Genomic DNA, 61702 nt, shown 5'->3' on the forward strand with positions numbered 1-61702 from the left:
GATGCACAGATGCCAACATGAGACTGAATAATTGCAGTCTTAAATAACAATGTGAAGATACAAGTAAAACATCACCAAGTGGATTTAAGCTTCACTCCAATGCACAAGCAGGTGGCTATCCGGACTCAGTTGCTAAGTGGATAACGTGTTGGCGTTTGAAGCGAATGGTACTGGGTTCAAGTCCCGGAGTGAACATTGACTCTCGGGTGCAGGTACATCCAGCTGTGGACTCCCAAACAGAACGAAACGCGAGTTCTCGCTTCCACTACCAGCCACCACCCATCTTTGATAAGTAATCTTATTTGGAGAAAATTTTCATTATTTATACATTTATGTTAATAACTTAACCACAGTTTATTTATCATGATAAAATACTAATTTCTACAGATTAGAAAGTACAGTTCAATGATATTAAAAACTCAGATAGTTAGTAGTCATTCAAGTTAATTTCTCAATTGATATCGTATGACACATGTCAAATCTGATGTCTATGTTATGTCTTCTTTTTTTTCATTATCCAATACTGTTATTTTTTAATAACCATCTTTAGAAAGTACATTTTAATTATTTATGACAACTTAAGTCAGACACCATACACATGACTGTGATAAAATTATTTTTAAACTACACATCGTTATCAATTATATATTCACCAATCTACGATAATGTGTAACCGTCCACCATTGTCTTCTATGAGCAACTGACTCACAACAGACAGGGTTTGACTCTACTGGTCACTGCTACTCACTAGAACTCCAGTAAACACATCTTGAAACCAGTCGTTGGTGAACCCACATGAGGGATCCTGGAAGCACACTGCTGAGGAGTTTCATACTAGGACGAAACATCCATCCAGTACTTCCAAGTTTTCCAGGGTGGTCTAGCGTAAATCGACACATAAAGTTAACATACATCAATTAAAAAAGAAATATTTCAATCTATGAATAACTGGTAAACTTTCGACTAATTTAATAACATTGGCATCATATTATTACTAGATTTATCATTTTAAGTATTTTCATTATAATAAATATGTCTGAAAATGTATTAACAAATTATTATATGTTTTTATAATCACAACTAATCATAAAAATGACTATAACGTTATTAAATAAACAGTTTTGCTTTCCATTAATATATATGTATATCGTCAATTTCACACTGTTAATATATATGAATAAATGGAATATCACACATAGATTTGTTTATATAAACAAATCATAATCCATTTAGGTGAACAGTTCATTGTTTTTTTAAAGATAAACTTTATTATTAACTGACGACGTTTGAATCATTGAAAATCAAAGATTGTTGAATAGTTCATTCACTCTAGTATTCAAACTTTTTACCCATGAAAATTTATTTAATTGGACAGAAATGAAGTAAGAAGATGATAAACATAATAATTCTAATGAGTTACTAATCAAATATACATTGAATGATTTTTTTTTATAAAAAAATTCATCTATTTAATTGGAGAAAACGTTTTAATCACTTCACATGATGGAAATTATGATAATTACTTAACATTATTGTAAAAATTGATAAGATTTCATCATATCATAATAAAGCGATTATTGCTTGTGCAATAGGGGGAAGTTTAAATTCATTTTGTATTGTTTGTTTATATCTACCCATTAATGTTTAGGACTGCAGAAGTTAGTGGCTATCAGGACTCAGTAGCTAAGTGGATAATATGACGATGTTCAAAGTGAATGGTACTGTGTTCGACTCCCGGAGTGAACATCAACTCTCGGGTGCAAGTACATCCAGCTGTAGAGTTCAAAATAGGACGAAACGCGCGTCCTTGACTCCACTGCTAGCCACCATCCATCCTTACTTATAATGCTTGTGGCTTAAAGCAATATCGGGGCAATGCTCATAGGATGTACATATGCCAATAAGAGACGGATCAATTGCAGTCCTAAATGTCAATAGGATGGTTCAAACAAACAATACAAAATGAATTTAATTATGTTGATTTATTCGGTTCCAAACTAATCACGTAATATTTGTTGTAACCGCGATTACTACTATACACTATAGACAGAATAACTATTGCAATTTCGAATTAATAATTACTGCGTACAGGAAATCATCGTCATCTATGCTGAAAAAACAATAGAACAAAAACTGACTCCAAAATTTACTTTGGATGACATAACTTCAAAACTATATCTAAAATACACTAATTTTTATAATTATTTACTTTGATGAATAGTCGATTTGATGTAAATCCAATTGAGTATTACTAACATTATTTAGTCAATAGTTTACTGTATTAACCTAAATTTATGTTATCATAATATTAAATATATATAATTAATAAAGATGACTTAAATGAATATTCCTTCTTTGACTGTGATTTCGTAGGCCATTGACACTCAAGTCAATTGAATATCTTCTTGCCATACCAATAATTCAGAATGTAAAAGACCAACCGTAAGAGTAAATCAGTAGCATGTCTATTATTTTTATTTTACAATGACGAAACATGTATATATCTTAGCCATAATTATGAAATCGATAGCAAACCTAAAACAATATAAACATCAAATATCTTTGAATAAATTAATATTATATAATATGTAATTCAAAATGTAGAACATTTTTTTCAAAATTAGAAAATTTAAAATTACAACACTAAAGAATCATAACAATACATTTAGTGATCATTGCCTAGGGAAATCATAACTGTTTAAACGGACATAATTTTAATTCCTCTTGTTATAACTTATCAATTGAATACCACCTGTTATATCTGGTCGTCGCTGATTGTTGTGTCAGAAACGCTTATTACTTATACTTGAAACGAAGGACCTCGGCAGTTCCCACCATGCGAAAGTAAGAACACAAAGACTGGTATAAGTGAAGATTTATTAACCTCTAAAACACGACAACGTCTACGACTCTAGTCAAAAGTACACTCATTTATATATTGATTATACACCCATTTCGATTAATAATTAGGATGAAATCACATATGTGGAAAATACTTAGAGTTATAACAAATCACAGACTGATTATAGTTCATGTCAATGGAATACAAGAATATCGTATATTATACAGAAATAAAATATCATACGACAAAAGAAAACAATTACTACACTAAATGATCATCACATTGAATTAGAAGGGAAGTAATGTTGAACAAAACTCATAATGAGTAAATCAATCGAAAATTGACTTTTCTTCTCGTCATATCATCTCTATTATCTATAAAATTTTTATGATTCAATACTTTCGATAATTATAACTTTTGTTAAATTTTGTATTCTGTTGAGAATCATAATATTCTCGAACAATTAATATAATTTTGTTGGATCAATTGAATAATTTTATTGTTTTTCTCTAAAGTCTTCATTAATAACTTAAACAAGAGGTAATATAATATTTCTTGACAAAATTTGGTATTTTTATGAACTAATGACATTTTTTTTCACTTGATGTCGGCTTGATTTTGAACTCTAAATAAAGTACGTTCGTTTGTGCTGATCTAGTTCTGTTTGGTTTAAATTACGTCATTTAGGGGATTCCTAGTTCGTATAATAATTCAAGTACTTCTAATTATCACACAAAAACAAATAACAAGAGATAATTTAATTAACATCGGATTCTTAGAAATACAAACCAGCTTATTTGACATTACATAATAGTTGTTTTTAAAAAACCCGTTTAAAAGCATATGTTTGCAATAATTTAGTGCTATTTGAACTTAATTTATAATAAGGCTCTACTTTAAATTATACGTATCTCTCCATAGAATATAAAAATAGATAATCTTATCCTAGATAACAGTTTGCTTCAAGATTCATTGTTCAAAGTACTAAGAAAGAACTGAAACAGTGACTTACCATCGACATAGAATTAAAATTATATACGTCACGTATTGATTGAAATCAAGACATATGTACCAATAAATTCCAACTTAGTAATGTGAAGTGATATTATATTTGCAATAAAATCTTTATATCCTTAGCTCGATTATGTATGAATTTGTATGGTGAATATTTAAATCTTGATAAGTGAACTGACCAGTGTTCATTACATTTTCAATACTTGTCCAGTTCATATTAACTTGTGATGAAAGAATTTACGAACTATACCTTTATGTTATTTGAAAAGATAAAATTGTAAAAAACAAAAAGAACAAAAAGAACAAATAAAAAGATTTATGTGATTTGAAATTCTATTCCTAAATCAATCAACCATGATTTACATACATTTCTAAACTTGACTTCTTATTGAAATTTTAGTTACTACTCAATTCATTCATGCAAATACAATTTTTAAAGATTTTTTATAGAAACTTCATTGTATAGTATTATTGTTTATCATTAGAATAGTTAAAAACAAAATCTACGCTTATATTCACTGTTACTGGCGCAGTCGGAATATCCATATATATATCAGTTTTCCTATATACATATACTTTAAACCAATTTTTTTACAGCTTATATGATTATTTAGTTATTTTATTCTTGACTAAAATTACTAGAAAATGAGATGCCTGTTTTATTTGTTTGTTTTTGTTAACGAATTGCTTTAAGTCATTGAAAACTAATTAAAGGGTGGATAGAAACTTTTTTTGAATTTATGAGAAACTTTGTTATCCTAGTGACAAAATATGGTTGTTTTTTTGTAAAAAAAAGCATAATGTAAAATGTCATTATATGTGAAAATTACATCTGAAATAATCTCAGCGATTGAAATTTAAATAATTTTAGACTTTCGTCCACTTAACTTGTCTGGACTTCTTCAGAACCTCATCTTTATTCAACCTGTTTATTTCACATGCATCGTTATTTTTGACTGATTTCAATGAGTTTTTTAGCCATACAATTTAGGTATTTGTTTGACAAGTACATCGATGATTCATTAACAATTTTCACATATAATGACTTCTCTTTACTTGGCACCCAATTTCTGTCAAACTATTCGTTCTAATCTTGACGAATATTCGTATAATGTAAAATGTTTATTTATGTATAGATTATAGAACAACGATGTTGATTATTTTCTCTGTATGTTGAAAAAAATGAAAACAAAACATTAAAGTTAGTGTAAATTTTTTTCATCACAATTACTTATATGAAGTAATGCTTCGTTAACTGATGAAAATCTTAATAGCCATGAAGAAATAAATCAGAGAGATCTGCAGTCTAAACATTAAAATAACTGTAGAAGACTTACAAGAGATGAACAATACAAAAGACTCTTATACGATGCTCTATAAATAGAAAATTGGAACTGATGATTTTATTCTTGTGGCTTGAAAATATGTTATTACATTCATTTATTACTGAAACAGACATTTATTTAGTGTGACTAGTGAAATTCTGTATTTGTTGAGTGTGGTATAATTAACTGTAGCATGTAAAAAGTGGTGGTCGCCCAGCATCTTGCATCGATTGATTAACATTATGGGACGCCGCTCTGATGGTCTAGAGGTTAAACGTTTCACGCAAGACTAAAGGTTTTGGGTAGGATTGCCAGATCAAAGGTAATACGTGACAACTATCCACGTTGTCAAACGCCTTCTCATTTTCAAGGAAGTTAATTTGAAGTGCCGAGTTGCATTCAATTGACTCGTAGTGTCGCGATTTTCGGTCTGTGCACAGCCGATCATTACGGAGTCTAACCAGTTGATCTCGAAGCTGGACGTCTACTGAATCTTTAACCCGGTTCAGCAACACTCTGTTGAAAACGTTTCCTGGTAGTGACAATGGTATAATGCCTCTATAGTTCTCAAATTTGCTCAAATCTCCTTTCTTTGTTATCTTGATGAGGCATCCTTTTTTCCAGTCTCCCAGTGGCAATTGTTCTTCCTCGAAAATATTCCCGAATAGTATATAGATTATCTTTGCAGTTATTTCTATATCTAAATTCAATGCTTCGGCTCGTATATTGTCAAATGCTGCTGTTTTCTCATTCTTGGTTTTTCTGATGACCATCCTGATTTCTTCGATCGTTGGTGGAGTGACGTCTATAGAATGTTGTCTGTGTGTGCTGCTTTGATATCCGTTGGATTCGAAGGAGCTGACATATTCAAAAGTTCCTCGAAGTGTTTCACCTATCTGTTCCTCTGTCCTTGAATTTCAGTGATTGTCTTGTCTTCTTCGTCCTTCACCGGTCTCTCTGACTTATTATATTTCTACTCTTGCTTCTTCGTTATATTATATAGGTTTTTGATAGATCCTTCTGTTGCAGCTTTTTCCGCTGTCGTTGCTAGATATTCAGTGTACTTTACATGTTGGCTCTAATTCTTGTTTGCGTCTGTGTATTCAACTTATGCCCTGAATCTCTCTGTTCTTGTTCGGCTGTTGTTAATTTCTCTCTTCTTGTTCTTCCTTTCTTGAATCTTCTCCAGGGTTTCAACAGAGATCCATTACTTATGATTATGCTTTTTTGTCCAGAACTTCATGACACGTTGAGGTTAGCTCTTCTTTGGTCCCTTTCCAGTTGTTCTTCATGCTGGTTTTCTCTTGTTTCACTAGATATTAGGCTTGGAACCTATTATTGGGAGCAATCTCGAATCGTTGAGTTTGTCAGTATCTAGAAGGAATGTTGTATTGAACCTTTGTGTTGCTGTTTCCGTTGTTGTACAATGCTTCGAGTCGGTTCAAGTTGTCATACTTACGATGCTCCTTTGGCTTTAGCTTCATCTTGGCAATCCCCAGGTAGTGATGATCTAAAGCCATGTCAGCTCCTCTCTTAATTCGCATGTCACCCGTTTATCTTGTGAATTATTTGATGCTACGAATATGATCGATCTGGTTATCTGTAGTGTGATCCAGTGAGACCTATGAAGCTTTGTTAATGCGTTTATGGGGTAATATTTTGCTGTCTATAATCATTTTATCGAATGCTCATAGATTTGCAAATCTCTTCCCATTTTCGTTTCTCGCTCCCAGTACATGTCATCCCATGATATCTTCATATCCGCTGTGTCCATTCCGACTTCGGCGTTTATATCTCTCATTAGGATGGTCGGGTCGTTTCTTAAGCACTTCGATATGATCGATTGCAACCTATCATACAACTGATCTTTATTGTCGTCATTGCCATCATTGGTGTGTGCACAATATTCATTATGATTTCCTCTTTCTTTGTTTTGAATGATGCTTTGATGATCCTGGATCCATGAGATTCCCATCTTATAAGTGCTTTACGTGCGTCTTTAAACAGCGTCAGAGCAACTCCCTGAGTGTGTGGAGAATTTTGTTCTACATGACCAGAGTACAGCAGCACCTATCCCGAATTTGATCTTTTCTGTTCAGCTTGGGTCCAATGGATTTCACTCATTCTGAGTACTGCCAAATTGTATCTTCTCATTTCTGCAGCAATCTAACAGGTCCTCCCGATCCCCCACATTTTCAGAACATTACATGCACCTATATTATTTGTTGTTCTGGTTGTTAGAAGTAGCATTGATCTAGTGACTTCCGAAGAATCTCGGCTTTCACCATGGGGCGTCATAATTCATCTGAATACAAATCCTTCAACTCCTGGAACAGAGTTTGAATGGTTTAATTTGTTTATTCTGGTTCGCAGTTTTTTAGCAAAGTTGCTTGCTACGGGATGAGGTTACTGACCCCATGTTCAACCCTTCTCCTGTACCCGGACTTGGGACCAGCAGTAAGCCTAGAAGAGCTTCAGGTGGAGTCAATAGATATATTACGCAACAGTAATTTAAACGATTATTGGAGAGTATTAAAATACTCTTAATAGTTAGATGAACGTTCATAAATATGAAGGCAAAACAGTCCATCCATTTAAGTATCATTCCATGGTTTAAATTGTTCAGATATCAAAGCTAATAAATGCTGTTGTAGTTGGTTTCTTGGTAATTGCCACCGAAGGCTTCAAAAGTATGAAACAAATATGTACGTAAAACATACGAAAAGATTAATAATATGCGATAGGTAACTCAAAATCTAACACTTAGATAACCTTAATGTTCCATATCTATGAAATGAGCAAGCCAATTATTCGTAATCATCATACCTATTTTTCCTAAATCATATAAAATTATTCTTAGAAGATCAACAGTATGTCCACTTGTATGATGAAAACGACTGGATCCATATAACTAGATGAAGTCCTGAATACATAATGAAAAGACAAATTTAAATAAACGATTATTTTTCCAACAGTTGATATAGAATTATTATAAGCTACTTAACACTGTTTTATTGTTTATGAACTGATTCAAACTAATGTCGGATAGCAAAACCATGTCTATTCATTGACTTATATTCTAGAATGAAATATACTTAACATTAAAAATGTATAACATTACTGAAGTGTTTAATTAATTTTAAACGAAATAGGATCGTTTAAATTTATCCACTTATCAATATTGAGAAGGAGTATATACATTTTCAATCATTTGGTTTACACTATCGTATGTTTATTCAGAAAAAGATGAAATTGATGTTTCACTCACATGATTGATAGTTGACATGTATATTATTATTATTATTATTATTATTTTGAAATTTAATGTACTTCGTGAATTCATCTTATACAGTGTAAATCACTTTATCACTAAGAAATCTCTACATCATATTGAAGACAGATGAAGGCGGTCTACATAAAAGTGACCTATATGTATATATATGTATAAGCTTATTTCTCTTCATCTTTATATATAATTTGACACAATTTTTATATCTGTCAAGGAAAACATGAATTGGCGTCATGATAAATCATTTTAATTAATAAAATAAGATAATTTATTAGTGAATCATTGATAGATTTTGAAAGGTTATTTGTATTCTATCTGTCATAAATGAATGCAAACTAATAAATGATTTATTTCATGGTTGATTAAATAGACTATCATTATTTGTTTTAGTTTATTAAACAGTGAAGTTATTTAGTTAGACTAATGGTTCAGTAATGTTGTAAAGAGGAACTATAGTTTTAACGTTTATAATAATTTAGGCTTTAATATTTGCTTGAAAAACTTTTAGCTAAGGTTAAAATTCTACTATAGTTTCAGATAAATTCCAATTGAGTACTACAAGGATTTAAAATGAAATAATCTTGGGTTTTACATTTAATTTTTAAAAATCAATGCTTGAATACATTTAAATTGAATACATGTAAATATTTGAATCAGAGATCTAATACGTAACAGTCTCGTACCTGGTGATATATAATAGATGTTACTAAGATCAGTAATCCATTTTAGTTAAATAACCATTTATAAAATGGAAACAATAAACAGTTGTTCAATCTTAGTATGGAACTCCCCAACAATGCACATACATAGTACCGCTAAGGTGTTAAACCTACGCAGTTTTAAGACATGAAAAACTTTATTACCGAGAGATTACACAGGTAATTTAAGATAAAATGTTTAAACTCCGACTTCTGATCACAACTATTCGTGAAATAACGATATCTTACTTAGTTACATCTTTAATTACACTGTTTTCATACTTACTATAGAAATATACATGTGTAGTGTCCTATAGTATGATACTCTCAGTGAAATAAAATTCTTTCAAACATAAGTTGATATATCTCAGCAATAAATGCACACAAAAAGTAACCATATATTAATCTAATAGTAATCTGTAGGAGCAAAGTGTTACCGACCATGTATTTTTTATATTCATCAAAGTATTAATACAAGAAGTGTACTATGAAATCTTATTCTAGATTGAAATAAATGAAAACATTTAACAATAAGTTAGAGTACAAATATCTAATAATTTTCAAGTTTTAAGAATAAGATCAAACATTTTTTGAGATGTAACTAAATGAAGTAAATAAATTAAGGTAAATTGATAAGGTTAGAATGTTATTGAGATTACAAACCAACCTTGTTTGGACAACGATTTAAAATCTGAAAAAGCTAGACAGTTGTTGGGTCCAATAATGTGACTCTTCGACAGTGCGCATCTATGACTCTGACGCTAATAATCTGACTCAAGTGAATCTGTCTCGCTCACAGACGTTCAACCTCTAGATCACTGAGCCAAGGTCTGAAGGTCTTGAGTTAGATCCTCAATGGAAGGATAACGGATGTACATTACTGAGGACTTCTAAACCAGGGCGAAGCAGTTATCAAGTGTTTCCAGGTTTTAAATATTTCTTTGACAACGTTGTCAACTTATTGACTTAGAATACGCAGATGGCATAGTCCTGTTTGGTGAAGACGCTGATAAGATACAGTCTTTTGGTAACACTCAGCGACAATGCCATAATGTTTGGGATGCGTTTCTCCCCCTTTAAATGCAAGTTGTTGCTCCAGAACTAGCCTGCGTCAACACTTAAACTAAAGATAGGGAGTGAAGAAGTTGAACGCGTTGACAACTTCACTTATCTTGGGCGTCTGATCAGCCCTAATGGGTTGGTGTCTGACGAAATCTCAGCACGGATTCGAAAGGCTCGTTTGGCTTTTGCCAACTTACATCACCTATGGCGAAGGCGAGATATCCGTCTATCAATAAAAGGACGAGTATACTGCGTAGCAGTTCGTTCTGTTCCACTTAACGGCTGCGAAACTTGGTCAGTAAGAGTAGAAGATACTCGTTAACTACTAGTATTTGGTCACAAATGCCTTAGAAATATTGCTCGCATCTGCTGAGATCAGTGGGTAAGTAATAGTGAGGTTAGACGGCAGGGTATTAGGGAATGATGGTAAATCAGTTGATGAGGTTGTGAGTCTTCATTGACTGAGAGGGATGGGCCACGTGTTACGTATGCTTGAACACTGATTACCACGACGTGCAATGCTAACCGGTGTTGGAGATGGTTGGAAGAAAGTTAGAGGCGGCCAAACCAAAACGTGGCATCAGTGCTTGAAGTCACTAACTTCTAGTCTGAGCCATGTTGGTAGATGCAGACTACTTGGTTGGGGTCCGCGTGACTATCGTAACCAATGGTTGGAGACTCTTGGTGACATGACTCAGAATCGATCACAATGGCGTAGGTGTATACACTCTGTCTTCCTTTAAACCGTGAGATTAAAATTGCTTTATACTTTTATTTCTACAAATCAATTCTTTCTTCATGTATTATATTCTTATACACAATCTTTCTTCTATATATTACTACAATTGAAGTAATTACTTCCATGAATTTGGTATTCATTTTGTTGTGCTAATAGGATACGGCAACTTGGACCGATGCATATATATGCTTGATCTTATGTTGTAGCTGACTGATTAACTTACTTCTGGTTAGCTGTATACTATATATTGATATTCAATGACAATACTTTTTTCTGAAGAATATTATACATAAAAACTCAATTGCTTTTCATGAAGGATATATCTTTAATGAAAATGATTTCTTTGTTGGAAGAACGAAAAGGGGAAAGAAAGAAAGAGAAGAGAACAACAACACAACAAAACAAAGATAAATTACTTGTAATGTTTAAAAAACATTTTCATATTATATAATTTTGTATTTGGCATTTAAAGATGAAATAGTTTAGAATTAGAAAATTTGTATGCTAAATTAGTAGTATTGTTATTTTCTTCGTTGTTTTTTTAATCAATTACCGATTTGGTATTTATTCAGAAGAAACTATTACACACACACACACACAAAAGAAAGAAAACGAAAATTAATCGAACGATTTGATAAATGATAGAAGATTATAAGTTACAAGAGTGAAACAAGGAATAATTTTCTTAAATAAATAAGAATATTGATGAATCTTAGTTAGTGTTCAGATTGAATAGGGAAAGTATTACTTAACTAGTGTTTACAAACAGGTGTAGAAGAGAAAAATATTCATACAGTTTCTTAATGAATTATGTAATATTTAAATAAAAAAATTAGACTTCTTCAAACAAATGTTTTTGTGGATAAGATTTTATTTATTTAGACATATATACATTGGTATAAGGAGGCATCAAATAGATATGCGCCATATAAATCATTCGATCACTGTGAGAGCTGGGATACTTCCCGGATGCCCAAACCAAAACATGTGGTTTTCTTAGGGGGCCACACGCGAGCATTTGACCTGAAGTTCTAATCCACAAAGCAGTGGAGCAACGTCAGGAGATGCCGGTAACCAACGATTGGTTCATACGCCATTTGTTCCTTCAGGATCCTGGAGCCCTTGTGCACCAGTGGTTTGGAATCAGGGTTTTCCAACTCCCCTAAGTGGACTCTCCGTTTCCAACAATCCAGTTAAAGCTCTGGATATTCGGTCTTCATCCTCTCAATTTCGTAAAAAAACAAATGCACCGCCAGAAGACAGTGAGTAGGACTTCCCTGGCAGTAGTGGTATGCACGTGGCCATGTGAAAACATTTCGAGAGGGAGATCTGACTGTCCCCACTCTCGGCTGTACCAGGGAATTTGGAGGCTTGTGGATAAGAATTATTCTGTAGTTAAAGTATTGGGTAGTTAAACCTATCTCGATTGTAATTATAGACTGTTTTGATTAGCTTTATTGAAATGGACTCTCTAAACAGTTATTTATTCCGATGTTACTATTAAAAACTAGCAATTAATAATAATAATGTCTACTTTTGTTATTATAAGATGTGATTGCAGTAAAAATAAGTTCAACAAAAGCATACAATATTTAAATGAATTTTAGTACAATGTCCATTTAATGTGTTGGCATTCAAAATATAGATGGAAGAATGTTTTATTGAGTGATTAACTGTTTACTTCATTTTCAAAAGTTTCCTCACCAAATTTACTTCTACGGTCATTTATGTTTATAACATACATTATACATAAACTGCAGAGATGCGTCTAGATATAGCACATCCCAAGACTCTACCATCAATAGTAAGAAAATAATATATTTCTATTTGAAAACGTTGAACGCCTTGAGTGAAGATGTGAAAATTTTTGGGATACGCACCTTCCCAGTGTGTTGATAACTTGATTTGTAATTCTCATCAATCCAGGTGTGTTGGTGAGATCTCGGTTATTAAATTCCTCTTTGTTATGCATTACTTCACAACATTGAAAGATCTTATAGAAGTATGAAACGTATGTTGATCGTTAGCATTCGACCATTATAAAACTTTACTCGTGAACCACTGAGTAGCAACAAAGTTAGGCCCACAGTACTAGTTGAAAATAAAAGACTGGAGTGTATACACCTTCAACGACCAGGGTTGTGAAGATATGTGCTACAAATATTAGGCCACACTTTGATTCAAGATACTATGCTAGAAAGCCATAAGTGATGAAATCAATACATGAATCACTTTATGAACGTTGTTTTATAAGGTGCCTTTTCAACAAGCTTGATCGTATTTGTAAAAATGACGCCATTGATGATGATGTTAAGTTGCTTAATAAAACATTAATAGAAAATGGCTATCCTCTGAAATTCATAAATAGATGGGAAGTCCGTGGTACAATGAGACCTACTGTAGCCTTGGTGGAAAAAAGACCCTGTCTACATCACCTTACCATTCAGAGGTGATCCAAGTAGACTTTTATTGAAACAAATAGTTGAATCAGTCATCAATAAAACGTATTGCGCAGCGAAGGTCATTATCAAAGAAAGAACAAGGTGCATGCTTCATCCAAAACCTATAAGACATGAAAACGGTTGTGTCACATCCCACTGTGTTTACCAATTTAAATGTATGTATGCTCACACATACATGGGGAGGAGCAATCGTGATCTCAATATTAGGGTGTGTGGACATGTACCAAAATGGCTGCAGAAACAAATACAACCAAGTGACCTAATAAGAGCAGAGGATAAACATCCATCATCCTCTATTGCTAAACATATAATTGAAACAGGCCATAAGATTAATCTAAACTCGGCTTTTTGGTGTTGTATAAAAGTGTAAAAGGGCGTATACTAAGTTCACTTGGTATTGTTTTGCTTGTATCTTCTCATTGAGGTTTAAGACTGCAATTGATCAGTCTGTTATTGACATATGTGCATACTGTGTGTATGTCTCGATATTACCTTAATTCACAAGCTTTTATAAGCAAAGATGGATAGTAGCTAGCACCGAAATCCAGGACACGCGTTTCGTCCTATTTGGGACTCGGGTTCGAGTCTCAGAGTGAACATCAACTCTGAGATGCAGGTACATCCAGCTGCCGAGTCCCAAATAGGACGAAACGCGCGTCCTGAATTCCACTGCTAGCCACTATCCATCTTAGCTTATAAAGGCGTATACTAAGGTTTATTGAAGCCTTAGCCATACGAAAATTCAAACCCCGTCTGCGTGTTCAAAAACAGTTCTTTCTTACCTTAAACCTACCCTGGTAACATTGACTTATTATCCAGAGTGATTAGGTTTCGAATTGTGTTCACATGATTATTACTCTTTTTATTAGCCTTATCTCCTCTTACCCCATTTCCAGTCTAGTTGACCTTTTATTTTTATATATAAATGCTCTTAAGAAGTATGTGTGATCAGATTGTTCGAAATGTATTGCGCTAATATATCACATAATTCTGAAAATCTTCGTCTTCTTATTACATTATGGAAATTTATCGAAGGGACTAATTGCTTTAGACTTTATGAATTAATAAACTGCTGCTTCGAGCAATATAGAGTGTACGATTCCTAACGAAGATGAGAGCAGTAAAGAATTTCATAAATATAGATCCAAGGTGACACGGTTCAATATAGATTGAAAAGAAGCGATTGCACTTTTTCGTAAACCTTTTCTAGTGTTGAGATTACTGTCATCCAAAAATATTTCATCCATTCTATTTAAGTCATACTTGTGATATTTAAATCTCGAAAACATTGAATGTTATTACTGCATCATTTTATGCTTATTTAATTCTAAATTTTTGTGCCTTGTATTGTTGTGAAATGTTACGATTCGGATAGATACTTATTCCAGGATCTACATTGACTATAACTGACTTCTCTTGACACTTAACAGCTTACGTCACATAATGTGCTCTTACCTTTATTGGTCACCTGTTCAGGTTTAATTATTAAGACTTGTAAGGTGAAACTCAAAGTCAAAGGCTATGTAATAATTCACTCCCTCGATTTCAGATCGCATTTACAAAATAGCCGATACATTCGCAGTCAAGAATGTAACTGCATCAGTGGCAATATGAAAAGATAAGGGATTGAAGATATGGCCCGAAAAGAAAATATAAATTAGTGTAATAGGAACAAAAAGTTATGAGGAATTAAGAATTTCAAAATTTGTGAAGAGACAAAGAATGAATGCACCAGCGCCATTGCAAACGATTTTGAGCCATATCATTCAAAGATTCTAATCATTGGTTACGATAATCACGCAGATCCCAAACAGAAAATCTATAACTATTAACATAGCTAAGTCTACTTGTCAGTGACTTCTTGGATTAATGTCATGTTTTGGTTTACTCGCCCTTACGTTTCTTTCAGATTACACTTGGACCAGAAAATATCACCCGTTTAATTAATAAATTATATATTAATCATAACATTCCAATAATCCCTTTAATTCATATGTAATTTTTTTAAAAGAAATAATCCTAGAATATTTCAATATTGAACAAAAGAACTACAACGATTTAATGTCAGATAACCAATTTTACGCAATACTTTCTTACTATTGACTAGAATACTAAAATAAGTAATCATATTATATCTCTGTGTCGATTGTAACAGATGGAGATCAAATGTTTTCCCTTTTTCTATATATAGAAGTGTATATCTGAATTTTTTTTCTGTTAGTTAATCAACATGGTATCATCAATAATGTAGGTTTAGTTTACAAACCAATACAATCGAAGAATTCGTTGTTATTCTCTCTATAATATACAAGTTGAACTACTCTATAAACAATAAATATACCAATTTATTATTTAACTATTCGGCTAAAATTAAACCTGAAAAATAATTTTAAAAAAAGAAAAGAATAAAAGGCAAGAAAATAAATTACTTCAGCAAAAATAACACAATTGAATATTTATTTATGCGTATATTTGTTTAAATTATGAGAGAGAGAGAGAGAAAAAAAACAAGAAAGAATAAGAAAACAGGATAATAAAACAATAAAATAAAATGCCTAGTTAAACGAAAATATAAACACTAGTTACTTATGTATACGTGAGTATGTACACAGAAAAATACATTTAACTGTTTACAGGGAATAAGATTTTTTTTAAAAATAAATAAATAAGATACAAAGGAACACATGAATAAGATACAACAATAGTATGTTATAGATATATAAATGTTGAATAGAAGGAAATCTAGAAGAAATGCAACAATAATTAGTCAACATTATGAAATCAACACAGAGAAGAAGAGATAAAAGGAAAATGATAAAGTTGAAAAACAGAAAAAAAACACGAAAAGAATAAAGAGAATATGACTATAAATAATTGGCTAAGGAAAAGAGACAAGAAAAAAAACGCTATTCCTTAATAACAGTATAACATAGGCTACTGAGACGGCAAAAAGGATTTTTGATCACTTCACGAGTAACCAGTTTTTTTTAAGGAAAACCAAATTGAATGAAATAACCAAAATTACATGGATAAAACGTATAAAAAATTGACTTTATACATGGCCTCGGTATATATATATATATATATATATATATATATATATTGTGGATTCAATAATTCAAAAGCAGACTGTGTTGAATACCAACAATTACAGTGAAATCAAGTATATACCTATATCACTCAAAAATAAACTTATAAATACACTAATTTCATTTAGAAGATAATTCAACTGAATAATCCCGAGAAAATAAAACGACCAATTCAATAAAGAAAAAAAACTTAAGACATACAACGGAAAACTGATAAAAGATTAGCGAGAAAAGACTTTGGATAAACGATAATTGTGCTTAACCAAAAGTACTGTCACTTATGTACACTGAATAAGTTAGTTCCTAAATAAATTGTAAGAGATAGAAGAGAAGCATACAAGTTGGAGTAAGCAAATTTAACTGTACATTTTAGGCAACATAAACGTGTAGGTGGGGGGAGCAGCTAGAAACAATGTTAATCGAAATAAACATTCTACGTGAAAATAAAGACCAGTGATAAACTATTACAAAGAAAAAGGTAAACATAACTATTAGGATTTTTAAACAATTTTTATGAAACATACAAATCTGTACAAAATGCATATAGAACTTAAAGAAATACATCATAAGTATAGAATTTTAAAAGACAAATAAATTGTAGAAAAACAGTGTTTTAGAGTTAGGAATACAGATATGTTGAAAGCGTACATATAACTATACAATTGGATATAACTTGCATATAATTATGTTAAGTATTGTGAGATTTTTTAATTTGACTATCTGAATTAGAATCCGATAAAACAATGTGACTAGTACCTTGATGATGAATATTGGCATTAGCATTGTGGTTGCTGCCACTATTGTAATCATCATTCATTGACCTTGAATTACAATGAGTAATTAAACAATTGGAAGAACAGTGTTTATGATTATGACATGAATGTGAAATATTTACATTCAAATGTGTAGTTGAAGAATTTGGACCGGTATTAGGTAATTGTGAGATTTTACAGTTTGAGCTTGTATTTACTGGTGTAGTTTGATGTAAATGAGTAGGAGATGAAAATACTAATGATACATTTTTCTTTCTTAAATGGTGATAATTAGTCTTAAAAGTTTTTGATGAGGATGATGATGAGGTAGTGTGAGAATTAGGCTGAAAAATATTATTGGCAGCCAATTGTGTAGTAGGATCAGAGATCTCATAATTATCTGCAAATGACTTAACAGATATCTCGTTATCTGATACACGGGTAGAAATATCATGACCTCTATAAGCTTTTTGTTGATGAGACGAAACTGATATGCGTTGAGAGGATCTATCACGCCCGATGGAGTGAGATTGGTTAACTACACTTGAATATGAAGGTGGTGGGATATTTTCATTTTGTCCAACAGGTGTTACCTCTAAGACTGGTTTGTTTGCAGTTTGATAACTAGTCGCTGTTACAGCTGCCAATAATGTACATGCTACATTTGGATCTAAGACCAATTCTCTGTTCTTACTAGTTCGATGACTTTTAACAGACGTATGAATATTTGAAGAAGCAGGAGATGTAATTGAGCTACATAAACTTTCGCATATCTCATTAGCAGAAATATTTGGATTTAAAAGTCTGCTCATCCTGATAAGATCAACTGAGGTGACAAGACTGAGTGGCAGATTTTGTGATGTAAAGTAGTTTTTTATCGAACCAACAGAATTAAAAGATGCAGTAGAATTCAATGAAATATCTTCATTTTCAAAATTTGGCAAATAACTACTATTATTATTATTACTACTACTACCAGTACTACTACATCCAGAACCATTTCCACTATTTGGTGGGGTAGTATGATTTAAACTTACAGTTGAGCTGGAATGAGAAGGTTCTTCTGAAATAGTACTTAGACTAGGTGGTCGAGATCGAACAGACGCGGCGGCTGCTGCGGCAACAACAACAGCGGCCGCTGCTGCCGTAGCGGCAGCATTTGATGAACATTGTTCAGTCGAACGATTCATCCATGTAGAATGATCATTTGAATAATTTAAACCATGATGAACAATATCTTTTGGTGATTCTTTCATAGTTAAACAGTTAGACTCTTTATAAATTGATTCTGTTTTACTAGAGATTTTCATATTTTGACTAGATTCATCATTATGATTCTGTTCTGAATGACTAAAGGAACTGGATGAACGAGAAGAACTTGGTGATGATAGACTTGGGGACACATTAGAAGGTGAACTTGAAAAAGATGACTGTGAATCATTTATCATATTGATATGATGTTGTTCAGAATTAAAATTTATTCCTGACGGATGACATTTCAGATAATGAATAGTTTTATTCACTGCTGGAGAAAGATGAGAAGGATAGTTGGTATCGTCTTGTTGTATTCGTGATTTATGTGATGTTGAAGTAATATTCGACAAATTACGTCGTCCAAGTATGAACTGTTTTTTTTAGTAGGAAAAAGATAATTTAAAAAAAAGAACGTTTAACAGTTAATAAGAAATGAGAATTTTTCGAAAAAAAAAACAAACTGTAACTTGAGAGACGACTCTATGGACAGGTGAAATGAATGAGTAAAAGCAAACGGCTATCCAAGCCACTTCATAGAGAAGAATATGAGAAAAAAAGTCGGGACAAGGAATCTGGCAATCCCGTTTCAAATAAATACCTTCATATGAATCTAGAATTTAAAGGTGACTAAGCTTCTGATTTAATTAAAAGTCAGTTAGCGGCAGTGATAAAAAGTATGTTTTATGCAGCAAAGCTGAGAATAACGTTCACTAGTAGAAACCTATTTTCCGCATCCGCAAAGCATGAGCTTGCCCATCTGGTTGTCTCCATGTGCATCTACCCATTTACCTGCTCCTCTGAAGCAAGGTACATAATTCGTAGCCAACGCTTATTTTCAACTCCGATACGAGAACCTGTGGCAGGAAAACAGTTAGAAGTTCCACTCTTGAACATTTAACAAACTCTAATCATTCTACCGATCCACAGTTTGATTTTATGGTTGTTTATACAATTCGTCTAAATCTACCTACATTTCTTCGTATTCAACTCCTTAAAGTGGCAGAAGAATTAACCATCCATGAGTTGAAACCAGAACCGTGTGTACAAAGGAAGCATGTCTCATTGTTATCGTACGAATGTACAGCTTGATAATAAATTCGTTGAAAAAGGATTCCTTCGCTGAACTTCGTGTTTTTAATGTTTAAATGGGAATTATATGCCAACAAAAGCTAATAGACATAAGTTATTTTGACATTCGTTAAAAAAAACTAGAATACTTTTTATTCGATTCTATCACTTCTATAGACTAACGTAGATAAAAAAGCGACTACTACAATGATTAACACGACTACAAATAAGTCTCTATCGATTTCAAGAAAGAATCAATGCTGAAATTAATGTGTAATCACAGTTAAAATGGATCAATTCGATGAATGTTATGTGTTTTTTTCTGGACTATATGGTTTAGTTCCAGTCTCTTTTTACTGCTGTTCTGGACGACGATAACATCATCAACGCCCACTGTATACATGAATAACTGTATAATTGAATAATCCAACTCAGAGAATCCAGCACGTGTATTTTCACTCTGATATTAATTTTAAGTGTTAAATAATGAAAAAAGTGGGATTTTGGCAATAATTTTGTAATAGAAAATTCTCGATATCTGGGTAATAATGTTACTCGGATGACCTAAAATTATTTAGCTGTTGTCATTCTTACTCCATAATTTCGGAAGACCTTTGATACTTTTGATTGGTTGACATCATTTTCAGTTTGTTGATTTTTCTGTGCCCCATAGTTGTGTGTAACTGTTACGGAATACCAAGCTTTTCCTACATTCTTGACTTATTCTTGGGTTGTATTGTTTGGTGTTTTGTGTATCAGCTGCTATATTATGCCGTTCCCATTAGTTTGCATTCATATTTAGAAAGTTTCGATCATTACTAATTAGAAATTACCGTTGACCCAAACTTCAAGACACAACAGATATTAGAAGAACCGTAAATGTTCAAACGCCACAATATTGAATTTTGTAATGAAATAATGTAGTAAGTTATAGCATTTTCTACTTTCGCTCGTATACATATACAGAAATATTTATCACAATAAATTATTAATTGTGGATTTTAGGGAAAAGAATTGATAAAGAACGAAACATTTAACTTTTCTTGTACTCGAATTACATAAAATAAAATCAATTTATGGTAGGTATTCCGTCAGAATAAGTTAAAAAGTTGAACGCTATTAGTTAATTCTAACCTAAAAGAATTCTTCAAAATACTTCCTAATTACTACCAAACGTAGGTATAGTACTGAAAAACTTTCACTCTATGTAGTGACCTTTTAAAAATTATTAATTAAACTATACAATTTATTAAGATAACTACTACCCATCTATCATCTCTCCATTAAGGATAGAATCATACAATATGATTATTGAAGTTGGTATAGTCTAGTCATAACTTATCATGTAAATTCTTTTTAGAGAAGGCACGTCATAACTTCTAACTTGATTTGCTACTATTTATTAATACTCAAGGGAAAAATACAAACTGTTTTGACCAGAACATTCTAGCAGATAATGTTCCTTTGAATAATATCATATTGTTTGTAATTATGTTCTTACGGTTAATTTTATATTCCGTTTATCATTCCAATACATATTTGACAGAATCATTGTATTGATAAGGTTATATGAAAACATGTAGAAAATATAATGATTAGAAACTGGAATGTTAGAAAGATTTATTAACGCGTATGACGAAGTGTCTAGGCTTTTTTAAAGATAAGTGAAATATTCTTTTAAAAGAATTAAAACATATTTACAAAATATAAAATACGGTAGAATAGTAAGTTTTAACTGAAGGAGTCGTATAAAAAACAAAGGAGTAAGAAATATCAGTGAACAATAAATGACGAGTACCTTATATGTGTAATTTTGGAATCAATTATATCATCCTACAACACAAAAAAAGATTTAATTCATACTTTAGAAAAAGAATGATAGATTGATTAGTTAGAGAACAGAATAACCACACAATCGAACTTACCGCTCTTCAGAAAACCAAAGATTGCATGATTTAGCAAAGATTTCAAATAGGATTTACTCACTATATCACATTAGAAAATGGTCTTAAGAAGTATTACTTTAAATAAATACTTTGGGACTATTGGAATACAACTTTTAATTCTGTTATGTAAAGAATATCGATACAAGAACTATAGCTTTAAGTCGACTAGATTCAAATCTTTTATTTAATTGACTAATATTGCATTATAATAGTGCAATATTACCAGTTGACTGGAGTTGAACATTTCAGCTATTAGAAGCCAATTATGTGGATTGAAATTAACACGCTTGCCACCATACATGAAAGTATTCAATTTAATGTTTATCAAGATGTTATCTATATGCATGCTATTGTGGAGCCACATTGTGATATCTGGACGAGAATAAATGAATGGTAACCGTTAAGAATCACTTATGGACTAATATGATACGAATATTCTTGTTGTATAACTGTTAAGTAACTAGATTATATGTATATTCATATTCCTCTTATGATAAGCCTCGATTTGACTTATTGACTATTATCATATGATTTACTATTCTTAAGATATTTTCAATTTATTAGTAACAGTCTCTCACAATTACAGCTACTTTTTGGCTTGATCTTGTATAATTGTTATTTTCTCTTTTATGGTCTGATGTATATAAACCCAGTATGTCTGACATATATGACTCGTAACTCGGAGGCTAATATTGGCGTTTTGGACTAAACCGGCTGGGTTATGACAGAAGCTATTATTTTGGAGGACCAATAAGAACTTTAGGCTGCTCGTACAGCTTTAGGCGTCGTTAGTTTGGTCGTATAAGTCGGTGTCGTATCACGTGATATAATTAATCGGGCATAAGGATATAACACGCATAATAGAGTAAAGCAACTATGTTCAAAGCTCTAGAATATCAAATGTTTAGTTTTAAGTAAAATTCGATCTGTACTATAAGATATCATTTGATGGTAAATTATCTAACAATAACAAGCTGTTACAACTGCGAGTATGCATAAATACGTATGTATTTAGTTATTATTATTATTAGTAATATATTTACGGCAGCTTTGCTATTACTCATCAATTGTATTTATTTGCTTTATGCTAACTACAACAGAGTAAAACAAATTCTTCCGAAATCGAGAAAAGATCTTGTTTATCCCCCTCCAAAAAGACTTGTGGAACACTACAAACAGGAAATTAGTCAATAAATTTTGAAGTATCACATAAACAATTATGCTGATGAGGTTCTTTTCTTCCCTATTTCTTTCACAATACACATACATAGAACAATTATTGTATAAGTACCTAATTTAAAGTCGACAGTTTGGTAAATATTGATCACTGTTGCATATGTTCTTTCCAAAACTAAAAAACAAACAAAACATTGGCAGAAAACAACGACACATCATACCAGAGACAAAAGCAATCATTACTGCAAAATTTTATCAATTAATATACATATTTATTTTAAAAAGAGGCACTTACACGGCTGTGAAATGGACCAATCAGATAACAGATAGTTGGTATTAAACACACAGCATTGAATAAACAAACAAAGCTAACAATAACGATCAGACGGAAAAAGTAACTGTAAAAAAAGAAAAGAATATAGAAGAAAAAAGATTTATGCGCTATAATTAAGAAATGATGATTAAAAGATAAACTACAACATACGGATTAATCACAATGACTAGTTTTAACAAGTAAATAGATTAACACATGGTGAGTTGAGGCAGAATCAATATGTTGGATCGGGCACAGAAAATACAACAGATGATGAACATTAGTAAAAATATCTTCATCATGTTGAACATTCAAAATAGGAAGTTTTACATAATTTCTTACTTTTTTCCCGCCAAAAACCATTCTTTTAGATTTTATATGAAAATCCTTTCGATCCATAAAATAATCTGAGTACATAATGCATCGACCAAGTAATACACCATAACTAGTACATGGTATCATATTATATTTTGTGATTCAAGAAGGAAAAACTCACTCTGATCAATTTCACCTTGAGAAGTGGTTGATTAATAGAGCAAAAGCAAGCTTCAATAGAATATATAAGCTTATTTTAATCAGAAACTAAAAACAACTTTAATTTATATGTCAACATTCATCCGGGTACTACAATATGTACGGATGATTTGGAGAGCGTACATATTCCTACATAGACACGGTTATGTGCATCGCGCCGTTATCCACAAGCGGCATTTTGTGGACACCAGTGTACATAAGCAATATTAAAGCTATGTAAACGAGGTTGAAAGAGATTTCGCGACCTTAACATGACTCCAGAGGCCGACTATTATGGAGCCATATAGATGATTTCCGCCACCATATGCAATACGACTTTAGAACCTCTGAACCCCTTTCTAACCTTGACAAGTTTTTGAACCATGTAAAAGAAATGTATCCACTCTAATTCTTTGGTTTTGTATATTTTTACTCTATAATAACTGTTTTCTGATTGGCTAATACTCCTCAAGGTCACTCAGGATTCATTCTAAGGTCGTCCATAAATTATAGTCTCCGCACCACGAGAAAATAGACTAGATAAGAAAAGACTCAAAATGACAATAGTAAAAACAATATAATCGTCAAAAATTGGACAAATGAAATAATTTTTAAGATAACTCAGTACAATCACGAAAAAGAACCGTAAGAAAATATTTTCACTTAGCCTGTCCCACTGGAAGCGATTTCTAGCTATGCCACTTTGTATTATCATTAGCAAGAATTTGAACTATCGCGTATGAACCTATTGTTAGTCACTGACTACCATGAGATCGCATCTCCTTGTGTTGCTCCACTGATTCGTGGATTATACCTTTAGGTCAACGGCTCCGGGTTCGGTCCCCTTAGAAAACCACCCGGGCAGTGTCACAGCCCACACACAAATCAAATGAAATGACAATTAATACTGGAAATACTATCCTCGCTTCAATTAAAATTCAGACAATTCACATTCATTTGATAACATTCGTTTTTATTGTTTTTATATACTACGTCACTTATCTACTACCTTCTATCCTCACTTTATGTATCCTTACTTTTCAACTTATACAGAAGCTCGTTTATGGTGGAAACTGATCGATTGGATCTCCATTAACAGTCGGATATGTGCTATTAGATGAGAAAGTTTTATCAAAGTGATAAGAAGTCGGTGTGGGAAACGACGTCTTTTCGTCGTCTCCGCCTATGCCCCGACAGATTGCACGCCGGAAGCGAACAAGGATGAATTTTACCACCAGCTAACAGTTGTTCTACAGAGAGTGCGTTCGACAGACAGTGTAGTACTAGCCAGAGACTTGAAAGATCAGGTCGGGTATCTAGGCACAGAAGAGAGTTGTTTAGGTGACTGATGGGGACTTGTTGGTCGCAGGTCAGATAACGGAGACCGTCTACTGCAATTGTGCGCAGAACACAACCTGTTTCTGGCTAGCACTAACTACCGGAAGAGTCATTGCCGATGTGCTACCACGCGCCCTCCTTCAGCATCTCAGGCCTAGACTCAGATTGATCACATCGCAATAGCTACCACTGGCGTGGTTGTGTACGAGACCGCCGCTCCCTTTGGAGTACCTATCTGAACTCTGATCATGCCCCTGTTTGAGATAATCTTACCTTACTTTTCAGTGGACAACAAATTCATCGTCCTAAACGGATCAATGTCAGTAAATTGTTGCAACTCCTGTCGTAACTAAATATCAAACCGAGCTAGGTCCAAGGCTAGCTACCATCCCGCCGAAAAGTATGTATGAGCATTGGTTGCAATTGCATGACGCTAGGAAAATGTCGAGCAAAGTCGCTTACGGCTTCGCGAAACGTCCCGCTTATAAGCACTGAGTTTCTTCTCCTTACAACTCATTGAAGCCCGTCAATCTACTCTTGGTGACCGTGCGTTTGACCATAAACGACGAATGCCACATAATGAAATTGGGTAAACCTTGCGTATGCACCGAGAAGCCGGGTGGTTGGGGAGTGAGAATGAGTTGGAAGCAGCAGCTGCATCTGGTAACTGCCGGAAGCACTTTCAATTCATTCGAGCCACAGGCAGCAAGAAGTCTGGTGTGAGCAAAGCAATTTGTGAAGATGATGTGATGTCAATCACTAACGTCTATCAACATCTTGGACGATGGGCAGAGTTTTTCAGGGAGCAGTTCGACTGATCTGCTGCCCAAGCAACATCGATCAGATTGTCCTTTTCTCCATGACCTGTGACGACTGATCCACCTAGAGAGGCGGAAGTCCTCAAGGAACTCCAACTCTTGAAGAGCTACAAATCATCAGGCCCAGATGACTTACCTCCGGCTCTTTTTAAAGATGGTGGTAACTTTCTAGTTAAGGAACTATCTGATTTGTTTACAAAGGTTTGGCAGTGAGAGTGTGTTCCAACATCGTGGAATGAGTCTATAATTGTCCCTATCTTTAAAAACCTGGCCTCTTCGAGTTGAGGATGATGAGTTTTTGTGTTAGTTCATCGTTGTCTCCGAAGGATTGTCGACATTCAGTGGCAACACCATGTTAGTAGTACAGAGGTCCGGCAACACGTGTTCGGGCACAGAGACGATAATTCAAAGTGTCGCCATCTTGAGACATCGACTTCGGTAGCTTGGACATGTTCTCCGAATGTCGTCCCAGAGAATTTCACGTCGTGCGTTATTTATCGACGCTGGGACTGGTTGGGAAAAGCGGAAAGGTGGTCACTGTATGACATGGTGTCGTGGTATGAAAGAAAGCTGTACAGGAATGGCTTCTGTTGGTCCTTCATGACTCCCTGGTTGAGGTCCTAGAAATGATGCAATACAGCGGCTTAAGATTTTATCAGATACGACTCAGAATAGAAGCCAGTGACGATCCTGCTATAATTTTCTTTTACTTTCTTCATAAAAATGGACGTAACTTCTTTAACTGGAAGAATTCTTTCTGATTGTACCCTTGCTAACTGAACTGCCTCTCCCATTATTATTATTATTATTTCACGATCATACACTAATTTCTGTTCGTTATTGTCCCTTTTTCTTCTTATACGCACTTTACATTCTCTCTCTCTTCATATTCTCATTGTTATTGTGTGGCGCATATGTATTTGGTGACTTTGTACCAATGTTTATGTGCTCAATAAATTAAATAAATAAATAAAACACAACCATTGAAGAATACTAAGGGATGACAATTATTAAGTTATCATTATTACTATCAAGATAAAAGAGAACTTACTCAGCTATAAACTGTACACGAGCAGCAACGAGTAAAGATAACGCTAGCAAAAGTCCAACTGTAGCATGAAAAGCTGAAGTAAAATGATTACTCAGTATACGAACTATTTGACCCCTAACTAGTTGACGACGTTCCGAAACGGTAATAGTAGTATTAAGAGCAGACGAAGGTGATTTAGACAGTGTAATTTGTTTGGAATCATATTTGGGATTTTGAACACGAGTACAAAATTGAACTGAATCAGATACCGTACATCCATATGATGAATTAGACTGACATAAGCATATTTTACGAGTTGACCGATTCGAAGATGAATCTGTATACAAATGAGATACTGGCCAAGATCCAAGAAATCCAACAGATATCCTAGCCCCTAAACCACTGGACACTAATAATAAACAAGCAGAAATAGGATTCAAAGCCAAATTAAGAATAACTAAACCAATGATCGCGGAACATGCTCCACCAACAGCTCCAATGATAAGTAGAAGCAAAACAGTAATCGGAGACGAGAATAAAATTAATCCAGTAAACAGAATTACAGTACAAAATATGCCGAAAGCGATTGCTGTCTCTCGAACCAAATAAATATAATGTTCAACAAATGTAAACGGAACACCAGTAGGAAAAGCTGGAACACCCTGAACGGTTGCAGTTTCTGTAATATGTCGAATTTGCTGCATACAGAGAAAGTAAAGGGAAAAAGGTTATAAATATTAAACAAATGCGCGTAGATAACTTACTCAGGTATGGTAAACCAATCTATTGCTTGGTGAAAAAAATATGAAAATCATACATCATCTTCACATCTTCCTTGAGCTGTCCTTTGCATAACCCATCATACTTCCAATCCTGCTGTTATTCCGATTGCTCCATGTTTTCCTTCCTCTTCTCTATATTTTAATCTTATGCTGGTAAGCATTACAATTCCTATACTTGTTACATACTACCTATATCTATTCACATAAAAGGTGTATACAACACTATATAGTTTAAGGTGGATGGATGAATTCGACTGTTATCACGATATTTTGTTAAGATTCAAACTTATGACAATCACTCATTCGTATAAATTGATATATACTTATAACACTCTTGCTTAAAATTGAATATGTAGACATTTAAGTTTATTGGACCATTTAATTAATTTATTCAATAGAAAGTGTCATTTTGTCAGTAGCAATTTGTTGACATCTGTATGCTATTATCTCCATGCTGTTACGAACATGTATGGTTGATCACTGTTGAGAGGCATTTAATAACGGTTATAAGGCTGAGTGATATACATAAGCGTAGGAATTATCTCGAAAAAATTCCACTACATACCAACACAATCTATGTATGTCTTGATGAGTTAGAACTTTTAATTATATTTAAACATCAAACTAAATAACCAATCGAAATAGTGAATAGTTGTCGTGTTTGCTTTTGAAGTGTTCACTTTGTTGATAATTCTCAATAGGAGTAAGTGCAAGCAATGAGTTGAAACGGAACATTTCGCATTGTTTTTTTAATGCTTTAACTAGTATTAGTCCAGTAAAGATTATTTAAGTCGTTTATAGCAATTAAATTATGGTAGAAATATATTTAGACAGTTTGAAATTGAAGGCATTTACAAGGAAAAACAATAAAGTTTTAAATAAATCAAGAAATAAATTTACACTAACTATAAACAATATTTAACGATTCATAAAAATAATTAATATGAAAAAATAATCAAATCAATTACCTGAACTAAATCAAGCTGTGAATTCATTTCGCTAACACCTACAGCGTAAAAGCTTGTTTGAACAAATTCGATTGGTTCAGCCGGAGATAATGCATGCAGATCTGAAGGGCGTCCAGGACCAGTTAGACGACCTACATGAATTATGCTTGGTTCTGGATAAATAATACAAGGTAGAGAAGAGAAGTTCAAAGCATCTTTGGAACGCCAAACGCGTAATAGTGTATAGAAAGCTGGTGGATCTACTATACCACCACGTACTATGCGACCAGTATTAATCTGAGAAGAAAAAGAAAGAAAGAAGAGGTTATGAATCCATGATAAGGTGAATAAACCATTTGCAAAAATTTATAGTAACTAGCTGAAAAACTCACTCTACTTAACTCAGGACCACGATCAGTTTGAACGATTAATCGCAAACCAAGAATACCAAGTTCACTTGCGTTGGCATTCCAATGTCCACTATCCATAATGTATCCTCGTTTACGATCTTTATCAAATGCATTTTGTACCTCTTCCAACCAATCACGCATTGTATCTAGCCACACCTTTCGTCCAGATAACATAACGCCTGAAACACCGGTTAAACAGTCATACATCCAACGTAGACGGCGCTGTTGCATTGGAAAGTCTATCCCTCGTCCAACAGTAGCCAAGCTTACGCGGGATCGGGCAGAAGTTCCACTGGAAGCTGTTGAAGTTGTATATTGTGTTAGTGACTGACCAGATACCGGCCGAGAACCAGGCAGATCAGAACCACGAGCAATAATATGAAAATTACTCAAACCAAAGGCTTGACCCGCCGTTTTTATAAATCCATATTCAATGGTATCTGAAGGTGTTAAACTGGACCAATCCAAACCTAAGCGTAGTTTAAAAGTTGCACAAAGCACAGCTGCACAAAATAATCCAAGACCTAATAAGCATATACACAGTTGTATACTCCAATGACTAGTAATGAAAAAAGCAAAGTGTCTAGTGAACCGTACAAGCAATGAAGAAGAGATAGTTGTTCTGGACTCTGAATAAGATTCAGATTTATTTACGCATTTCTGTAGACTTCCCTGCTCTGGTATTGAAGTAACTTCCTGACAAGTAGGGCAGTTTTTTCCACACTAAAGAAATAAGATTAAATCAATAGTGATATTACTTCAGATAAAACTATAACGATTTACATTTAAAAATACGCTTGAAACAATAGTAAAACCACTGTAATTATCAATAAACCCCTTTAACTAAGTGAACAGATATCTACACAGCTATAAGGATACTTCATTCACTGGGTAAAGAACTCAACCTTCAGCTAGTTAGTTGCGACTGCACTAAATGTACTTTCGCTCAAGGAGCGGGTAGAAGAATCATTAGACTTCACTATAAACAATATGGCTCCAACTCAAGTACATAAATGTTTATTTTTAAACGCGTTAATCATTCAACTATTAAAACGGAAGTAGATTGGGAAGTGTTTTGAAATTTTGATACCAGGATTGAAAGTACCACGTTGCTTTTTCCACTTGGTCACTACACTACTTAAATTAAACATTAAAAAAGTAGTAAAACTAATTTCCATTAGCACATGTAATATAATAAAAATAACTAATAACAGTGAGTAAAAAGAGCAACTGAAATGTATATGCTTCAACTTTAACATCCAACTCTTTTATCGTTTGGACGCCTAAATAGAAGTAAACAATTTGTTATTACAAAGTATCCTCTGTTGAATTTTAATGTTACATCCTATGGATAAATAGATTATGCACGAAATCAATATATTGGACAAATTAAACAATAGTTTACTATAGAATGCTTATTTTTTATATAAAAAAAGGAGAGGATTGTGAACTTTCATCTATACACACTCAAGTCAAAACAGACAAGAAAAAACATGTTAAAAATGCGAAGTAGAGAGAAATCTAGCTAGTTAATCTGCTTATACAACTGTTATTGTATATTTATATATCAATATATATATTTGTTATAATTACAGCCTTACTGTCCAACAATGCTTTCCCTTTTTCACTACACGAAATACAGAAAGCTGATCGATAGAGAACAAAAAAGAACTAAAAACAGAAAGTTTTCGAGAAAAAAATTGATACTTTTTGCCAGAACCAATCAAAATATTTTGTGACATTTGTTTTGTGTATTTGTGATTGGACAGGTTAGACATTCTGGTTCTTAAAATTGTAAACACATTTATGCATACATACACATGTGCATTTTTATGGTGAAAACTTATTTTTGGCTAATGTACATAATAGTAACTGATTGTTTTTGTTACACAGTGATATTTACTTATTGATACACAAGCACACCAGCAGGTAGGTTGAAATTTGAAGAGAAGAAAAACATTGACACTACCATCAACACCTACATATATACCTACCTACATCAGCGTTTAACGGAAAAAGAGGAATAGAGAACAGAGAAAAAAGAAGGTAGGTTTCAATGCTGTGTACAAGCACAGTCTACGGGAAAAAAAGAATAAGAGAACTGATAAAAAATTGTAGATATTTCAATGATTACACCAGATTGAATATAGTTCAAATGTGAATATTTTCCACAATAAAAAAATACCAAATCAAATTAACAGTATTTTGAAGATATATTAAGTAAGCTGATTTTCTAGAAATCAAACCAGAGCTAAAAACTGAACATGCATTCAGTTTATAAACTTGAAAAAAATATAGACTGAAGACTGAGACTATGACGTATGATTGGTATGAAAAGCCAGATACGCTTCAATAATTTTATGCCAATAAAATAATCATACACTGTTCCTCTATCGAGATATTAAAACTAATCGGAATTTACTAGTTAATCAACATGACAAAGCATTATATCTTTAAATAAGAAAGATTAGTTTAATGTATTCCGTGTGTATTCCGTTCATTATATCTTTCTCGAAATATCCAACTATGGCCACTTCATTCTATTACTTAAACCTCCATAATTTGACTTTTTGAAGTACAATCCATAGGAATTTCATACTAACAGTACTCAGTCAATAATATTGATTAAGGTGGTAAGCCACACGCTGGCCTATAATCGACTATTCAAAACGTTCGGGTAACTCAATAGTATAGAATGAGCGAAATCAGTGCGAGATTTGAAGGTTTTCATTTCGATCTTTAGGGGAGATTTCGCGAGCGCATTGTTGAGCAGCCCTATTATAAAACGTATCACCTGTTCAATGTTTTGTAGTTTTCGACAGTTTTTTAGATATCATTCTGTGATGGAAATTATCTCCAAACAGAAGAACCTTTCCACTCGAAAGTGCTCACTACTAACTAGTTTCGTAAAGAATTCCCAAAGTTTCGGTAGGAACCCGAGACCGATAGAGTTCAACAACGTTAGATCTGAGACTAATAGTTATGCATGATTGATCAAAGAATAAACTGGATTATAAACTTGTTTGAGTCTCGCAGATTTTGACAATACTATCTTCTTGTTTCAATGAAAACATGTTACATAATGGATTTCATTTTAAGAGGTGGTCGCCAACTGCTACTGTTCGTACTTTACAATCTTTCATATCGTATATCACTCACATAAAGAGTATTTATCTGATAAGTATTGTAGGTAGATGTATACTTTGAAAATTAACTCAAGGACGAAGATGTCAATAGAATCATAAATTAAATAACAATTAAAACGTCTTCAACTTTGTCTTTGTCCATGCCCAGCGTTCTATCCCTGGATAGATCAACTGAAAACAATATCAGTGTAGGAAACTTCTTTGAAAAGTGATACGTCTTAAAAGTATATATATATATATATATATATATATATATATATATATATATATATATTTGCGCTACTAAATAGATAATACACTGCATAATATATCTAGAATGATTTACACCTAAAAAGTAGTTAACCGACAGTACTATTATTATTTGTTATTCATTACAAAATAACTAAAAATATAATTGTAACATGTAAAGATATCTAGATAAAATGTAATTTTACTATAAAACTAACCTCCAAAACTGATACATTTTCAGTTCCACTAGACTGTGAAATATTATTAGTAGTATTTGTTTCTTTATCTTGATTCTCAGTTAGAGTAACTGTAGTATGAACAGTATTAGCATTAGAATGAGCTGTTGTCTTGACAATTGCTTTAGTAACTTCATTGTTAAAATTGGAAGAAGACAATGAACGTTTTGATCTAGGAAGATGATTAACTACATTGACTTGTATAGTTGGATGTGAAAAACCAGAACTGATACATGTCTCTGGTAAATTAATAGAAATATCACGATTACCCCCTATTAATTTTTTTGAGTTAATGTAACGACAATGTCGACAATGATAGTGATGATTATGATGATGATGGTGGTGGTGATGATGATGACGATGACAACGACTAGGAATTAAATTTTTACTACCAGAATAGTAATTAAATGGTCGTAAATGACATGATTCAGATTGACAAAAAGTGGTTAATTTGGAGGGATTTGACACCATCGTTGTTTCTAGTTGCGGTTGACGTAAGCAACACAACACATCTAAACGCTTTTGATTACGACGAGTGGCATCAAGTTGTAATAGAACAGGGAAGAGCATAAATACATTGATCGATTGTACAACAATAAGAATACCAGCCTGTGATAACAAAGGATAAGATAATTCCCGTAATAAATCAACTAGAAATCATGAAAACTAAAGGAACAGAATTTTTTAAAAAATGAATGTACACAACAAGTAAAATCGATTGCATTTTTTATGCCAAGTCATTATGTTAATCATAAGTTGTTCCTTTGTCAGCTAAATTAACAGAGTGTCATCTAGAGTTTTGATAGCAGCCAAAGGATGATGAGGAAATCTTAAAGTACCATGCTTTAATGTAGAAGAGGAATTAGGGTCATAGAAGGATCAGAGGTTGGATGTATTGTTTTTGCGCGCAAAGTTCAGGTTTGAGCAAGGTGGGTCGCCAACGTCTCAGCAGTGCATAAGCTTTAGATTCAACAACCCTTTTGACTCCATTCTTTCCACTGTGTAGGTCAGTTTGAAGGACGATTTTCTTTGGATAAACGTAACCAGAGTTTATGGGTTGCTCTTGTATTGATTGTTTTGTAACCCCATCTTGAAACCCATACCGAGTAGTGTTCTGAGATGTGTTTATAAAGTATTTGTGCAGCCAATGTAACGTCATCCAAAACAGCAAATAAACCTAAAGACCCACATCCATGTAGCCGAAATTGGAAGTGTATCCATAACAAATTCATGAATGGTAAAGCGGCTTGAGAAGACGATACAAAGCTTAACAGAGCGTAAAGTTTTACTAAGGGATTTCGGAATTCGGTTATTTAAGATTTCCGCAAATGTATCTCTTTTAGATTCAATATTCATAAAAAAGGTTTTATTTTGAACTGCTGGTGAGCTTCCAGGTTGTAGCTTTGATGTTAAGTTTTTATCGACGAATCAAAGTGTAGAGCCATTTCTGATGAGTATTTGTTGAAGCTGAAGTAATACATCATCTTTTGTATTATCAGAGAATATTCACCTAGCCCTCGAAGATAAAGAGTGAATTAGGTTTTTTTTCTACCCAAAGAGACCCAGATATGACAATTCTTATGCTGACTACTTTAAACCAATTTTCTGTATATAGGTCTCTGTAAAAAACACCATTTGACTTTCTTCGTAACAGAAGATCAGTTCACTAATTCAAGTCTGAACTTTACGTGCAAAAACAATACATTCAACCCCTAATCCACCTATGACTCTAATTCCTCTTCTACATTAAAACAAGGTACTTTAAAATTTCCTCATCATCCATTGACTGGTATTAAAACTATAAATGATATTCTGTTAATTTAGCTGACAAATGAATAACTTAAGAGAGTACTAAATCAATATGTACTTGTTATTATTTATCATTATATTTAATTTAAATGTTAGGAAATATACTAGGCAAAAATACCTATATTAGTAAGAAACTGATTACGATCCAGGACGCTAAACAATATTCACTTTTATTTTGACTTATTTCACTATTCTTGTTCTTGTCATATTAGAAAAAGATTATTAATTTCATTTGATAATTAATAAATTGCACCGTGAATAAAAACCGACTGATGAAATTGTGAGAAATTTCCAAGTTAAACAAACTTATATATTCAATATCAAAAACAAAAAATCAGTTCTATACAGCAAAATATTTGTCTAGCATTCGGCAACACAGTGGCAAGTTACATAAACAATAAATTTTTTTGATTAATTATATACTATAACTAGAACAAAAGAAAAACTGATTATTGAATAATAAATGTATGTATACTTTCTTCTGCATAAATTCTAACAATATAGTAAAGACATGGAATCAAAAATCAACATTGAAAAACGTATACAACTCTTGTGGTTACTATGACAAGAGAAAAAAAAACTAGAAATGAGAAGAGAAAAGTGAAAATTTCCCACCCAAGTTAAAATGACACATATACATGAATGTTTCTAAAATTTACATTGATTTTCTTCAGAAATTATATGTTACAGTAAACCAAACAATATAGTTGTATACTTTGATTCTTAACAATGGGAGTATCTTTGATTTGACACCATTATGAAAGATAATATTTACCTATGCATAGTGATATTTATTTAACAGATTTTAAATCGCATTAAAATAAATGTGTTTTATACATTCTATTAACTAAAAACAAAACGAAACTTTAATGAAATTCATTGTGCAAAAATTACGTCTTATAACTATTACGTAATATTATAATACTTATGATTTTGAAAAAAATATGAACAAATCTATCGAAAACATTAAAAAAAACAAGTGATTATAGAATACTAAGTATTTATAGTGTATTCAATTCAAGTGTTACTTATAGTATATAATGTAATATCAGATTACAATTAACGAGTATTTTAACACGGATACAAAATTAGTATTTGGAAGTTGTTGATTTTTTTTATTTGTTAAAATAATTTCAATGTGACCGTCGAATTTGTACTAAATAAATATCAAGTTAAGATAAAATGTACAATAAAGTTGGACAGGAAAATTTACAATTTACAGAAAATTTGAAATTTCTATCCTGGTGATTATCTACCCTTATGTAAGTATGTATATATATGAATGTTTGAAACTTTACAATAGACCACCAATATCGAATGTACTCTTTTTCGACCTACAACTAAATTTACAGACATAATTAAACAGATAAAGAGGATTTTCTTATTTGTCCATTTGTATAGAATTATATGCGTGTGTGTGTATATATATAAATCAGCTTATGTGGTAGGTGATAATGTGCAGTAAATTAGTCGCCACTTTAGACGACAATCTAACAAATGCTTTTAAGGATTCTTTTTAAATGAACCTAAGAGATAAGAGGAGGGAAGAACATAGAAGAGATAAAAGTATTTGTTATAATACACATTAAAAAACTGATCAGAGATGAACAACTTGTAGGGTGGTCTTTACATTCGGAAGATAAATTTATAAAAAAGAATTATTTTTATAAAAAGACTAAAACTAAAAGATATAGAATGTGTAGTCATGTATCAGTGTCAACTAATGTACAGATTAGGTGTCTTTCTATCCAATCCTAATATTTAAGTCATATATATATATATATATATATATATGAGAGAGAGAGAGAGGAATAATAGACAATAGTGATTTACAAATCGGATTTAAAATGTTACTAGGTGGTCCAGATGAGATTTTCTGCTATGGTCAAAGTAAAACGTGCTAGTTACAGACAGGCGGACAGAGACAAAAATATTGCTGATGATCTGTTTACTACAAAATACCACGTTTGTATCTATACTACTTTTAATGTGAAAACATATCCATTCAATAGAAAATGTTTTAATGCTATTATACATATATATGAATATATATATATACATAATACACAAAGCAAATAACAGAAAATTACTTATATATAAGTACAGTGAAAAAAATCACCATAGAGAAATTCGTTTAATAGTGTTTGTCATATCTTTTTACCTGTAAACAGAATTGGCGAATTAACGGGACGGGGATAAATGCAGCAGAAAAGAAAGCACCAGCTAAAGATATTGTACCAAAAAGTAGACTGGGACCATGTACAGATAATACGTGGACAGGATTGGATGATTTCGACGAGCATGAAGATAAGGAGAATGCTGACGACGAAGTGCTCTAAAATTAAAAAAAAATGCAGAGGAAAATCTAGTGGACAATAATGATACATGTGTAAAACAACATTACAAATACACCTAGTTGTATGATACATACAAAGAAGAAAATTTATTTATTCAAATTGTCTGTTCTTTGTATTGATATTCGTCATGGATGGCTCTTAGTTGGAGCCCTATCGAAAACCAGGAAGCACTGGACAGCTGTTTCCGCCAGTATGGAATTCCACCGGGAATCAAACTCATGGTTCTTAGATCTCGGCGAACACAACCTTTAAAACCACTGGGTCAGTTTTGAATGGTACAACTACAATTAGTTCACAATACAGTGAAATGGCAATTCAATATCACTGACGATGACTGCCTCACCAAGCAAAATCAATATGTGATAAATATCTCCTACAAATAAAAAGTCATGTCCACGAAACTCATTTCTTGAAAATCCGCCATTTATGTTTTTGACGATGTCATTCTTCCCTACAGTAACTTCAACCAATTTTTCTAAGATGAAAACTGAAGGTTCAGTTATTTTTATTCTAAGAATATGCTAACAATATTCAACATTAAAATCTAACATAAATTGATTGTTTTATTGAAAAAATATGAATCGACTGACTATAATTACATATACAGAGATACATACTTTGGCAGGTATTCCTGGCTAAAATTAACAGAAAGATTACTTTTATGTTATACTATTTATTAATTGGTTTTATTATGATTAACCAGAATATTATGTAGCCGTCTGCTCTGAATCATTTCAAAATATTCCATACAGTGTAATGAGATACATAAATTTTATTTATCCCAGAAACGAAAATCAGAAAAGGCGTAACAAAAAAGGAATTCACATCACTAACCAAATCCGAAGGAGGCGATGAATTTGTCAACAAAACAACACGTCGAGCGATACAGCATTCATGACAAGTGGTCAAAACAAATATACTGTCTACACCCAGACCAAGGAGAAGAAAAGGTAATACCTGTAAATATATATAAGACATGAAGGAAAATGAAACACTTTATTTATTGATAGTTTTGAATAAATAGAAGGATTAAAAAGATTTCAAAGTAGGCAGCTCTGTGTATCAGAGAATTTCACAGCAAGCAAACAGTTTAGATAAACCGTTCAACACATGAAAATTATCCTTCCCAAATGAATAATCATAGGAGGGGGGACATTAATTGTCCTAATATATAAAAAGAATCGAGTACACAATCTAAAATTTGCTAAAAATTAATCGTTTGCCTGACAAAATGTTAGCACGAGTTACTAGGCTTCTATTGTCTTAATGGGAAGTCTAGCAAATGACCAAAAAAACACTTATTAATATAGTATTACAAGTTAAATGTAAAAAATGGATAGGAGATAGTGGTCGTTATTCAAGTAAAAACGCATTGGTTATCAAGTTGACAGATTAATTTACCCCAAGTTGGTGTGATAGAGAAAATTTATGATTAGTTTAGATAGGAAACTGACAGTCTAGATATTGAACGACAGAAATTCGTGTTAAAGCTAGCTGGACAAGATACACAGTATTACGCCATAACATGATCAGTTTTGATATTTTTCAACCTATTTCTGTAGTCATGTGAGTTGAGCTCACAATTTAGCACATATATAATTAAATGATCAGGATATTTTAAGTTTTCATCTGGAAATAATAATCGAGGGTTTGAAACAGCTGAGTAACAGTGTTGTATTATCAATAATTCACCGTAAAACACACATAAGTGATTATTTTAATAATTCTACCTGAATGGTTAATACATTGAAAGGAATACCAACAGCTGCACATATTCCCAATCCAGCCACTGAAGACAACGCTATAATCATTAGTCCGCATAATGCCAACCAACACTGTGAACGAACAGGATCTCGCCAACCAAGAAGACAGACAACGCCATAAAGAACCTATATTGAAGTGAAGACAGAAAACAATTTAAATAATTAAAACCAAAAAAGAAAATTTATCTTTACAATATACAAGGAAAGTAGAAATCTACGATATCCTCATAAGGGGTAGGAATGAACATGTCAAAAAAATTCAATTCCAATAATTGCACAGCATAGCATTACTGACCGATAGACAGATTTATAGAAAAGTGTATTGTAACAAGAAAAATTTAACGTAATATTTTCAGCACAGAATTCTCCTACGTCATTGAAACATGAAGTGTTGAATAATGAATGAGTATTATTATTAGGTTTTACAAGTGAATGATTATAATTCTTATTTTTGTTCTAGTTAGTAAATGACTTTACTATTCATGTACATACGAGTTAGACAGAGAAGTGAAGATGATTGTTTTTGAAGGTAACGTAAAAAGAAAATGTAATAAAGATTTCAAACAACATAACAATAATAACGATAACCGGATATATATATATATATGGAGAGAGAGAGAGGTATCCTTGTTTTGTCTTGCTTAAACTGAAACATGTACTTTAACTAATAGATGTATGCTTATTTAGATGATGAATGATCAAGAGGTTGATTGATATGTTGACGTATGCATCAACATATACGGTAAATTGAAATAATCAGGTTTTAGTATTACAGTAGGGTTGGAAACAGACCAATGTATACTGTTTGTAGTGACAAAATTTATTTATTCTCAGTTTACATATGTTCCTCTAAGTTTTCTACTGTTGGTTAGTTATCATCAACGTACAACCTGTTAAAGATATGCGTTGGCCCAATTTACCATAACACATTAACACGACAAGATGAACATAAATTAGTTGAAATAACGAGGTATCAATGATAATGAGAAAGACTGAAGATTGAAAACGAGGTTTGAAATAGCAGAATGAAAAGGTATGTACGAAAGAATACTAAAGTTCAAGATCTATGGTAAGATAAAGATTAAATGCATCTGTACAATAATGATCGGTTCTCAGCCACGTCACTCGATGTCTTCAACCACTACTGATAGCAATAATAACACCACGTAGTCGGTATTTATCAAAATGACTCGAAGCAACAGTCAATGTATATGGAGAATAGTCAGATTATGATCATTAGCTTGTTGCTAAGACCATACAAAAGTACAAAATAAAGAAATCGAATTAGTAAAGATAAAATAATCATTATTAAATTGTATATATATATATATATATATATATATATATATATATATATATATATATATATATATATATATATTCATGCAAGTGTCATAAACGCCCTCTACACTATAACCATATCTTGTATTTTATATAGAGAATAAAAATATACAAAAATGCATGATTTCTCCAAATCAAAGCAAAATAGATTCTAGTAAAACTGTTTCTTTTAATTTATGCATTAGAAAATGGGAGGAAAAAAGCAATTCATTGATTGTCCGAATTACACACCAACATACAACAAAATGCTATGTATGATGGATAATAACACAAAACGTTATTTAGTTCGTTTACACCAATACCTACATGTATATAATATACATGGTTATAGATGATGGTAATAATGATGATTGAGATGATAATGACGATGAAAATGATGACTATTACACAGAAATGTGAAAAATGTACAGCACACTTTATTCACTAACCATACAATGTCATGATGACTGTGCATAGTAGATGGATTTTTACAAAGAAAAACAATTATGTACTTAAGTAATAAAAGTTTTTTTGAAAAAAGTGGGTGGGAGTGCAGAAAAGCTGGTAAAGTGAATAAATGGCAGTATGTTTTTACTATAAAATAAATTCTTGTAATCTATTTACTTTCTTTTATATGAATAACTTAGGGCTTTAAAACGTTTCTTTGTTAAAAATGACAACAGTTGATAAACATGAACAGTACCAAGGTAAACGGTTGTTTTATTCAAGAATTTCTTAGAGTGAATTCATTTTCAGTATTAATAACTGATTAGTAAGAAATCTTTAGCTTAAAATTGCTTACTCAGTTGAAAATATAAAAATTAATATAAGAATTTACGGCGTATGTCTTAATTTGACAAAGTAAATTACCATTAATGTTCTTTATATATATATTACAAACAAATAACCTTTAAGGTGTGAAAACACTGTCCATATCATTAACAAATAGTGGCCATAAGAATGAACAAAAATATATCCTCATTTTTACGAGACTCCAAGTGAACATTAGCTTTAGGATGCAGGTACATCCAGATGATGAGTCCTAAACAGAATGAGACGTGAGTCCAGGATTCCATTGCTAACTACCATCCATCTGTGCTTAAAAATGCTTGCAAATTAGTGCCAATATCAAAGCGATTCGTAGAGAGAGCACATATACCGAAAGAGGCCGATAGATTCCAGACATTAACATTAATGGGAAGATTCAAACAATCAGTGCATATAAATTTAGGTGAATAGCTTTAGATCTATTCATAATCTAGATTAATAGAACAATAGCAAATACTTACCACTAACAAAAGACAGCCAATCAATGTGAGAGGTCCTAGACGGAGTGTAATCTCTTGTAACAGGTCATGTAATGAAGCGCTAGTAAATGCGAAAAATCGCCATCCAACATTAGGTTGTAAACCAGTGTTGTGTTCTATTATCAACTACAATAAACAATGAATGAAAATTGTGTTGATTAACAAACAGAAATTTAGAATTAACAAATCAAGTATAACGAGTTAATTTCTAGTGGGGGAAAAATCAAATAACTTACACGTCTTAGATTCCGTCTCCATTCACGTAAAACATGTCTAGCATCATCCAATGTCCAATCTTCATGTTTGTAAGGATCATTTCGTCTAACTGCCTCATATAAATCTCTTGGAGATCTCAACAAGATAAGTGATTGAAGTGAATTAGCTTTTATTAGATAAGAAAGATTTTTTGAACCCTGACTGGTTTTATTGAATTTAACTGACGAAGATAAAAGAAAGTGATCAGAAGATTTTGAAGATCTAGTTTTATTTTGATTTAAATCAAATGAAACTTTTTGGTTATTTGTATGTAAAGGTATATCAAAACTATTATTAGTATGAATTCGACCACCAACTATTATTTCCTCTGGCCAATGAAGCATTTTGGAAGCGAATCCAGGACAACCACCACTAAGTATCTTGGAGATATATGGAGCCTGTACAAAATTTCAGAATGAAATCAAAGAAATATTTATACTCGCTATTATATCAAAAACTGAAAATACTAGAGGAAAACAACAGAAATATCCTATTTGGATAAAAATAGAATGTGTATCATGTAGATTTTATATGTAACAAGAGCTATCAGCCAACACTTAAGTCAGAATTTTCAACAGCAATATCAAGAAAGTTCTATGGTAAGGAGCTGAAACTTGACAAATAACCATAACCATCATCGCCAAAAATTGCAGGTATTTATAAACAGTTGTCCACACAAAATACTGCAGACCAATTGGTCAAACAAAATCAGCAACGATTGACGGTAGCAGAGAACAAACCAGCTCCCAGATTAGAAGGAAATCAGAAAGTAAATGGGAAACATATTGAAGAAATCATTAAGCTGCACCATAAGTCAAGTCCTAAGTTAGAATCCAGAAGGAAAAGTGAAAAAGAGGATACATCACTCCGGAGATTGTAGGCAGACATCAAAAGCATGAGTGGCAGTCGATAACAACTGGAAAGAACAGCCCAGGGCATAGTTGGTTGGAGATTCCTAGTCAGTGGCTTATGCCTCAAGAGAGGTAAAAGACTTAAATTAGTAAGCAAGATTTAATATAATAGATTGTTTATCTGTGAAACTGTTTATTTTTAGATTAAATAACTGATAAATATTTGTTTGATACTGATATGATTGGTGCGGGAACTAGCTAACTCAGTTATGATCATGTTTTTTTTAATTACAAGGTACTAGGAATCCAAAAAGAATTACATACACGGATAAAAAAAGCTGAACCAGAATTATGTTACTTTTGTAACCAACATCAATTAACAAAACTAATTACACAACCTATTATTCGACAGACGATTCAAATCTAGGATATCCAATACGGTACAGTGTATTATTATAAACATCAATCAAAAATGATCTGGATAAGGCTAGTAGCATTTCTGGCATTATTACATGTCAACTTAAAAGAAATAAGTCGAACAGCTAAAAAGTTTGGTTTTAGATACCTTTCTTATAAACCTGACAATGTAATCAAATTAATAACAGTTGAATAGTTGCTTGTCTATACACACCCACCTTTCCTCTATAATTAGGAGCTGATACTGGACAAGCTGGATCTAATGGATCTAAACAAGAACGATTCAAATAGCCATGATTAATACCAGAATCATAAAATAGATTAATTAGATTTTTAATTTCAGTTTGTGAATAATTTCCATAGCGTTTAGAAAGGTCTTGAAGTAATCCAACAGGATCAATATTTGTCCATTGAAGTAGAGTGCGTTCATCAAACCTGATAACAACAAAAAGGACAAAAAAATCGAGCAAACAAGCATTAGCATGTGATCAAATTAGGTTAATAACAGTTTTACTAGTTGCTTCTACATTACATATGAAGTATTAACTGGAACATAACGCATAAGTAATACGACAGAATTTATTGTATGATAAACTATAAAACTATTATTCCGTTATTAACCAAGGAAATATTTTAGAAATTATATAATTTTCCTAGTTTAAATCACAAGGTTAAGCGTTCACGCACAAGTCCAAAAGTTTAGGGTTCAATCACCCATGGTGGGGTGGTCATCGATGGACACAGTTAAGAAGTTCCGTGCTAGAATGAAACAATTACAGAGTGTTTCCCTATTTTCGGTGATGGTCGAGTTAAGAGCAGTTTGTGACTTAAACAATAAAATATTATGTGAAGATATTGATAAAAAGTATTACATACTCGAAGCCTATAACAAACACATTCAGAACTTTAACAGCATTTATATCATTAATTGTCTTTTCATTCAGACACACACAAATCCTTTATCAAATAGGAATGAAGATATAGAGGGTTTTATTGAGTTATTTATGAAATTAACGAACATGAATTACAAACTACTATGTTTGATTTGATTGAAAGGTTGTGAGACATAATCATTAGGACATAGAACTTGAACTGTTTATTTTCGCAAATTTTATTAGTCTTAACTATAGGCCATAAAGTTACGTTTTTTTGTAAATCATTGAAATGTTGATATAGTACGATTGCTAATATGAATGGTTTAGATAGGAAATAATAAAGTCTATGATATTCAATAATCGTAGATCATAGTGGAGTAATTACGACAGCTCTATACAATACATATCCACTAAACTATAATTTAATTACACTCTATGAACTAAAACTCCACATCCAGTAATAAGATAAAACGTTTAATGGTTAAATATGTGTATCCATGATAAATGGATAGAATGAACGATTGAATAACCGCAGACTTATATCTTCTACCTTCAATAATAAAGTGTCATGATTTATTGGTGTTCATCATTACACACTACACGTAAGGAGATAACAAGATCATTATATGAAATATATATAGGTGAAACGAGCAACTAATATTTTCGATATAAATTTAATATAAGTAATATATGTATGGAATATATAAGTCAAAAGTGAAACTAGTTTGTATTAAATAAAATAAACATTTAAATTAATAAGAATTTAAGCACCTATGAATGTATATATAGGTCACTATAAATATTTTATATTTACAATTTTAAAAAACGAAAATATGAACAAAGAAAAATTAGCAAATGATTGTACTTCATGAGTAAATTGAATACAGTACAATATGAAGAGAGGAGAAAAATAATCTTTCATAATATAACCATCTGGTTTGTTATACGATAACAAACCAGATGGTTATTACACAATTTTATTTATTATCTATAATATTAGCTATAAACCTTAAGAATTAAATGAGTACTTATTTGTTTTCATGTAAATATACAACATAGAATATAATATAAATTCAAGGTTCAATTTACAGTGTATATCTTTCATCAGTTTGGAAAAATTTTTAATTTGAACAGAGTGAATTACTTCCATACTACTTATTTAAAGGGTCTATAGTAACAATTGTGAATTGATCACAATGGTATCAAGTATCATACACTTTAGATATATAAGAAAATTTTGATTGAATTTCTAAAAATATGATAAGTATATAATGTTGATGAACATCATAATAAGAAGAAACATCACTAAAAAGCTACTCAATCACCAAAAACTGGTTAGAGATAAAATTGATTTGTGATGAAAAGAATTTTTCATGTCAACAAGGAACGACAATCATGTCAGTCAAAATTGGGACATCATGGAGATAAGCCAAAGTAACCATCGAAATTAAGTCAGGAATGCAAAAACGATGACAATATAACGATACTTACCAGGGGACCCACATTGCTTCCTCAGGACCAAGAACTTTCGCACCTTCCCAAAAACAATCCAATGGTGTGATAATAATGCACGGTATAATCATATCCAGATAAGCCTAATAAATAATGAAGTACAATTTAATAATAATTATATATATATATATATATATATATATATATATATATATATATATATATATATATGACTAAAATAGTTCTTTGTATTGTATTGCTCCTGTAGTAATTTTTACGGAAACAAATAACTCACAGAAAGCGATCTGCCAAACACTAAACCTAATCAGAAGCTAAATATTCAAAGTTAAAGTAAGTTCAACTTTCCTGTTGAATAATTAACTAAATTACCATGAATATCTGTCATACTTTAGACCATACTATTATACACTATCGTACAACAGAAGGACGTTAGGATAGATTTTGATAAGTTTTTATATTTTCCTGGAAGCAGCCATTCATTTAAACAGGTTAATACTCCGAAGTAAAAAGCTAAAATATTTAGAAAACTAATCATTTCGGTTTTTAGCAATGTTGGATTTTGACCAGCACCGAAATCCAGGATGCATGTTCCATCCCACCTGAGACTCACCAGCTGGATTTACCTGCATCCCAGCTTTATTGTTTATACTAGGACCCTAACTCTATCAAATGTAATCCTCAATATCAACAACAGAAAGTCTCAAACAGTTGCATATATGGGTAAACCAATGTAAAATAATAATAATGAAAGATGTAAATGTTTGAGTAACTAAAACTACGATGGTTGGAAGAATATCAAACTATACGTATCATAAATTTATTTATGTCCACAAATCTTACACTTCGAACAAATAATTAAATACCCATAATCCTCGAAGATTGTTTAAAAGGTAACCTAATTAAACACCCCTACTTTCACATACTATGCACCGACTACATAAGGGTTAGTGATACTACTCATTTTCTTAGGTCAAGTGAAAGACTGAGTTTGAGAACATATGTAGAAGAAACAAGTCAAAGAACAATACTACTTGGCACGATTTTATTTCTTGGTAAGAATAAATTGTAATTCAGTAAAACATCACAGATGTATATGCAAGACTATATGCAACATATACTATGTATAGGATGTTACTTGTACTGATTGGTTATCCAAATATCGGCAACTACAGTAGAATTCAAGCAAGTAACACTGAGACTGAAAGCTAAGTATCACAGCTCCACTGGGTTGATTAAAATTACACAGAAATACAATATATATATAATTATAAAAACTGGGGAATCAAAAACTACTCAACACACTAGAAATAACATACTTGTAAATGATGCATTTCCACACCAAACGGTAGGCTAACACGTTGACATAAATCTTTAAAAGACCATTTTGATGAACCAACTGTTATTGTAAGTCGTCTTACTTTGATCAAAAACTCCATATGATCTAATAAAGCTTGAGGAGTTAGAATATCAACATAATTATCATTGTCAACATTGCTGTTATCATTAATATTATCTGAATGGATATAATTTGATGATTTAATATGCTCAGAAAATGTTTGACTGCTAGTATATGGTATAGTAGTTTGTAATATTGTCTCCATACTACCCATATATTCACGACTATTCAGGGATGAATCTGTTTCAGTTTTAGATTTGGACATAGTTGATGGTAAAGAAAATATATCAGTCTCTTTTTCGTCTATTTCATCTCTCTGAGAATGATATGCCATTCTAGACAATTTAGTATCTTTTGAAAAATAATACAAATCACCATATAATGTTTCAGTATGAACATTTTGTAATGCTTTAGTTAAATACTTCCACTCAGCAGTAAGACGATCACTTTCTGAAATAAAATACACGGAAGATATGATGTAATTTATTTCATGATAAATATCTAAGACCAATAAAAGTGAGTATCGAACTAAAGGAAAACTTAATAAACACATTAGATTTAATTCAGATATTCACAAGTAATACATGATACAGTTCTGTATTTTAGATAAAGCACTTAAAATTATTATGCTGTAACACGCATATAACAATAAGCTTCATGAATAAAACCATTTAGTCCATGTCATTCATTTAGTTTGATTAAACAAGGTCAAATGAATAAAAAAATTCAAGTGTAGTGGACGAAAACTTGATGGGGAAGACTAATAAATTGTTTGTTGAGAAATCACAGTCGTTTAGCGAAATATGAAAATCATACATTAAATACATCATTTGCACATCTTTGCGTTGTCCTTTACATACTCCATAATTCTTCTAATTCCGTTGTTATTTCGATTGCTCTCTTATTTCCTTCCAGTTCACTTTACTTCTATCTTCTACTGGCAGTCATTCTACTTTCGGTTGCTGCAACATACTACTTATATCTGTCAAAATAAGTAGCATACACTATACAAGTACTTTTAGGGAGACATACAGTTCAGTGACTGGCTCAAAATTATGCATTATAACCCATACCACCTACTCGTAGTTAAAAATTTTAGTACTAGCAAGATATGTTCAGAAATCTACACACTAGGATAGTATTTCATTCCAACCCTACAATCCAAGCTCGAAATATACTAATCATGTACGATCACAGAACTTCAACTGTAATTTATCAGACCCAAGCAGGGAGAAATACTAAGATAAATATTGATTGAACAACGAAATTAATTATAATAACGAATTTAAAAGAAAAAGTATAAGTCAATACGACTAACAATTTGTAAACTAGAAGTATTAAGACGTAAATTAAAAGCGGAAACAAAATGAAACAATGTGCACAAACGACGCTTTGTTTGAAGAAGAAAAAAACAATAATCCATCGATTGTGTTCTGTTGCTTACACCTCAGTTACAAATATAAGATAATAAGTTAGCTAAACTTTACAAGGTCATAACCTATAAAATCTGAAGTATCATCAGTAGACAGTAAAATTGTTTCCAAGAAAACAATTTGGTGGAAATTTAACATTCACATTTTCGAAAGAGGGTTTATTTTCCTCATACGTAACCAGATTGACAGTTTTATGAGTATTATTATTCACACAATGTGACAGAGATCTTATCAAGACCATAGAAAAGGAGAAAAATGGGGCTAAGACCATTGAATTATTGTATAATGATTACATGAAAGATAGAAATCAAGTTATTGTGATTATTATTTTTACACACTACAATTAAAGAAATATATGGAACAAGATTAAATCATATTTCTATGACGTGTATGCTCATAAATATCGTAATGGTGTATTGAATTTAAGCAAAATATTACTTTGTATCTCATGGTTTATGATAAAGGTAAACCACGTTTCGCATCAATATATATGCACAATATTACATTAAATGAGTTTATTGGAATTACACTTAAGAAGAATCTTTGGTTTAGAGACTTGTTGACGCAAATAGCATCAAGCCAAACATTTAAGTCTTTGCCGTATATATACATTTCTGTAACCTAATGAAGGATCAAACGTTAAATTCCATAATAATAATAATAATAATAATAATAATAATAATAATAATAATAATAATAATAATGAAAGTGGTAGCAATACTATTACTCGGTAATAATAAGTGATTCCAATCTTATGACAAACTAATAAATGGTGCCACCACCTATGGATTAAATAACTGTTAATCTTAGCATTAAAATTTCATACATTATTATTTGACATATATAGGTAGTTTTAAAGATCACTAAATCCGTCGCATGTAGAAATACGTGTGTAAGGTTTTGTATATATATATATATATATATATATATATATATATATATATATATATATATATATATATATATATATATATGTTGGCGCCAATTCTGTCCTCAGTGTTGTATAATTCTTATCTTGAAACAACAAAAAATTTAATAAGGCTAAAAAAGATTAAGAAATGTATATTTCGTGATACACTACACTGAATGGCGCCATGATTGTGAACCTAATCCATATGTGTGGTAGGTTTTGCTATTTGTATTGAAACAACAAAAAGAAAGAAATAACTCTGTATTTCTACAATTCATTTTAATAGTAGTTACTAGTAGTAACTTTAGAAGTGAATAAAAAAGTCCTTATTATAATATAATCACTAGAAGGAAAATAATCAGAAAATGCACACACACACACATGTTAGTATGCTACTATAAATGTAGGCATCTTCTATCTTACTTAAGGCGTGACAATTTCAAAAATGCACAATCAGTAGAATGTTTGACAATCATCATCACTAAGCTTATTTTAATGGATAGTAGCAGCTAAATTCAAAGGATAAGGCCATTATTTTTGTTTTGGGAGTGGGAAAGAAAAGATTTTTAGTTTCTCTCGTTGTTTCAAAAACAGAATTGATCCAGCGTGAGAATTTTTAATATATGAAAATAATATCATACACCAATTAGTAAAATTTGCGCTTTAATGCATGGTACAAAAAACAGTAGATATGAACAATATTCCAATGTATCAAACCATTATATTCTTATTTGATAATATGTGCAAGTTAGCCCTCAAATACACGGTTTAAATGGCCAGATAGAAACTGGGATGGATTTATGTACGTCAGTTGACTGATAAGAAACACATATTAAGACAACCACGTTGCAGATTTGACGTAATAACGATAAAAATCCACTTCAACGTAAGCCTACATTAAAATTGTCGCAGAACACGGATTGTTAACATACGGTCTAGTATGAAAGCATCAGATACTTAGTTTTGAGATAATTAATCTTGCAGCGCATGATGTTTTGTGTATATCAAATGCCCTGGTACGGCCGAGAGTGGGAAGAGTCCGCTCGCCCTCTTCAAATGCTCTCACATCGCCACGCATATATAGCCTCTGCCAGGGAAGTCATACCCATTGCCTTCTCGTGACATTACTGTTGTTTACGAAATTGAGAGGACGAAAAGCGAATGTCCGGCGCTTCAGCCGGGTTGGTGGACATGGAGAGTCCACCTAGGGGAGTTGGAAAACCCTGATTCCAAACCAATGGTGCACATGGACTCCAGTATCCTGAGTGAACTAATGGCGTATGAATTAATCGTTGGTTACCGGCTACCATGGGACTGCATCCTCTTACGATGCTCCACTGCCTTGTGGATCAGACCTGTAGGTCGAAGGCTCCGGGTGTGGCCTCCTAAGAAAACCACCTGCTTCGGTTTAGGTGCCCGGGCAGTATCACAGCCCTCAAACATATCAAATGAGATTTGTGTCGTGGATATGTATTTGGTGCCTCCTTGTGCCAATATCTATGTGTTAAAATGAATAATAAACGACGTGTTATGAGCGGGATTGTATGGAAGTGATAATGAATATATTATACAGTCGTGAGAATAGGTCAGTTGCTCTAGTTTTATGCAAATGTTACTAACGATGAAAGCTCCGCGACCAAACCATCCAGCTCAGAGAACAAAACTCCATCAAAAGTTAATAATCCTCATTTAATTATATTCATCCGAAAATTCGCATTTACAACGTAACATTGTGCATTTTTGTTTTACTAACGTAACTTTGAAACATGTACATATGATAACTTTAAATCTTCTCATTACGATCTCCCATTATATTTTTTCCACTTTCAATGTGTTTTTTAAGTTCTTTACTATCGTCATTAATTTCTTCGTTTTGATTTCTCTTACAATAGTTATTCAAACATGGCAACTTGAAGTAACATTATACCGAACTCCAAATTACGTCTGCCAATCTTCATGTATTTCGGTAAATTTATTAGTATCCAGCTTCTCTTCAGGTTCTTTTGAAATTTGGCTTATCCGGAAAGCCATCGAACAGCTTGAATCAAACTACATACTTTCGATTAGAAAAAATATCCATCGTTAGAAAACAACTTGCAATAACACAAACGTTTCTGTTACTTACTTACTTACGCCTGTTACTCCCAATGGAACATAGACCGCCGACCAGCATTCTCCAACCCACTCTGTCCTGGGCCTTCTTTTCTAGTTCCATCCAATTCTTGTTCATTTTTCTCATGTCTATTTCCATTTCTCGGTGTAATGTGTTCTTTGGTCTTCCTCTTTTCCTTTGGCCTTGAGGATTCCATGTGAGGGCTTGTCTTGTAACGCAGTTGGGTGCTTTCCTCAATGTGTGTCCTATCCACTTCCAGAGCTTCTTCCTAATTTCTTCCTCCACTGGGATCTGGTTTGTTCTCTCCCACAGTAGGTTGTTGCTAATAGTGTCCGGCCAACGGATCTGAAGTATTTTGCGTAGACAATTGTTAATAAACACCTGTATTTTCTGGATGATGGCTTTCGTAGTTCTCCAGGTTTCTGCCCCATATAGTAGAACTGTCTTGACATTTGTATTGAAAATCCTGACCTTGGTGTTGGTTAACAGTTGCTTTGAGTTCCAGATGTTCCTCAGTTGTAAATATGCTGCTCTTGCTTTGCCGATCTGCGCCCTCACATCTGCATCAGATCCACCCTGTTCATCAATGATGCTACCTAAATATGTAAAGGTTTTTACATCTTCCAAATCTTCTCCGTCAATTGTGATTGGATTGGTGCATTCTGTGTTGTATCGGAGAATCCTGCTTTTCCCTTTGTGTATATCGAGACCTACTGCTGCTGAGGCTGCCGCCACACTGTTCGTCTTCTCCTGCATCTGTTGTTGCGTTTGGGATGGAAGGGCCAGATCGTCTGCGAAGTCTAGATCATCCAACTGCATCTTAGATGTCCATTGTATCCCGCGCTTCCCTTCAGACATTGACGTCTTCATGATCCAGTCGATCATCAGGAGAAAGAGGAACGGTAAGAGTAAGCAACCTTGCCTGACACCGGTCTTTACCTCGAACGAGTTTGTGAATTGTCCTCCATGCACAATTTTGCAGTGTAATCCATCATAGGAATTCCGTATGATATTGACTATTTTTTGAGGCACGCCGTAGTATCGAAGACGCTTCCATAGTGTTGTTCTGTCCACGCTATCAAATACTTTTTCGTAGTCAACGAAGTTTATGTAGAGTAATGAACTCCATTCAATTGATTGTTCCACAATGATATGTAGTATTGCGATTTGGTCTGTACACGATCTATCCTTACGGAATCTTGCCTGTTGGTCACGAAGTTGGACGTCTACGCAGTCCTTCATCCTATTTAACAACACCCTGTTGAAGACTTTCCCCGGTATTGAAAGAAGAGTGATGTCTACGTAGTTATCACAGTTGCTGAGATCGCCTTTCTTTGGTATTTTGATCAGAAGTCCTTCTTTCCAGTCTGTTGGTACTTGTTCCTCATCCCAAATCTTATTGAAGAGAATGTGGAGTATCCTTGCAGTTGCCGCTACGTCTGCTTTTAGTGCCTCTCCTGGGATGTTGTCCGGTCCTGCTGCTTTGCCACTCTTGATTTGTCTGATGGCCATGCTGATTTCTTCAATTGTTGGTGGGCTAACATTGATTGGGAGGTCCGTGGGTGCTGCTTCGATGTTGGGTGGGTTCAGTGGAGCTGGTCGATTCAAGAGTTCTTTGAAGTGTTCTACCCACCTGTTTTGTTGCTCTTCAATGTTGGTGATTACCTTGCCTTCTTTGCTTTTCACTGGTCGTTCTGGTTTGCGGCGATTTCCAGAGAGTTTCTTTGTCGTATCATACAATTGTCTCATGTTTCCTTCTCTTGCAGCCTTTTCCGCCGTCGTTGTTAAATCTTCCACATATTTACGTTTGTCGGTTCTGATGCTCCTCTTCACCTGTTTGTTTACTTCTGTGTATTCACCTTGTGCCTTGGCTTCTTCTGCTCTTGTTCGGCTGGTATTGATTGCTGCTTTCTTGTTCCTCCTTTCTTGAATCTTATCCAGTGTATCAACAGTGATCCATTCCTTGTGATGGTGCTTCTTGTGACCCAGGACCTCATGACATGTTGAAGTGATTGCCTCTTTGATCCCCTTCCAGTTGCTCTCCACAGTAGTTCCTTCTCCATTGAGTAGATCATGAAAGGCCTGGAACTTATTGCTGAGGACTATCTTGAATTCGTTGAGTTTGTTAGTATCCTGAAGAAAGGCCGTATTGAACTTTTGTGATACTGTCTGCCCCGTTGTTCAGTGCTTCTTGAGTTTCAATTTCATCTTGGCGACCAGTAAGTGATGATCTGATGCTATATCAGCTCCTCTCTTGGTTCTCACGTCCTCTATAGTCCTCCTGAACGTTTTGTTGATGCAAATATGGTCGATTTGGTTTTGTGTAGAGTGATCCGGTGAAGTCCATGTGGTTTTGTGTATGCGTTTATGTGGGAATATGGTGCCGCCTATGACCAGCTTATTGAAAGCACATAGATTTACAAATCTCTCACCATTTTCGTTTCTTTCTCCCAGTCCGTGTCGTCCCATGATGTCTTCATATCCAGTGTTGTCCGTTCCAACCTTGGCGTTGAAATCTCCCATCAGAATGGTCAGGTCCTTTGTTGGGCACTTCTCGACGATAGACTGCAGCCTATTGTAGAATTGATCTTTAGCGTCTTCATTGTAGTCGTTGGTAGGCGCATAGCATTGGATGATGTTCATTGAAATACCCTCTTTCTTTGTTTTGAACGAGGCTTTGATGATCCTTGGTCCATGAGATTCCCATCCTATAAGCGCATTTTGTGCTTGTTTGGACAGCATCAATGCAACTCCTTGTGTATGTGGTGCATTTTCTTCTTCATGACCGGAGTATAACAGGAGCTCTCCTGTAGTAAGTCGTTGTTGTCCAACTTGTGTCCAATGTGTTATACTGATCCCAAGTACCTCTAGGTTGTATCTTCTCATTTCTGCAGCAATTTGGAAGGCTCTCCCGGTGTCCCACATTGTACGAACATTCCATGTACCTAAATAAATGGTCGCTCTGGTTGTCAGAACGTTTCTGTACTACACTATAAATTAAAAATAGTCTTATGCAGGTTGGCAAATTTCTTGAGATAGGGGACTGAACTAGTGATCAATTAATTCAAAGTCAAGTAACCGGAAGACTGTGTCATGGCGTAGCAGAGTGGTGGTAATTTTATACGACTAACCAGCCAAACTAAGGTCATATATACTGCAAAGGGGATATGTATAATATATATCATCTCGAATAAACACAAATCCGAACATTAAGACATAAAATCTTTCAGACTAGTAACGGCAAAGTAAAAAGTGACTAAGCAATTTAGCACATCAATTTCGATCACATATGGAAAATGTAAAACTGTACACTAAACACACTTCATATACATATGTATAAAAAGAATATTTATCAAGGTAACAGATGACTAAGTCTACCATTAGAACAATATAAACACAGTAAGGAGGCCACACGCAATTTTAGCTAGCCTTCTGACCTTGAGGAACAGCTTGCAAACATATATATATCCATACCAGCATACATACAACATAAGGCTAATAATACACCCACTAGTTTTGTGTAAATGTGAAGGGTAGATCTGCAATGGATGGTCATTCAGAGCTTAGTTACATGTTGGGTGGTCGAGTGAAACCTAAACCTATGGTGCGTACAAATCTATCCAGAACAAACAAAAAACGTAGTCAATCAACAATTTTACGAATTCAAGAGATTAGAGCTATTTGTTAAAACAAATTAATATATGTAACAGTAGAAAAGTGTACAACAATTTTTCACGGACAAGGAAACAAAAATCTAGTAATGAAAACAGTCACGTCCATTTTTAAAAAATATTGATTAGTATAAGTAGGTGATAAAATATAGGCACAGGTTTTGCACACATAAAACAAACGAATTACTTTTCAGACACTATGAAAATAAATTAAATCCATCCATATAAAAATTACGAAGGAAACTAAACATCTGAAACAGGAATGTTTTTTTGCATTTGATATGAATAGCACTAACAGTAGGTGCAACTTTATAATCCTGTTTCATAAAACGTATGAAAACAAAATGAATCTAGAAAAAATATCCATCTTACAAACGAGAAAACTGAAAGATTATTGTTCGACATGTTTAACTACTGTGAACATCAATGGAGCGTCTGATTCATAGCTGGAATTGATAACAAAACACGATCAAGTACTAATTTCGTACAAAAGAAATATAACTGAGCGTACTAACTAACCTACATCACTGTTTTTACCAATAGATGGAAATAATAATTTCGCCCTACTTCTAATATTCATCCAAAGGAGGCTGGCCTTAAATATGAAACATTCCTCAACCATATTTTGATTCTTAGCTTTTCATCGTAGTAGACACTAATTTCCCACCTTTGTTTCTCATTTTGTTAATTTCCTCTCTCGCTGTACTAATGTGGGATGCTACAGCTTGAACCGGTCGACAATTGAGTAGGGTTCAACGGCGACTATAACTGAATATATACTATTTAGATCTTTCTAGTAACGAGGACATCACTAAACTTGTCAGTACGAAATGAGCTGTCCTATTTTACTAGATTATTATGACTACGTTCTTTTAAGAGGTAAACAGATATCAGATATCTATGAATTTCAGTTGGGTCAGTAGTTCTTACATCACCAAAAGCTTATAAGAATGCTAACAGTTTTACTGTCTAATTGACCAATCACTATTTTTTATATAAAACTAGATAAACTTTTCCATTTATTGGAGGTGAATAGCATTTCAATAGATCTTTGCAAAAAGAAACAAATTGAACATAGATCCCACGACAGAAGAACAAAAATGAAGTGTTCAAACACTTTGTATATCTACTTTCATATCGTTATTATCAGAAATTATGATAAGAGTATAGTCCTGTTCAATCAAAATATCAACACACTTTTACGAGGCACAAGAAAAGTATTTACCCGTAGCTGTGAATCGGATAGAAAAACAGTGAACGAAACCATAGGTGCCTTCGAAACCGACAAGTTAGGAGCAGAGGGACCAGTGATACTGAATGAGATGCTTTGGTGACGTATATATTTTAAACAAAGAGGTGACTTTTTAAACGGAGTAGAATCCTTGAAACCTAATTTATGTACTTCCCTTTGAGTAGCCAGGTAGTACGACAGATCAAATGTAGTTAAAAACCGAGTGCAATAATCATAACTTAATGATTTGAAAAAAAAATCCGTATCGAAGTATGTTGCTATATCGGCACAGCGAGAGGAAAACAAGAGAAAAGAATCGGTAAAAATGGTAACCCCGATGTCAGTAGCGAACTGACGGTGAGACGGGGAATTCAGAAAAAAGGACAAATTGGGGTAATAAAATGTATAGGATAATACTCACTTCAAATATCATATAAATAAACTTGAGAAATAACAAACTAAAACAATACAGAAAAACCTGGAGTAACTTATAAGGCATTTCAAAAAAATGATAAATAAATTCATATTTACTACAATTGTTAGATGCTTCAAAACTAGAGATTAAAAATAATAAAAGAGGTTCAATTTTCGGAGATTTGGAAATAATAATGTGGAAGGAAGTAAACTGGGGAAAATAAAGTGTCTGTAACTTAAGAATCAAAAATAGTGCCATGACTCATTTTATGGACGTCTGAATGTTACCAAAATCGAAGTAGCTGAAACAACAATAAGTGATAGTCAAATCTTAAAGGCACTTAACCATAGCTTTATAGACAACAATTAGAATGAAATACAAAGGGCATGGAACGATGAAATTAACACTGACAAAAGTCGCACAAAATAGGTGCATATTTTCTACTGGAACCAACTCTCAGCCATATCAACTGAAAAATCCGCCTTCAGTTATCAGAGGAAACATAACAAAAAAAGATTCCCTTATATAGCTAAAGAGAACAGCCAGATTTCTAAGACCGATGTTTTGTTTCGGTTCGAACACCAGTTTTTACTACCTACCCTTACATCAGTGTTCTCCTTGGGCAGAGTCCAAGTCGACACGATAACTAATGTTCAGTATTTCCTTAGAGGTACCTCAGGAATTACTTTTCCACGGTGTCGTTAGTCAGGAAAAGGCAACCATCAGCAAGCCTCTTACTGCACAAGATATCTTAATCTCGGTTGAATCCTTCTGTTACTTCACTACAAACAAGTTTACTCCTATGACTTCAGCTTTCTCCCCACTTGACACTAATAACAACTATTGGACTTCACAAAGTATTATTCCTGGTGTCCGGAAGTCGCATCTTAAACTGAATTTTGGGGCTATCAATGTTCGAACCCTATGCCAAATTGGAAGTAAAGCTTCATTAACTAGAACTTTGAAATTCCGTTCCATTGATGTAAACGGAATCTCGGAAATTCTCATTAAGGATACAAGTGTGATTATTCACTTGACCTCACCTAGTCGATACAGAGGACCAATGCGACTCACCCTTAGTAGGTTTTAGAGCTTGACTACTGCATATCATGGTCTAGCTGATGCAGATATAACAATAAGCTCTAAAGCAAAACATAATTTTCTGGACTCGGTTTCAATGGGCAATCGATTGTATGCTGTCCAACCAAATGGTATCGGAAACGCCTGGGAGAGTGGGACACGCGCTGTTTAGTCTTTGTTGTCTCTGTCAACACTCCCACTGACTAAAGCTCGGATGACGAAAACGCTATATCACAGAAAGCAGTTTTTCAAAATATTGGCTTCTATAATCCCTTAATGCTTAACTAGGAGTCATAAACAACAAACTCGGGAAAACTAGGCTGATTTTAGAACTGGATGTGAATGCACCGATCAAGTATTTACCCTTTTTCAGGTCCTAGAACAAAGGAATGTCTATCAGACCAGACAACAGATGTATCTCTTGACTCTGTCAACCTGGAGGTTTTGTGGTAGCGTTTAGCGTTAAAACGTGTGCCAAAGTACATAAACCGTGTGAAAGTTCTTTACTTGAAAACTATTGGTTGAGTCTCAGATTATGGAGAAATGTTATCGGAATTTCGAACCCCAAGCAGTGTTCGTTAAGGTTTTCCACAATCACCAACTTCGTTTGACTTTATTTCAAATATTCTTTTGCAGATAACGCTTTCAATATCTGACTTTCCAAGGATTGATCTATCAGGTTTACTTATCGGCTTACAGTAAGAGGATGATATAATCTTGTTTGGTGAAAATTGGCAGAATTCTGAGCTTTCTGGTTGCCATGATTAACAATAAAAGCATGTTTTATATGCATTCCCTCCTCTAAAAGTAAAATATTGCTTGAGGACTAGCACATACCAAACTCTAACAAATGATAACAAATGAAGTAGCTAAGTTTATAGACAAATTTACTTCCGTTGGAAGTCTTATCAACCCTGGTGGGTTGATGGCTGGTGAAATTCCATCACGGGTTCATAGAACTCAGTTATCTTTTACCAACCAGCGTCACTTGTGGAGAAGGATGAATATCCACCATTCAGCGAAAAAGTGAGTATACTGAGCAACAGTTCTCGTTTTATCATATAGTTTTGAAACGTGACCCTTAAAAGTAGAGGGCATTAATTTTTATTTATTTATTTGAACACAAAAATATTGGTACAAAGGGGCACCAGACATATATGCGCCACACAGAGGGCATTATAAAGTATCTTCGAAGCGTTGTTCGCGTATGTTAGGACCACCAAGTAAGTAAAGTTACGGTTATACACACGATACTAGGCAAAGATGAACCGGAAAATAAGATTGTGAATCCTTATCCAGCTCAGAAATACTGTTTTATCTCGACTTACCATCTTATGGCTTTTTTCATATTATTTATAATCTATTCATCACTTGGAATCGATGGAGAAATTGAGTGACTATGAACAATACAAGTAATAAGTATTTCGATCCTTACAGGTTTACAGTTTTGATAAACAATTTTTCTCCTCTCTATCAAGCCCAAATTCAGCTTAAACATCGTTAATCCGTTTATTCTACCACAAATAAATAAATTTCATGATCTACAAAGCAAATGCACGTAATATGTCTATGCTGTTCTGTTCCACAAAGCATTTGAAAGTTGTATGGTAAAACGAAAGTAATAGACCTAGTCTTCAGTCATTAATTAAGTCAGAAACCTTTCACATACAGGTTTAGAATTTAATTTATATTATTAATCTAGAACACAGGTAAACGAAATGGTCATCATGCTCAAATAAATCGCTTATAAGCTCAAACTTTTTCTCTTGTAGACCAATGCTAAAGAAATACTATGCATTTGACGCAGGTTAAATCCAAGCAAAACATCTTCAGTTTTTGGTACCCATGTACCTCGAGAACTCACCAAAACAACAAAACACAATAATTCACACGCTTGAAGTTCAAAAACTTACGGTGATCAATAACCCCAGTGAGGTATAAGTGAGGAGTTAGTGTTCAATGAAGTCTCAAAAAAAACATGCGAACAAAATAGGCACTCGACAGATGCAAGTCGTGATGAGGTAATTTACTATAACTTCCCTCCCCAACAGTAATAATCCTACTAAAACTTGAAGCTTTATCAAAATTTCTGAACCTAATTACCAGACTAAAAACTATTCAGGTCAAGCTGACAAAAGTTAGTTGCTCTTAAACTCTCGTCAAAATACATTCCTTTGGCAAGTCCCAGTTGCCACCTAAATTAATCCGCCTTAACGCAGCACAATAAGAACTAAAAAACGCCATAGTAAAATATTCACCACTTTCACTGGCCATCGTGACCAACTACTGAGAGTTGAAAGCTGAATTCGCGGAACTTTAAAAGGCCATCAACCTTTTGAGAAAAAGTCCTACTACTGATACCCTTCAGAACTTCCTATTCTCTTCTCCATTCCCAACATATACCTCTAAATTTCTGTCCCATATGTTTTTAAGGAGGAATCGATGATCTGATTATGGTCGTACGAAGCTTTTGAATTTGGGTGATATAATTTAGCTAAATACGCACTGCACATCATAACTTGAACATGTAAAGAGGCTTACGAGTAACGAACAACCCAACAAGAACTATGTAGCGGTACTGTTATAGCTACATCTAATCACAGTTGCCTTATCTCCAGTCATATCTACAATTAAGACTAATCAGGAAAATACCGCTTGTGATATTACAGTCCACAACTTATAATAAGTATCTTAGTTTGAAAATTTAGATATTGCTAATCCTAACATACCAAATTAAACTGTAGATACAGACCCAAAAATCAACAAACAAATGAATTGTTCGATGACTTGCCAAGCATTGAATACAGTACATAGGGTAAAATCACCGATAAACCATGTGACATAGCATGACTTACCTTCAATCCACAGCTTGTCAAAATTAGTGTCGACAGTAACCGCTTTCAGGCCAAAACAAAATAGACTAAGTACTACTATGGAACTGAGAACCTTCCAATGGTGTGCACAAACAAATTCTTCAAAACGCAAAAACTTTAACCTCCACCACCAATGGAGCGTTGCACAATACGCAGGAACGTAAAACAAATTCTTTAAATTATTAAGAGGTCTATTTTAACTTACTTCAAAGAACCCCCTTGAGCTTTGGCTGTTGGTACTACTTGGAGAAGCAAAATCCACAACCGTCTTGTCTTCTGAAGAACTTGTATATGATTTCGAAGTGCTTTCCACTGGTAGTCCATCAAAAACAAACTGTCTAGCACTTTTCATATCTTACATGAAGTTCCCCGAAATATTGACTTTTAGCAGCATTATGGAAGAACATCAAGTTTGGCCAGAGTACATGATTTAATATAAGTTTTGCTGACTAAAAACTCAATACTGATAAATAGACAACAACGACCACAATAACAACTAATGGACTATAATCACAACGCCCGCTGGGGACCTTGTGAGAAATTAACGCCGCTGTATAGTTCAACACTAAGTGATATGTTTAAACACCTAACGTAAAGTATACCCTCAAGAATACACCATTTTCAAAATAAGTGGCTGATACAAGAGGCTATGATACTCCGGATATTATATGACTTCATGTGAGTGAATCTTGGTTTAGAAAATTTAATATCCACTTTCAGTGACAAAAAGATAAGAGGCTGGACAAGTGTTAGTCCTGGCAATGGTAATCTCTTAGTTGATCCACTTTTCTTTAAGGAACTTCAATCATGTGTTGAGGCAACGAATTCCATACCTTTATGGTTCGATCAGAAAGTCGAGTAAGTAATTTGATCTGGCCCCCAAATGCCCTGTTACGGCCGAGAGTGGGAAGAGTCCGCTCGCCCTCTTCAAATGCTCTCACATCGCCACGCATATATAGCCTCTGCCAGGGAAGTCATACCCATTGCCTTCTCGTGACATTACTGTTGTTTACGAAATTGAGAGGACGAAAAGCGAATGTCCGGCGCTTCAGCCGGGTTGGTGGACATGGAGAGTCCACCTAGGGGAGTTGGAAAACCCTGATTCCAAACCAATGGTGCACATGGACTCCAGTATCCTGAGTGAACTAATGGCGTATGAATTAATCGTTGGTTACCGGCTACCATGGGACTGCATCCTCTTACGATGCTCCACTGCCTTGTGGATCAGACCTGTAGGTCGAAGGCTCCGGGTGTGGCCCCCTAAGAAATCATACATGAGCTTTACTATCTCGATAATTAGCATATTTGCGGCTCTTTGAACCTTTTCCAACGAATCGCCGTCTCCATTTTTTAGGGGCTAGCTGCTTATTTGAGGCACTCGAGTCTAGAAAAAATGAATACTGTACACAAATCTACAACGTTTTTAGCATTGACATAGCTAAAGGCTCTACGTATTGACCATAGTGTTCTAAAACCTTTGGTGGCTATCGCGCAACAGTGTGTAGTAGTTATTTTAATTTCAGATAAAGATGAAACAACAGATAGCTCGACCAACTCTTTAGGTCAATAATCAACAGTTCATGATTTATGTATAGTCAATAACGTTCCTCACATACTGAGACTACCGATGACTCTTCAAATTTGATGGCACACAATTATGTACGTTAAGTAGCCTT

At 33.3% G+C, this 61702-nt stretch overlaps 1 protein-coding gene across 1 annotated transcript; it reads right to left on the reverse strand.

Moving 5' to 3' along the window:
* Positions 1 to 14059: 14059 nt before the first annotated feature.
* On the reverse strand, positions 14060 to 60587 carry PTCH1 (Protein patched 1). Its single transcript, XM_051208664.1, has 16 exons — positions 60232 to 60587; positions 60009 to 60198; positions 46221 to 46750; positions 44923 to 45026; positions 42775 to 42991; positions 41270 to 41686; positions 41016 to 41159; positions 38374 to 38532; positions 37478 to 37600; positions 36448 to 36621; positions 32460 to 33086; positions 28850 to 29590; positions 28479 to 28754; positions 26750 to 27426; positions 23012 to 23114; positions 14060 to 18897 (listed from the first exon to the last, which is right to left on the reverse strand). The coding sequence occupies exons 1-16, from the start codon at positions 60376 to 60378 to the stop codon at positions 17209 to 17211; spliced, it is 6318 nt and encodes a 2105-aa protein (XP_051071624.1). The 5' UTR covers positions 60379 to 60587; the 3' UTR covers positions 14060 to 17208.
* Positions 60588 to 61702: the final 1115 nt, after the last annotated feature.

The sequence above is a fragment of the Schistosoma haematobium genome, chromosome ZW (assembly GCF_000699445.3).
Source record: "Schistosoma haematobium chromosome ZW, whole genome shotgun sequence".
NCBI classification, from domain to species: domain Eukaryota; kingdom Metazoa; phylum Platyhelminthes; class Trematoda; order Strigeidida; family Schistosomatidae; genus Schistosoma; species Schistosoma haematobium.

Excerpts from the sequence above, each read along its gene's own strand:
- PTCH1 (XM_051208664.1), bottom strand. The coding sequence starts at position 60,378 with ATGAAAAGTGCTAGACAGTTTGTTTTTGATGGACTACCAGTGGAAAGC. Across the intron at positions 45,027-46,220 it reads TGGAAATGCATCATTTACAA|GCTTATCTGGATATGATTAT; the intron begins GTATGTTATTTC and ends ATTATTTATTAG. Across the intron at positions 28,755-28,849 it reads GTGGTCCTGAGTTAAGTAGA|ATTAATACTGGTCGCATAGT; the intron begins GTGAGTTTTTCA and ends TTTTCTTCTCAG.